At 52.9% G+C, this 62,225-nt stretch overlaps 5 protein-coding genes and 1 long non-coding RNA gene across 26 annotated transcripts in view; 4 read left to right on the top strand and 2 right to left on the bottom strand.

The window, feature by feature from the left end:
- The first annotated feature begins 2,382 nt into the window (after positions 1-2,382).
- On the top strand, positions 2,383-21,058 carry ARF1 (ADP ribosylation factor 1). 3 transcript variants are annotated; one of them, XM_059695809.1, is made up of 5 exons: positions 2,383-2,529; positions 19,935-20,119; positions 20,199-20,309; positions 20,386-20,510; positions 20,638-21,058. In XM_059695809.1, the coding sequence occupies exons 2-5, from the start codon at positions 19,972-19,974 to the stop codon at positions 20,797-20,799; spliced, it is 546 nt and encodes a 181-aa protein (XP_059551792.1). In that variant the 5' UTR covers positions 2,383-2,529; positions 19,935-19,971; the 3' UTR covers positions 20,800-21,058. The 3 variants fall into 3 exon arrangements, with proteins under 3 accessions (XP_059551792.1, XP_059551794.1, XP_059551793.1); XM_059695811.1 differs by lacking the exon at positions 2,383-2,529 and adding an exon at positions 2,539-2,652; XM_059695810.1 differs by lacking the exon at positions 2,383-2,529 and adding an exon at positions 2,667-2,797.
- On the bottom strand, positions 20,927-24,033 carry LOC132234641 (uncharacterized). 2 transcript variants are annotated; one of them, XR_009452908.1, is made up of 2 exons: positions 23,661-24,033; positions 20,927-22,661 (listed from the first exon to the last, which is right to left on the bottom strand). It is a non-coding gene; the product is annotated as an uncharacterized LOC132234641 (long non-coding RNA). The 2 variants fall into 2 exon arrangements; XR_009452909.1 differs by lacking the exon at positions 23,661-24,033 and adding an exon at positions 23,040-23,630.
- Positions 24,034-27,918: 3,885 nt separating this feature from the next.
- On the bottom strand, positions 27,919-31,356 carry MRPL55 (mitochondrial ribosomal protein L55). 3 transcript variants are annotated; one of them, XM_059695804.1, is made up of 4 exons: positions 31,223-31,356; positions 30,226-30,313; positions 28,409-28,610; positions 27,919-28,153 (listed from the first exon to the last, which is right to left on the bottom strand). In XM_059695804.1, exons 2-4 carry the CDS (start codon positions 30,273-30,275, stop codon positions 28,001-28,003), a joined length of 405 nt encoding a protein of 134 aa, XP_059551787.1. In that variant the 5' UTR covers positions 30,276-30,313; positions 31,223-31,356; the 3' UTR covers positions 27,919-28,000. The 3 variants fall into 3 exon arrangements, with proteins under 3 accessions (XP_059551787.1, XP_059551789.1, XP_059551790.1); XM_059695806.1 differs by having other exon boundaries at positions 30,226-30,316; positions 31,223-31,331; XM_059695807.1 differs by having other exon boundaries at positions 30,226-30,316; positions 31,219-31,239.
- GUK1 (guanylate kinase 1) lies at positions 31,013-39,856 on the top strand. 16 transcript variants are annotated; one of them, XM_059695791.1, is made up of 10 exons: positions 31,409-31,598; positions 31,771-31,799; positions 31,942-32,026; positions 37,123-37,236; positions 37,472-37,513; positions 38,174-38,270; positions 39,010-39,148; positions 39,224-39,323; positions 39,468-39,553; positions 39,650-39,856. In XM_059695791.1, exons 1-10 carry the CDS (start codon positions 31,409-31,411, stop codon positions 39,683-39,685), a joined length of 918 nt encoding a protein of 305 aa, XP_059551774.1. In that variant the 3' UTR covers positions 39,686-39,856. The 16 variants fall into 16 exon arrangements, with proteins under 16 accessions (XP_059551782.1, XP_059551783.1, XP_059551781.1 ...); XM_059695786.1 differs by lacking the exon at positions 31,771-31,799 and having other exon boundaries at positions 31,353-31,469; XM_059695795.1 differs by lacking the exon at positions 31,771-31,799 and having other exon boundaries at positions 31,355-31,469; positions 31,875-32,026.
- Positions 39,857-46,183: 6,327 nt separating this feature from the next.
- On the top strand, positions 46,184-50,324 carry GJC2 (gap junction protein gamma 2). Its single transcript, XM_059695782.1, has one exon. The coding sequence runs from the start codon at positions 48,073-48,075 to the stop codon at positions 49,333-49,335; it is 1,263 nt and encodes a 420-aa protein (XP_059551765.1). The 5' UTR covers positions 46,184-48,072; the 3' UTR covers positions 49,336-50,324.
- An 11,751-nt stretch (positions 50,325-62,075) lies between these two features.
- Positions 62,076-62,225, top strand: part of IBA57 (iron-sulfur cluster assembly factor IBA57) — a 16,053-nt gene continuing 15,903 nt past the window's right edge. The window contains exon 1 of the mRNA XM_059695778.1: positions 62,076-62,225. This exon is cut by the window's right edge and continues 261 nt beyond it. Coding sequence (XP_059551761.1) covers positions 62,146-62,225 — 80 coding nt within the window. The 5' untranslated portion in view covers positions 62,076-62,145.

The raw sequence follows: 62,225 nt of genomic DNA, 5'->3' as shown, positions 1-62,225 counted from the left end.
GCAGAAGCAGAGAGCCCTCTGCAGAAGGAGCGAGTCTCCACTCAATGAGTCTCCAGGATGTCTATCCCCAGAATGCCAGGGAAGAGGGGCTATGGTTCCCAACATAACCTCAGGAAAGCACCAGGGCCTCAGTTTCCCTAGGTAACTGCCTGGCACTTTCTGGCTCCCTGACAGATCTGCTAGTCACAGCTGGAATCCCCCTACCTATATGGTCTGAAGATGCCCCTAGGACCGAATCAGGAGGAAGGTAAATTCCTTAACACAGGAAGCTATCTTGTTCTTTTTTAAACTGTGTATCTTTCATATGCTCCTTCCTGTCTATATTTCTCATAATTAAAATAATTTTAGCCCTGGCCAGTGTGGCTGAATGGTTAGAGTGTCAGTCCCATGCACCAAAGAGTCAAAGGTTTGTTTGATTCCCGGTTAGGGGCACATATCTGGGTTACGAATTCAATTCCCAGCCCTGGTCAGGCTGTGTGGGAGGCAACTGATCAATGTTTCTATCTCACTCTCTCTCTCCTGTGTCCTCCCTCCCTTCCACTCTCTAAAAATTGATGGGGGAAATATCCTCCAGTGTGGATTTAAAAAGAAATATTTTTAAAGGACCTTCCTAAGGACACATGAGCCCTTGCAGACAACTGGCCATGGGTCAGCTCTCCAAGGCTGGGAGCCTACACCACCTGAAGGTTCTGTGCCCCACCTTGGAGGTATGGACCCCTGGAGGCGCTTTGCATGAACAGTCTTGGAGTATTTATGAGGTTGGGGGTCAGAGGCAAGGTCCAGAACACATAGGTGGTCAAGCTTGGGGGAGACTGGGCTCCTGGCTCATAGGGCCAAGAGCCCGCAGCCTCACAGGAGAGGAGGTCATCAGTGTTTGGGGCAGGAGGAATCCCTGTTGAGTATGGGCAGCCCCTAGAGCAGCGGTTCTCAACCTGTGGGTCACGACCCCTTTGGAAGTTGAACGACCCTTTCACAGGGGTCGCCTAAGACCATCGGAAAACACATATATAATTACATATTGTTTTTGTGATGAATCACTATGCTTTAATTATGTTCAATTTGTAACAATGAAAATACATCCTGCGTATCAGATATTTACATTACGATTCATAACAGTAGCAACATTACAGATATGAAGTAGCAACAAAAATAATTTTATGGTTGGAGGTCACCACAACATGAGGAACTGTATTAAAGGGTCGTGGCATTAGGAAGGTTGAGAACCACTGCCCTAGAGGCTGGTGAGGTCCCAGCAGCTCTAGTCCAGTGAGGAGGCCCTGCCCAAGGGGAACAGGGGAGCAAGGTGGGCAGAAGGGGGACAGGAGATCCTCACTCTCCGCCAGGCCAGGAACACAGGCCAGGGCCCAGGTGATGGCTGTTTTGCACCCTCCACAACACCAGAGTCCAAGGCTGAAGAGACCCCCAGCAATCTCCTCAGGTTTCTTAATTGGGGGAACCCTTGCGGCAGCAGGAGGGTGGGGGGAAGAGGAGCCCAGGTAGTAGTAAGTGGGGGGAGGGGGAGGCTATGATGGGTGGGATGCCAGAGTAAGGTTCCCAATGGGGGCCACAGCCAGGCCCTGAGTCTGGAGAAAACAGGACCATGATGCTTCTGGCTTCCCTTCTGATCGGCCCAGGGAGGCTTCCCCGAGAAGGGGGCTACCTCTTCTTGTCACCTGAACCGTGGCTCAGCGGCCTCCCCTGGGGCAGAGCAGGCCCTGCTTGACCCCTACTACTGACAGCTGTTTTTTTGTTTGTTTGTTTTTTAAATTTCAGAGAGGAAGGGAAAGGGAGAGAAAGATAGAAACATCAATGATAAAAATCATTGATCCGCTGCCTCCTGCACGCCCCCTACTGGGGCTCGAGCCCGCAGTCGCAACCCAGGCGTGTGCCCTTGATCAAACTCCAACTTCATTCCGCAGGCCGATGCTCTCTCCACTGAGCACTTGACAGCTTTTTATTTGATCTGCGGCCAGCTCCCCACAGCAACAACTCCGCGATCAAGGGACTGCGTGGGTCGCAGTGCGTGTCTCCAGGGGGCGGCACCCGGGAAACTCCCTCCTCAGGGCGGCGGCCCACTGGCGGCAACGGTTTCCACAATACGGGGGCAAGGGCAGCCCGTTCGCGGGGACCCCCTGGCCGGGGAAGGGGTCTGACATCCTGGCTGCTGTCTTTCCGGGACCCCAGGATATGCTCGAGCCTCAGTACTCGTAACCACGAAATATGTTTTTAGCTTCCCCACGCCACCTTCCCGGGAGAACTGCAGCCCAGGCGCAGACGGACTTCGTCCCGGGGGTACGCATGCGCAGAGGTGGGACGCGCACGCACAGACTGCCCCCACACAGCACTCCCACTCCTGGAATCTGCGCATGCGCGCCGCGGCGGGGCGTGGGCGGGGCTCTGGTGGCCTGCCCCATACCCCAGCGTCCACCGCGGCAGCAGGCACTGACGTGGCTGCCGTCAGCGCCGCCATCTTGTGGGAGCGAAACCAACGCCTGGCTCGGAGTAGCAGCAGCACCGCGGCTGCCGAGGGTGAGGCAGGGGCCGTGGGCCAGCGGGAACTGCGGCCGGGGGCTGGCCTAGGCCGCGCGAGTCCCTGCCTACTGCGGCTGGAGCGGCGGGGCAGGGAGGGCCGACGCCGGTCCGGGGGCCGCGGTGAGGGCAGAGGCGAGGCGAGGCTGGGCCGGGGACCATGGTGGGGGCCGAGGCTGAAGCGAGGTGAGGCAGGGCTCGGGGCCGCGGTGAGGGCCCAGTCTGAAGCGAAGCGAGGCCGGGCTGGGGACCGAGGCGAAGCCAGACGGTAAGGGTCGAGGCCCGGCTGGGGCCGGGGTCGAGGCCAAGCTTGGGACCGAGGCGTGGTGGGGCGGGCGCGTAGGGCTAGGCTGGAAGTCTAGTTGAGGCCGGGAGGGGGTTGGGTCCGGGGCCAGTCACTCGCTGGGGGTCAAGGCGAGGTCGAGTTGAGATCTGGCCGGGGGGTCAGTCTCCGGCTTAGACCCCACAACAGCCCCGAGCCTCCCAGAGCCGCCGGGGCTGGCGCCCGGAAGTCGGGCCCGGCCGTGGGCTCCCCTGGAAGCCCCGTTTCCTGCTCCGCCTCCCGCCTCGGGGTTTAGAGGACCAGGAAACTGAGGCCTCAGTCCCGGGACGCAGCCAAGGTCACGCGATGACCAGGGTTTGAGCCCAGTTCCTGTTTGCTTCGGGGACGGGACGGGCTGGGTGGAGTGGGGTGGGGCCGGGGTTCCTGGGCCCTGCTGTGGGGCGAGGCCCTAGGCCTAGGGTCTGAATGAGAACGCCTGTGCAGGGTCCTTTATCAGAGCTTGCTGCAACGCCGAGCTTGTTTCTTGGGCCCCGTTGGCAGAGTTTAGAACACTTTTCCGAGCTGGTGAATCTTTGACCTACCCGTAGAACGATGGCCTCCCTAACAGAATGCCTTAACACTTTCTTGTTGCACAATCCAGGTGGTTATGGTCAGTAAAATTGTAGCTGTGTTAATAAGGCTTGGCAATTAATTACAGAGTACTTAAAATATTAGCTAGTCAGCTCAGATGGCACTTCTTAACTAGGTGGCACTCTCCAAATTTCCTCAAAATATGAAGTTGCTGTTTTAAATGAATTGAGCGGAATTGCACAAGAAGTTATTGGCAAGAGAGGAGGGCATTCAAACGCTTTGGAGTGGTTTGGGAAGTCACTGTTGAGAGTTGTATAGTAGGTGCCACTACTGGTGTTCCACTGGTCAGCTCTGGTTTGTTTTGTTTTTTAAATACTTTTATTGATTTCAGAGAGGAAGAAAGAGATAGGAACATCAATGGTGAGAGAGAATCATTGATAGTCGAGCCCATAATCCAACATGTGCCCTGACTACCCCTGACCTGGAATCCAACCATGATCCGATTCATAAGTCAAACCTCAACCATTGAGCCATGCCAACCTGGGTCAGCTCTAGTTCTTGTTTCAGAACTAGTGGTCAGCACTTTATTCTGCCAGCTATTTTGCACGATGGGTCTTGCGTTTCCAGCAGTGTGTCTGAAAGAGTGAGATGCTGAAGTGCATTATGGCCCTTTGCTGGGGCAATTCCTAGTATCAACTAAGTGTGTTGTCCTCAAGAGTTTTGAGCAACTTCCATGAGTAGCCAAATCTAAGAACTTGAATGCATGGTGCTACTAGCTAGTTGGGTACAAAGTTAAGAGTAATTGAGTGTGTGTATGTTAATCACAAATTTGGTCACATTTTTAGAATGTGCTATTTTCTTCTCATAAAAGTTTTCTCTCCATAATGGACAGAATGTAGCTGTGCCTCCTCACAGGTGTCACTGTCTTCAGGAATGTCTTGTCGAAAGTAAGTCCTTATCACTTGGACATTAGGAACATGCTATTTCCCGTGAGGGCTGTCTTCAGATACAGGTATTCAGAATTGCTACTTCAAAAACACTTAAAATAGTTGGCTTGGATAATAGCTGACTCACATACTTTTTAGTTCACCACTAAGAAAGTTAGTAGAAAGCAAAAACTGGTTCTGTGCTTCTCACAGTTCTGGTTTTTAAATTGTGTGGTCTAGCTATTTGCTTTACCTCTTGCACAATTTGAAGAGGACATTCAGACCTGCTAAGCTGCCTCTACCAAGACCAAATTTTCTTGAAACTATAAGAAGGTACATTTTGATTTATCTGTAGATTTCAGTGGAATTTGATGTGGAGTATTGGTCACAGGGATGATTTGGAGGGTCAAATGGGCACAGGAATAAACCTAACCAAGGAGAAAACTTTGTGCAAGTTCATCAATAGTATGTTAATTTGGTTTGAGAGAGCTGAATCAGTTTTCTTGAGCTTTTCCAATTTTGCTTTGACATGCATTTAAATGTGCTCTTGATCACATAAGGTAAGTCTTCCTAAGGGTTGTGATAGTTTACTGAGCAAGTGTTTCAGATCCCAGCTAGGTTGGGCTTGCCAATACCATTCATGACCGTCTCTGTGTCCCATCAACATTCTTCCCATTGACTTCCAACCTTTGTAGAATTAGGAGAATGAAAGGAAATAAAATGCACATCTGTCAGAGGTGGGTGGGAGAGAAACATGAATGAAAAGTTTCATTTTAGATCTTAAAATTAGAAAAGAACTTATCTCTTGTGCTCTGTCTGCACCTCTGTGGGATGGATGGTGTTAAAGATGTCCTTCCAGCATCATCTGAGGTGGTCTTTTGGAAATGATTTTGACCTACTAGTAGGGTTGGGTGTACCCTTCCTACTGGCAAGTAAAGGACACCTTGGAGAATATATGAGTGTATGTGTGTGGGAGGTTGATTTCAGGTCACATATAACATCTCAGCTCACTTCCTTCATCTTAGGTTCTGTCCTTTTATGTTAGAAATCCTTTAAAATATAGTTGCATTGCACCTGTTATGACTAGCTGTGTCACTATTCTGGAAGATGTTCAGAATTCTCAGAAGGATCAGATGACCTGATTAACTTGGGGGGGGGTACTTAACACAAAAACATCAAAGCTTAGTATTCCTAGGAAAGTACTCTGGGTGAGCACCATTGATATCTCTATACTTTCTTTATATGAGTTCGAAGGAATGGTGAGTCTGCCTGATGTAGGAACCTACCTCCTTGTCCTTAAAAGATCCTTTGTTCCTGTGGGGGTTTGTTTGTTTGTTTGTTTGTTTGTTTGTTTGTTTGTTTGTTTTATGTGTGTGTGTGTGTTTGCATGCAGTGGCACAAGAACTTGGCAACCTGTCATCAGCAAACAGAAAGGGAAGAGGCAGGGAAAAGAACAAATTTTACTACACACACAGCAATTGAGAGTGATTCTGTTTAAGATTCAAATGTTTTTACGCACCTCTGAGGCTACAGGGGTGACTGTTAGTATAGGGCAGTGGTCGGCAAACTGTGGCTCACAAGCCACATGCGGCTCTTTGGCGCCTTGAATGCGGCTCTGCCACAAAATACCACGTGCGGACGCACACGTACAGTGTGATTAAAACTTGGTGGCCCATGCGCAGAAGTCGGTTTTCGGCCTGGGCGAGTCTATTTTGAAGAAGTGGCGTTAGAAGAAGTGGGAGGTGTCGGTCGGGCGACGGGGGACAGGAGACAGCACGGTGCAGGTGGGCCACAGGATACGCAGCGCGGGGGAGGCGCACGATTCATGCACGAGTTGAGGATTTGAGAGTTGGAAGGGGTTGACCTCAGCGAACGTACCTCAATCAGATTGAGGACGTTTTTAGCAAAGGCCAGCTTAGGAGTACCCTAATTAAGTTCATAACAATGTACCTACCTATATAGTTTAAGTTTAAAAAATTTGGCTCTCAAGAAATTTCGATTGTTGTACTGTTGACATTTGGCTCTGTTGACTAATGAGTTTGCCAACCACTGGTATAGGGCATAAATTAATAGGAGGCTCAGGTATAACCCATACACATTTTCAGAAGTTACTGTATATAGTGCATTTTGGAAATGTTGGTTAATGTTTAATCAAAGTTTAATAAGTAATGCTCCTCAAAGGGGTGCTAGCAAGTCATAATGTAAAATACCTATCATCTTTCATTTGTGTTATATGTCAGATTGTTTTTGCTGTACCCTATCAGTTTAACTTAGGTACAAATGGCCAAGAAAGCAATTTTAAGATTTTGTCTAGACCCATTCACGAAGAGTAGGAATGAAGGCAAAGTTAGATGTGCTAGTATTTTGATAATCAGAACAAAAGATGTCTTTTAAGTTTCTTCTCTGTAGATGAGTATGCAGGTCCTAATTAACTGATTGGATCCATTAATTTATATTTAAAACACTACATCTTTTGTCAGTTTTGCTTAATATAATTATAGCTTCTAGCATTTCTCTTCTGTCAAAGTGATAATAGTATTTTGCCAGTTCTTGGGGAGCTCAATGAAAATGTATTGAGTCACCAGTTGCGGGCACCTAAGGGCAGGTATAGGAAGCAGATTGTGCATACATCCCTGCCATTAGGCGCTCACCTTTGCCCTGAGTTGTCACAGTGTCCCCACAGCCCTGATCTCACTGGACCATCAAAGGAATGTTCAGACGGCACCACTCATGTATAGTTTTAAACCAGCATGAAATTCGTTGTTGACTTGACAGGTTTTTCCTAACAAACTAATATTTTGGGAAAGCATATTTGTAGACATGTATGATTAATAGTTTTGCTTTTTAATCCGTAAGGGCCCTGGTTAAGTGCGCTTTTACAGTTCTTCTCTCCTTGATGGTGAATCCTTTGGGTGCCCAGGGAGGTACACAGTGGAGGAAGAAGGTACAGGTATAAGGAGAATGGTGAGTTCTGGATAGTGGAGATCCTGCTGGCAGAGTGGGGCCTGGTCTCTACAATGAACAGAAAGGGAAGGCAGGCCAACAGTACACAGAAAGGGGCAGACGGTAAATTTGGCCTATCAGAAGGATAGGGAATAAGCGTGGGGGATGGGGGAAGAGAGGTATGAGGGAGCAGTGGATCTGTGGGAGAAATAGGAAGCTTCTAGGGAGGGGAACAGTGAGTACAGAGTCCCTGGAGTGGTTTTGGAGACCTGCCAGAAGCAGAGTGAGTGAGGAGCCAGAGGGAAGTCTACTGGTGTGTTCCAGTGGGCCTTAGAGGGGCTAGCTCCACAGAAAGGGTGTTTGGGGAATTTGTGAGAGCAGCAAGAATGCATTCTGTGTGATTTTCATATCTTAGACCTAATTCTGTTTTATCTACAAAGACAATAATTTCCGTTTTTTGGCATGGTTTTAATAGATGTTTTGAATTTTCCAGGAAGTCAGGGAGTGGGGTTTATATTTTGTTCTTTGCAGAACCTTCCCATGAGTTGCTTTCTTTTTCTGCTTCATGGACAGTCCCCTAGTGCCTGAGCTGCAGGTACTGGCTCTGGCAGTGTGCATTGTGGCAGGCTTCTGCGGTGGTTCTTTGACAGCCTCCCTCAGCTGATGGTGTGGTTGTGCCCAGTATTGAAGCATGTGTTTTATTCTAAGTCACTATCCTTCATTTCCCCATTACATTACAGTTGGGCAATATAATGGGTGTTTTACAATCGGAGCAGATGTTGGTTGTGTTGTCTGCTAACTTCCTTTCGTGACAGTGGAGGTGGTGCTGTGAAATGCCCATTCTGACCTGTGTAAGGACCCTGAATTAGCATGTGGTGTTTCAGTCTCCTCTTACTGGTATTGAGAACACCTTGTGGAGTGGAAGCTACAGGCTGTTGAGGTGTCAGAGAGGAGATGAGGTGGCTGTACCAGGGCACAGGCACATGATGGTGCGGATGCATCTTTCAGAGGGAGAGGTGGAACTTGCTGGTAAAGCAGACAGATTTGGGGGTGAGAGAGATGGAGAAAGGGATTGTAGGTATCTAAGAAACTGGGAGAAAGTTGCTCAGGTTAAAGTGAGGAAGGGTGGGCCCTTTATGTTGGAGGGTTAGAATTCGCTGGGAGATTTGTGTATGGATGGGATGGTAGGAATGGGATAGCTAGGATGAGGGCGGGGTCTAGCTGGGAATAGAATATGGGCCATGTTCAGGGGCCACACTCCTCTGGAAGTAAATGGCTGAGAGAGGCAGTGTTGCGGTGTGATTGTACCAGACACAGAGTGCAGAGGACAATGGCAGGGATCTGGGAGATTTTAAGGAGAGGCTAGTGTGAGGAGGTGTGTGAATGAGATTTCTCTTGACACTACGGCTTCTGTTTAAAGCAGTGGTTCCCAATCTTTTTTTGGCCATGCCCACCTACACATCTCTAAAATCCTGATGCCCCACCTGTGACATAAAATTCTTACTATTCAAAAAGTGAACTTGTATTCATATGGAGGAATCCTAAAAGGCCATTAACTTGGTCTAAACCAGCTTCCAAAGAACATGGCATCCATAAAAGAGAAAAATAACGAACAAAAGGACAGTTGAAGTACTGAGGAAGAAATCACTAAAAAAATTGTTAAAAATAATCCTATATATGCTAATATGCAAATCGACAGAACTGCGGAATGACTGGTCGCTATGGCGCACACTGATCACCAGGGGCCAGACAACGCAAGAGCTGCCCACTGGTGGTCAGTGTACTCCTACAGGGGGAGCGCCGCTCAGCCAGAAGCCCTGAGCTGGACTCATGGCTGGCAAGCGCAGCAGCAGTGGTGGGAGCCTCTCCTGCCTTGATGGCAGCGCTAAGCCGTCAGACATCCCCCAAGGGCTCCAGGACTGTGAGAGGACGCAGGCCAGGCTGAGGGACATGCTGCGCGCGCGCGCTCTTCTCCCACCCCCCCCCCCAGTGCACGAATTTCGTGCACCAGGCCTCGAGTAACACATACATATATATATAAAAAGAGGCAATATGCAAATTAGTCCAGGACGCCATAGCAGTCACAACCAGCTCAGGAGGAGGGGCCTGGCAGGGGCCCAGAGCTTGAGAGAACAATAGACAGGGCAGCCACGCCTGGAGCCGGAGAGAACAACATGCAGGGGGGCCAGCCCTCAGCCCCAGCCCCACGCACGGCTGGGTTCGATTCTGATCAAGGGCATGTACCTAGGTTGCAGGCTCCTCCCTGGCCGGGGCCCAGGTCAGGGCTCATGCAGGAGGCAACTAATCAAAGTGTGCCTCTCACAATGATGTTTCTGTCTTTCCCTCTCTTTTCCGCGCTCTCTAAAAATCAATGGGAAAATATCCTCATGTGAGGATTAAAGAAAAAGAAAAAGAAAGAAATGTCATATCCTATGAAAGAGACATCTTGAAAATGCCTAAAGAAAGTTGTCATTTTTTCATGGTGAAGGGACTGGAGTTCGTGTTGATGAAAATACCTTGACGGCAGCTGGCAGTGGCAGCAGCAGTGGGGTGATGGGGTTGGCACCTTCCCCTGAACAGCCCGGTTGTGGGCCTAAGCCGTCAGTGGGACATCTCCTGAAGGCTCCTGGACTGTGAGAGGGGGCAGGCAGGGTTGAGCCCCCCCCCCCCCACATGAATTTCATGCACCGGGCCTCCAGTAATAATATGAAGTGATACGAAAAAATAGCAAGTCAAGTTTCAAAACATATAACAGAGAGCTGAAATGCATGAATATGTCACAATATAAATATATATGAGCCCCTAGAACAGTGATGGCGAACCTATGACATGCGTGTCAGAGGTGACACGCAAACTCATTTTTTTTGGTTGATTTTTCTTTGTTAAATGGCATTTAAATATATAAATAAATATCAAAAATATAAGTCTTTGTTTTACTATGGTTGCCAATATCAAAATTTCTATATGTGACACGGCACCAGAGTTAAGTTAGGGTTTTTCAAGATGCTGACACGCCGAGCTCAAAAGGTTCGCCATCACTGCCCTAGAACCATAAGAAATGCAACAAATTCACTGTTAATAACTCATTCTTTAATTGCCCCCCTTAAAAATCAAGTTGTCCCCTGTGGGGGGTGTGCCCCATGTTGGGAACCGCTAGTCTAATGTGTGACAGAGGTTGGAAGAAGTCCATTGAGAGGATACTGTGGCCTCTCAGGCAAGAGCAGCAGCTTTCTTGGAGGATGAGAAGGACATCCTGAGCCCTGCACCTCTGTGTGCACTTGAGCTGGCACTGGCTGCCACTGTGGCAAGTCTGGTAGGGGACTTGTCCCAAAGATGGAGGGATCTAACTGAGACTCTCAACCCCCTGCTGCACTTTCTTTTACTGATCATCGGGAAGCCTGTGCCTTAGAAAAAGAGGTGGGGCTGCAATTTTTAAAATACTGTTTTCAAAATGAAAGTTCCCTGAAGGCAAAAATCAGTTTTTGGAGATTGGCTTCCCCCTCACCAAAGCCCCTGTGCCAAGAAAACCTCAGGGACTGCCTGCCATTTTGAAGCTTAGAAGGGTTCTGAGGGTTCCTGGTTGCAGTTCCTCTTTTCTTCAAGGGTATGGAGAGTGGTCTTAGAGCCCCACCCTAGTGTTGGTAGAGGACTGTGTCCGCATGATGGGCCTGGGTGGACTCTCTGAGAAGGCACCAGAATAGAGTCTGCAGAGGCTTCTGCACGTTTGCAATGCTCACATGATTAAAAGAGTAGAGTGACAGAAACAAAGGAATGTGATTTATTTTGCAGTAGAAATCAGAATCCTGAGTCCTCTTCTCCATGTTCTCACTATTAGAACTGAAATCCAGGACTATGTGGTGTGCCCCCCTTTCTCTCTGTTGGGTGTGGGGGTGTGCATGTCTGGGGTTGAAGCTGTTAGCTGCATGAGAGGGTCCCAGTATCACTGACAAGCAGCTTTTGATGTTGCTTGACCTAGAGGCAGGTGAGGGGGGAAGAACAGACACCACTGTTGCAGCACTCTCCTTCACCACTTGTCAGTTGGATCACTGAGTATTGTTGGCCTCTGTGTGCCCAGCTCTGTTCTCCTCACACAGCTTTTCCTTTTGTGAGTGTGGTGACTGTTAGCCCCGCAATGTGTAAAGGGTGCGCTGAGAATAAAGATGAAAAGACCCTCCTGTGGAAGATGGTAGCATTTGAGCTTGGCTTCAGAGGCTGAGCAAAAGACCTGGTGGGCACAGCATGGAGAAATGGGTGTAGTGAGTCACTGGGACTGCAGCTGGGGTTAGAACACACCCAAGGAACTTCGTGAAGCATTTCAAACTGATCCCAAACTGCTGGTCCTCTGGTTCCTACTTTATGGATCAGAAGAACTCTAGTTGACATCCAAAGAACCACTAATAACCTGCAAAATTAGTAAGGCATTAATGGTAGGACACCTTTAGGTGTCTGGGTTCTTTAGAGTTGCCCCTGCTTTGTATTTTAGACATATATTAATTTTTCTCCATTTTTAGTTTCATTTGTTTTGGGTTAACACAAAACTGTATTTTTGGCCTTTGATTTTTTTCTAGGAACAGGTCCTTCAGACTCAACTGCAATTGAGGTTAGACAGAGGGTATCTGCATCCTTACTTCCAGAGTAGAAGTACTCATTAGGGTCTAGGGTCCTGGTGGCTCCACAACAGAGGACCTGGACACCGCCCCATTCCACAGGCCAGAATACTCAGTCGGCCTTAATGGCTGCGGGGGGAAGGGGACAAGAATGTAGGATTGTTCTGGAGCCCAGGGACAAGTCAGAGAGAGGAAATAAAGATAAGCAGGGGTCTGGCATAAGAATAGGTGCACAGAGCTGTGAGAGCTGTTCCTGGCTTAGCTCCAAGCTGTGGGTCTCGTCCATCCTGGTTTCACTTTCATTTGGGCTAGCCAAGTGGTCAGCAAACTGTAGCCCCTTGAGTGTGGCTCTTCCACAAAATACCACGTGCGGGTGCGCACATACAGTGCGATTGAAACTTTGTGGCCACACTCAAGGGGCCAGAGAGCCACATGTGGCTCGCGAGCCACAGTTTGCTGACCACTGGGTTAGCCCATCTAGTAATTTGCTTCCAGCTGTAGGTTTCAGGTCATTAAGTGAGTTTGGTAAATTGTTTTGAGTATGATTATCTTCTCTCTATATATAAAAGCCTAATATGCAAAGTGTCCTCTCAGGAGTTTGACCACCCGAGAGTTCGATTGCTCGCTATGACATGCACTGACCACCAGGGGGCAGCGCATAATGAAGGGAGGCCCCAGCCAGCAGCCACTAGGGACCCTACCCGTGCACAAATTTCGTGCACTGGGCCTCTAATATTTAATAAGTAAAACTTTAATATTGAGAATAAAGGGGAACTACAAACAATAAATATGCCTATCAATTAAATACTTTTGTAGGTAGTGGTAAGTAGGATTAATTGCACTTATGCTGTTCCTACATGTGCCTTATGGTTGCTGGGTGCCTGTTCACTTAGATCAGTGATGGCAAACCTTTTGAGCTCGGCATGTCAGCATTTTGAAAAACCCTAACTTAACTCTGGTGCCGTGTCACATATAGAAATTTTTTGATATTTGCAACCATAGTAAAACAAAGACTTGTATTTTTTGATATTTATTTTATATATTTAAATGCCATTTAACAAAAATCAACCAAAAAATGAGTTTGCGTGTCACCTCTGACATGCGTGTCATAGGTTTGCCATCACTGACTTAGATAGTGACAGTGGCTCCTGGGTGTTCAATTCATGTTACTGTAGACCAAGCATGTCAAACTCAAAGGCTAACACAGGCCAAATAAGCAAAATTTAAGTTTATGTGGGCCGCAAAAAAACAAAAGCTTCAATTTTCATAGAAGCGTAGGTTTATTTCTATAGAGACATGCTGAATACAAAGGGCTGAAATAAATGAGTAATCATTAACATAAAATAATAGAACAAAATTAATATTTTTTTCTTGAACATTAACTTATCAGACACTGAGTAACTGCACAAATTAATAAGTGTAATGCAAATAAACCTATTTTTCTTGTTCTTGGAAAGCGAAATATTTCCTGTTGCACACACCAAGTCAGTCCAAGACTAATGACATGGCAGTTGGCTGCTGAAATATTCACTGCTAGTATTTGTAGAAAGAAATGGTGCACAGGGGTGTAAGGAAATGAATGCAACACAATTATAGTAATCAGTCATTAGTGAGTGTTGTCCATTAATAATCTACATATATAAAAGCCTAAGCGACCCTTACCACTGGACAGCCGGACAACCAGCTGGTAGCTATGATGCACACTGACCACCAGGGGGCAGACACTCAACACAGGAGCAGTCCCCTGGTGGTCAGTGCGCTCCCACAGCAGTCCCTCCCCCCCAGCCCACCCCAATTGGGACTGGGCGAGATGGCCCCATCGCCGGCCAAGCCAAGGGACCCCACCCATGCACGAATTTGTGCACCGGGCCTCTAGTTATGTATAACAGGACATTGTAAAAATTAAGTTATGAAATTTTTATTAAAATGTTTCTTACATATCATTGTAGCCGCAAAAATATTTGTTGCATGCGGCCCATGGGCCATAAGTTTGACATGCTTGCTGTAGACCAAGAGTCATACATGAATGAAACTCATTTCTAGCTGTCATTTTAAGGATTTTTACCGTGAATCTTAAGCTGGCAAAGAGTGATCTAAATTGAATTTCACTGGTTGCTCCTCCTAAGAACTGGACCTTACAAGTAATGCTCTCCTTCAGGTGTGGGAGATGCTGGGCAAAGGATGTATTAGAGGCCAACCCTCGGTGTAAGAATGCTGGCCTTCCTTGGGGTGAGGGTCACAGGGGGCAAAATCTTGCATAGAGGCCAACCCTTGTGCTTGATTGGTTCCTGAAAAACATCCTGAAAGTTTTGTTGTGAAAAACAACGAAACTCCAAACTCGCCTGTAAATGCATACCAGAATGATACAATTCTAAAATATTGTTGCATGTTCTTTTGTTTATTGAAAGGGTGGGTCAAAAGGTACAAACTTCCAGTCTTAAGATAATTAAGTAATAGGGTGCTGACTGTAGCTAACATACTGTGTATCATACATTTGAAAGAATTCAGAGAGTAGATATTAAAAGTTCTCATCACAAGAAAAAAAATGTTAATTGTGTGAAGTAGTGGGTGTTAACTAACAACTTTTATGGTGATCATGTCACAATATATGTACATATCAAATCATGTTGTACACCTGGAACAAATACAGTGTATATATCAATTATATTTGAAGGGGAAGAAAAAATAAAGTTCTCACAACTTCTTTAGATCCACTAAGTGTCTCAGGCTGAATGTTGTTCTGAGCCTGTTGTTGATGCATATCTTTGTCACAGTTGTATTAGGCCTGTGAGGTATACCTTCTTATCACTAGTATTGACACAATCAGTTTTCCTCTTAACACTAATTTTTACAAAGTAATGACAAACTGTAGTATACTACCCAATTACAGAAAAACATCAAAGCTACAGAAATTGAATATTGGGCTATCTGGCAGAGTTAATGGCTTGATGCTTTATTTCGCTGGTGTATAAGAGTCCGAAGGTGATACACACAAAAAGTAGTTTGAAGCCTGTGCATGTAGAAGATCTGCCTTTAAATTTAAATTCTGTGTGTCAGGGATGAATTGGACTTTTGAGTGATGGATATTCTGAATACATATGTTGAGAAAATGTTTTGTAATGTCTGTCAGTTTCTCCGGAATTTTCACTTTGTTAATTTTTCTCATACTAAAACAGACTATTTTATCCTAGTAACTTACACCTCAATAAACGACTTTTAAAAAGGCAAAAAGAGAAAAAAATAAAAAGGAAAAAAAGCTGTCATCCAGCTGTTCATTTGAGTAGGGATTATCCATCTTAACCCCATTTACAGAGAAGACCAATGCAGCTCATCCCATCTTCAGCGCAAAGTGTAGTTCAGTTCTCCCTTTCTGGGTCGCTGGGTCACACTTTTTGTTTTGTTTCCCAAGCTATGCTCTGCATTGGTGGTGTCTTCTTCCTAGTGATCCCAACCATTTAGGTCATCTAGATGTTCGCTGTTAAAGAGATTCTGTTACATAAACCAGCTCTAACGGTTTCAGAAAACCTGACAGACTTTCCTTCTGCAGAGACAAGTTGCACAAGTCTGATGATTGCAAATTCTGAAGTAGAGCTACCTCTGCTTCTTTTGAAACCACTGAGGCTTGGTGGTGATGCAGAGGGCCAGGTAGAGGGCACAGGTACACTTATTTCTCTAAAGCATTTAAAGCAGTCATTTATTGGCGTCCGATGGATGTTTTCCCCAGGGAGGCCCCATCATTTGCCTTGTTGGCCTTTAGATCTTTGCATGTGGGAGTTGTGTTCTATTCTTGGCTTCAATGCTGGAATGCTACCCTAAAGGTCCTGTCTGCTCTCAGAGAAGGGCCTCTGTTACTCTTGCATTTTCTAGATAGGTCATTTGCAGACTCACAGGTGCGGAGGAAGGGTTCTGCTGAAAAAGTGTCTTCTCTGCTCACTACTACGATGAACCTGAAAACGGGTTTTGCTTGAGTGTGGGGGGTTCTAGTAGAGTAAAAGATGAAATAGCACCTGGGCTGGGTGTCCCATCCCCACAAGTTGGAATCTGTGCCAAAAGGATGGCACAACTCTGGTGGCCAGTGTTGAACTTATATGTTATAACAGATATTGTGTTAGGTCTGGACCTCTAACAAAGCAGTAAACGGTGCTGAGGGGACAGGCCAGGAAGCCACCAGGATTCCTGGGCCAGGTGCAAGGTGGGTACAGATGCTTGTAGTGGGGAGAGACAAAACGCTGTGTACCCTAGTATCTTAAGTCTTGAGACTTGGTGCTCATCCCCATCCTGGTTCTGCCACCAAGTGTGACTTTCCTCTATGAAGCTACATGACTTTGATCTGTTTAAAAACAGAGTGAAGAGGATGGGGACCATGCTGATAATCAGGACTCAGACACAGACCCGGGGGGGGGGGGGGGGTAAAGATAGGGACTATGCATACAGAGGCCACACCCAGGTGTGGGAGTTTTACCTGGAGATGTTCCCTCTGCCCTGATGGGGTTGGGGAGGATACAGATAACCTTTTAATCCCTTGGTGAGTAGGGGTGTGTTTTGTGTTTTTTGTCAGTTTTTGTGAAGGGGATACTTGAACAACAAAACAAGCATAAATAGCAGTACTCCATCCTGCTTCTCAGGAATGGCCCTTTCATCATTTGACTGTACCTCCATATGAGTGTGTCTGTTTGGATGGTGAGGGTGGGCCCTTCATACCACAAGTTCTGGCCTTAGCAAATAACAGTAACTATTGTGACTAAGTAAACATTGTACACTGTTGAGCTAAGAGGTGACTGTCTTATGTTTTCTTTTGTTCATTTTTATCTTTGGATTTTTTTTTTTTTTCTATGTACCTGTCATTAATTTTTCCCCAACTCCCCTGGAATTGCCAAGCCCCATGTTTAAACCATGTAGGTAGTAATGGTTGGGCTGACCGCTGCTCAGGCCTGGGGCAACCTGGCATTTCTCATCTGACTTTTGCTCTCTCTGCCTTATATCTACTTCATACTTTGCCTAGTATTAGTGGTTTACAGTGCGCTTCTTTCTGATCTCTGGATACCAAGTTTAAAGTTCTTTGACCATTGGTGTTCTGGAATTTAGTCTGCTTTGAGTGAATGGGTTTGTTTCATTCTTAGTCAGATGTTGATATTTTTTTTTAAGGGAGCAGTTTTAGGTTCACAGCAAAATTGAAGAGAAGGTACAGAGATTTCCCCTACACACATGGTATGGGAAATCTCTACTATGAACATCTCCCACTAGAGTAACCACCATTGCAGCACCATACATAGTAGCTTCACGGCCCTGAAAATCACCTGTTCTCCAGCAATTCATCCCTCCCTCCCACCACCAACCACCCCTGGCAACCACTGATCTTTTTACTGCCTCCGAGTTTTTGCCTTTTCCAGAATGTCAGATAATGGATTGTACAGTATGTGGCCTCCTCCAATTGGCTCCCTTCGCTTAGTAATACACCACGTTTCCTTCTTTTGATGGCTTGCCATAGCTGATTTCTTTGTAGTGCTGAATAATATTCCATCATATGGTTGTAGAACAGTTTATTTGTTCACCTACTAAAGGACATCTTGGTTGCTCCCAAGTTTTGGCCATTATCAATAAAGCTGCTGTAAACATTTGTGTGCAGATTTTTGTGTCGACATAAGCTTTCAACTCCTTTGAGTTAATACCAAGGAGCACAATTGCTTGTAAGAGTATGTTTCGTTTTGTAAGAAACCTTCCAACGTGGATGCACCATTTTACATTCCCACCAGCTCCTGTTGCCGTATATCCTCAAAGTATTCTCTTCACAAAAACTGTCATAAAAAGTCTTTGACCCAGCCCTAGCCAGTTTGGTTCAGTGGAAAGAGCGTCAGCCTGGGTCCCAGGTTTGATTCTGGTCCAGGGCACATGCCTGGGTTGCAGGCTCAATCCCCAGTTTGGGGCATGCAGGAGATAACCAATCAATGATTCTCTCTCATTTCTGATGTTTCTATCTCTCTTTCCTCCCTTCCTCTCTGAATAAATAAAAATACGTATTTTTTAAGGTATTTGACTTATCTTTAAATCAGGTTGTTTGTTTTCTTACTGGGTTTTAACTAGTTTTCGTGTTTTGGATGACATTTCTTTATTAGGTGTGTCTTTTGCAAATGTTTTCTCTTTCTCCTAAGTATCTTGCCCAGAGTATAGGCTTTCAATTTTTAAAAAAATATATTTTTTTATTGATTTTTTTACAGAGAGGAAGGGAGAGGGATAGAGAGTTAGAAACATCGATCAGCTGCCTCCTGCACACCTCCTACTGGGGATGTGCCCGCAACTAAGGTACATGCCCTTGACCGGAATCAGTCCACAGGCCGATGCTCTATCCACTGAGCCAAACCGGTTTGGCCAGGCTTTCAATTTTAACAAAGTCCAGCTTATCACTTATTTCTTTCCTAGATCATGTCTTTGGTATTATATCTAAAAAGTCATCAGCATGCCCAAGTACATGTTGATCTTTCAAATTCTCCCAGTTTTTTCCCTTTCTTACCCATGTTTTTAATTTTAAAATGTCAAAAGCCCCCAACTGGTTCCATGGTTGAGTGTTGATCTGTGAACGAGAAGGTTACAGTTCGATTCCTGGTCAGGGCACATGCCTAGGTTTCCAGCTGGATACCCAGTGGTGGGGATGAGGGTGGGGGTGGGGCTGGGGGAGGGGGCGGTTCCAGGAAGCAACCAATCAGTGATTCTCATCTTTGATGTTTCTATCTCTCTCTCTCCCTCTCTGAAATCAATAAAAATATATTTTTTAAAAAGTGTCAAAAATGCACTGAAGCTAGTTTGAAAAGAGCTCTACTGGGCATGCCTGGGACCACTGGAGCATCACATTCACGATGGGGCAGCTGACCCATTGAGTGAAATAGGAATGTGAGTTCATGTTCATGTAGATACTTGGATAAGGAAAGGTGGTTTCTTACAGCAGAATGCTAACAGCTGTGAGGAATGACTAGATTAGAAAAGTTCCATTTGACAGTTGTCATGGCAGTTCAGCCAGGAAACGTCAAGGTACTGAAACCTGAGAGGGTGGATGTTTGATGAGCTGGGTGTGTACATTGTCACTCAGTGCTCAGGTGGAGAGAACTTAGAATAGAGAAGACCCCGAGCCTTTTATCAGAGGTGACATGAGGCTTTGAGGGTCAGGACACGCCCCACACGTGGGTGCAGTGGGGCGTGCCTGTGCTAGGCCCATATGATGTCCTTCACTGGTTTCTGACCTCAGCAGTGTAACAGTGGTGCAGCATGGAGAGGCCAGGCCTGGGCAGCACGAGTGCTTGGGGGCCTTCTGGGACTGAGAGCCTACACTTCCTGGCCTATAGCTTCCTGGCCCTTTCTGCCTGCTCTCTGACCTTGGGTGGTAGTTGACAGGATGATGTGACGGGAACCTGGGGTGAGTGTGGCCTAGACATGGCACGAATGTTCTCATATAAGCGTGTTGCCACACCACTTGGGCTGGGCCCCCTCCTCTCTGGAACAGGGGTGACCTCCACTGGTGGGAAAGAGCCGCCCCTGATGTGCTGCCCTGGGGCCCTTGCTGTGCCTTGAACCCAGTGCCCAGGTGTGGTCCCCATGTCCGGCCTGCTGCGGGGTGAGTGCGGAGCTCTCAGTGTGTTGGGAAAGGTTGGCTTCTGCTTTGTTCCGGGAGAGGGGAGTCTAGCTCCCCATGCACTCGTCATCTTGAGCCTGGTCCATCTTTAAGGTTTGGTGGGTCAGTGGAGGAACACTATGGGGCCTTGGTTCAGTTGTTTCTGGCCCCCTTGAAAAGATTAGAGAGTAGCATTCCTTTGAAAACCATGGATGTCAGGTGGTAAAGGTCAGCCTTGTTCATAAGATTCCCAGACTCTTCCTTCTAAGGGTGATTGGGGGGTGGGAGGGGCTTGAGTGCCCAGCAGACAGACTGTTTTTCTTTTCCTGTAGCTCCTCTCCCCTGAGTTTTCAGGAGGAAGCAGGATGTCTGTCTCTCCATTCATGGTGGGAGGGTAGGTTGTCTCTGAGCTGCTCCTGTGCTAAACCCTGGGTTGCATAGAAAGAGACCCAGGGACCCCTTCCTTGTCTCTGCAGGTTTCTCTGGCCAGTGTCTCTCCCTCCAGTCTACAGCATGGGGAATATCTTTGCGAACCTCTTCAAGGGCCTTTTTGGCAAAAAAGAAATGCGCATTCTCATGGTGGGCCTGGACGCTGCGGGGAAGACCACCATCCTGTACAAACTGAAGCTGGGTGAGATCGTGACCACCATCCCCACCATAGGTGAGGAAGCCAGGCCCTGGGGGTGGGGAGGCGGCTGGAGTGGCTGGGGGTTGGCTCACACTGGGCCATGCTCCTGCAGGTTTCAACGTGGAGACTGTGGAGTATAAGAACATCAGCTTCACTGTGTGGGACGTGGGTGGCCAGGACAAGATCCGGCCTCTGTGGCGCCACTACTTCCAGAATACACAAGGTGAGGGCTGGAGGCCATGGCCTGTGGGAGAGGTTGGGTGTCCTCAGCAACTTCGTTGACACCTGCTCCTTGGCAGGTCTCATCTTTGTGGTTGACAGCAATGACCGAGAGCGTGTGAATGAGGCTCGAGAGGAGCTTATGCGGATGCTGGCAGAGGATGAGCTCAGGGATGCTGTCCTGCTCGTGTTCGCAAACAAGCAGGTATGCACTTATATGTGATTGAGCTACCCCAAGGGGCTGGGGGTTTGAAGGGATCACAGGTCAGGTGGGGAGGGATCCGTCTTCCTGATGATCCATGGCTACCATGCCACCCTGCCCTTCCCACCAGGACCTCCCCAATGCCATGAACGCAGCTGAGATCACGGACAAGCTGGGCCTCCACTCTCTGCGCCACAGGAACTGGTACATTCAGGCTACCTGTGCCACCAGTGGGGACGGGCTCTATGAGGGACTGGACTGGCTGTCCAATCAGCTCCGGAACCAGAAGTGAACCGAACTCCTCTCTTCCCCCTCACTCCCTCCTTCACCCTTGCTTTCCTCTCATGTGGCAGATGTGCCCCTGTGGTGTGAGTGCCAGAAGCTGTCTCCATGGTCGGTCCCAGTGTGCTTCATCATGCTGTACATGTGCAGACGCAGCCTGCAACCGGGTTTTTATTTAATGTAAATAGTTCTTGTTTCCAATGAGGCAGTTTCTGGTACTCCTATGCAATATTACTCAGCTTTTTTTATTGTAAAAAAAAAAAAAAGAATCAACCCACTGTTTAGTACTGAGAAGGGATTTTGGGCACCCAGGGCGGGGCCTCTAGGAGTTGCTATGAGATCACCTCAACGCTCCTCCTCTGGGCTTTAAATCTGTGTTGAGATCCATTTTGGTGGTTGGTTTTTAACCCAAACTCAGTACATTTTTTATAATATAAATACAAGATAAGGAGACACTTGAACACAGAGAAGGGAGAAATGTGCCTAGTGTAGGTTCTGCAGTAATGGCTTGAGTCCAGTCTGCCTGTGGTCTGTCTCCCATCTGGAGCGTGCAGTGGGCAGAACTAGCCACAATACATTCTGCATGGTCACTTACGGTCCCTGATTGGCTTTGTCTTGCTGGGTCATATGCATCCCATAGCATTTGTGCTTGTACCTGTGCTTACACCACCGCCTATGGGGGTGGGCTGGGGGCTGCGGCCACCACTCAGGCCCCTTGGAGGGACCCCAGCCTTCCCTTCGGCCAGTGTGGGTCAGCTTAGGTGCTTTGTTGGGACCACTCTGGCCAGAACGGGAGACCCCCATGGTCCCTACACACACTCACTTGCTCCAGGTTGTCTGGATCTCACCAGTAGGAACGCAGGCAGGTGACCGGTCATCTTAGAGCCTAACTCCTCAGAGCCCCCGTCCACATGTGCTTTCACTCCCTCAGCCTGCAAGGGTCAGATTGACATCAAAAACAACAACCTCTACTTTTTTCTTTTGTATTTTGATAAACACTGAAGAAATTAGAGCTGTTAAAATTTATCTTGGGGAAAACCTCAGAACTGGTTTATCTGGTGTCGTGGAATCTCTTACTGCTTTCAATACACGATTAGTAATCAACTGTTTTGTATACTTGTTTTCAGTTTTCATTTCGACAAACAAGCACTGTAATTATAGCTATTAGAATAAAATCTCTTAACTATTTCATGGCTTTCCAGTGCTTGGGTGCCATTGACCAAGGCTGCCTCCTGGGACACAGGCAGGGATGGCTTAGAGAATGTGACCAACCCCCGATTCACCCCAGACCAGTTTCTTGCCAGCACTCCTGAGGGGCTTTGTCATTGGTCTGTCTCCACTAGCAGTCCAGTCCCCAGTCCTGGTCTAGTCTTGGGCCAAGAAGATCCCCATGTGGGGTATGCCTGAGAGGCCAGGGCCTGGGATCACCTACAGTGATTTAGTTCCATATCATTGCTTTGGGAGCCTTTGACCCTCCTGGGCACCCTCCACCTGGCCAATCCAAGGTCCAGGTGTCCTTCCCCCAGAGGCATCCAGCCCTGTGTGTGGCCCAGCCCTCAGCCCTGTTATCTAGTTTCACTAACATGTTTGATAATCAGGGCCAGGGTTCTGAAGACAGAATCATCTTTGCTTTTTAGTTCTTTAAAAAATCAGAAGCAAAATTGAATATATTTCATAATCCAGCCTGGGTTTTGTCTTTACTCAAATGTGATTTATTGTAAGTTTTCATTTCTTGTGTGGATGAGGTGGTGAATGGCTGCAGGCATATCTCCTAGCAGAGGAGCTGGAGGGAGGGTAGGGGAGGTGTGCCTGGAGATCTGTCTGGGAGAAGCAGAGCAGATTCATGGGACAGGGTAGCAGGTCTCTGGGTACCTGAGGAACAAGGGTGTCTCCAAGTATAAAATCACCTTCACCCCCCATCCACCAATTATAAGCACCTTTGTTCCGACTACCTTTTCCCCCTCAGAAAGGCCCACCTGCAGGTGAGCAATTCATTCCCCCCCCCCCCCCGCCACCACCACCACTACCACTAGGAGTCCCCTACCTAGTGAGATCTAAGGTGGTACTGCTAAAACCCAAGGCATCTGACACATTTTCACACATCACTTTCTATTAGGACACTTCAGCTTAAAATGTTTACAGACAGTCCTCGGGTTACATCACCATCTCCCATATATTTATTTTTTTAAAAAGTTCCATCATTTCAATGTATGTACCATATGTGCTTTATGTTTTATATTATTTACTTACCACAAGTAAAGGTCAGGAATTGTTATCTTTTAATTTTTTTTTACTGTTTCACTTCATTACTGCTGTGTATGTGCTCCATGTGAGTGACATAGGTGCTTATGTAGGTGGGTTCCAACTTATGGCGAAATCACATTACATTATGTGGTGCCATAGTAACGGATCTCCGATGTAACCCGAGGACCTACTGTATTTAAGTACAAAGGATGAGTCAACACAAAGAAAAATAGAAGGTAGCAGTAACTGAGCCTAAAGCAGTAGACCTCTCTCTCCTGGGCAGGTTTGTCCTCCTCTGACTGGGGCCACCTGGAGGTGAGGCCTCATCTAGATACCTTGCCTGCTTACAGGGTCCTGGTAGGGCCCCCAGAAGCCTGCTCTCCAGCTCGCTGGGCCTGGCGGGGCACATGCTCAAAGGCTTCACTGAGGACAGGGCCTGCCTGGGGTGAGCTGGGTCTTAGTCACTGTCATGCCCTCGCCTTCTCTTACAACAGGGCACGAAGTCAGAGTAGTGCCTGTGATGGCAAGCCCTGGGGAGTACGGGGAACTGTCTACCACCTGGCCCAGCCCCAAAGGCAGAGCTGCTGCTCCTACATGGCAGGAGCCAGGGACATCAAGGAAGCTTACCTTGGTCCTGTGCTGTTTTTCTCCTCATTCTTGTGCTTCTTTCTTTTCCCTGCTATTCTGATTGTCAGGGCCGTCAGGGGGGTACACAGTGCCAGCAGTCACCATACGGCTATTTCAGATTGAAATTCCTCAGTACGACGTGTGGCCAGCGACTGGCATAATGGGCAGCTCTAATAGGAGCTAAAATTTGTGGGACCTTTTCATGCTCCCTTCCAACACATTTGCCAGATAGTACCTCCTCCTGCACCCCTTAAGTGGCCTCCACAACAGGTGGCCCCATGCACTTCGCGCTATCTGGGCTCCACTGGGCAGTCTTGCGATGGCCCAGGCTCACAACCTAAAGAGGCTCCCCAGAAGAAAAAGGAGCTGGAGACAGGAAGTCAGCAGGCCTACTGAGAGCCCTGAGTCCTATACTCCCAGCCAGCCCTTCCACCCCAGTTGCACCTTCTCGTACCTCTGGGTCTTACAGTCCAGGGAGGCTCCTGGCACCACTGCTCTCCAGGCTGTAGTGCTGCGGAGGGAGCCACTCTTAGGGGGTGCAGGGCTCCAGAACATGCCGAGGGGAGATGGCCCATCCCCAGCCCTCAGCAGGAACAAGGCACCTAGGCCCCTACGCCCATGAAATGCCAGGACATTTGGGGGGGTGAATACCAAGAACCCCATTTGGTCAGGGGGTACACGGGTGAGACATCGTCCCCCACCCCTCCACACACACCCCTGCTCGCCCAGGTCTTCTTGCGGATACCAGCTTCCACGTGGGCTGAAGGGCCGAGCCCCCTGCCCTTCGTCAGGGCCCCCACTCCGCACCTGTAGCTCCTCAGGCCCAGAAGCCTGTCCACTCCCTTTCCCCTGGGGTCACTTCCTTTGAGTCTGCAGACCTCCACAGTCACGTGGGAAGGCTGGCAGAGCTCATGGTACCCAGTCGTTTACGCCATCCCACTCCCACCTCGAGAAAGACGTCCCTCACCTTGCTCAGGCCAGTAGGCTTTTTCACGTTCTTGTAGCCTCAGTGGAGCCGTGCGTGAGTGCGGCCCGCCTCCCCAGTGCGCCCCGTCCCGGTCACACAGCGCCGCCAAGAGCACCTCTGGTCCCTCCCCGGTTCAGCACCGCGCCGTGCGCCCGGCCCCTAGCGTACCAGCGCCATCAGCTAGTTGCCTGCAGAACAGGCCAGTCCTCGGCCCACGAGTCGGCACGCACCCCCGACCTCCACCCGGGCTCACCCAAGTCGTCCTCCCAACTGAACTGGTCCTGCGCTGCCGCCCCCGCCGCAACACACAACACACTTGCCGCTTGGGCATGGTTCCAGGCCGCCCGGCGCCTCGGTTCCCTGGCCTTGGCGTCCGCGTCGCGCGCCGTGACGTCACGCCAGCGCCAGCCCTGCGTCGCAGTACGCGCCTGTGCCGCTGGGCTCTGGCTTCAAACCCACGCGGCAGAACACTGCCCGCCCTAGCCCGACCCCGGAAAGGTCAGAAGCTGGACCCGAGTGGCCAGACAGCTAATATTAGAAGTCCTGTGTGGTGACGCCAGGATCCAGGGGCGGCGCCCGAAAGTCACTGTCTCGATATGCGCCGTGTACCGGGGCCCACAGACAGGAACCTGGAGGAAGTTGGGGAGATGAGTCTCCAGCCGCACCGAGGTTCCCGCCATCACGTCTACAGCTGTGGGAACCAGGGGCTGGCCACGGCGCTGGGACCCAGCTGTGGTCTCAGTAGGGCATCGCCCTTGGTTGGCGGCAACGCTGCGGAGAATCTCTGCCCCCTCCTGCCCCGGTGCTGGCGGAGGCTCCACCAGCTGGTCATTGGACAAGTGCATCCCACCTGTCACCACAGCCTGTTGCAGACATGACTCGGTAGCAATGGAATAATGAATGCAGGGCCCATTCAGTAGGGTAGCTGCAGACATGTAATAGGGCGTTCCCTGGGTTGTCATTTCTTTGGGTTCCTTTACAGGACGCTGCCCTAGTGCAGTGATGGCGAACCTATGACACGCGTGTCAGAGGTGACACGCAAACTCATTTTTTGGTTGATTTTTCTTTGTTAAATGGTGTTTAAATAATATAAATATCAAAAATATGTCTTTGTTTTACTATGGTTGCAAATATCAAAAAATTTCTATATGTGACACAGCACAACCCTAACTAGGGTTTTTCAAAATGCTGACACGCCGAGCTCAAAAGGTTCGCCATCACTGCCCTAGTGTGTACCCTGCTTATGTGTCTTGCAAGTACTCAGTGGGTTGGGCAAAGAAGAGGCCTCTACCTGCTCCCCTGGCCACCACTGATTCCCTCACTAGCTTTTTGGGACTTGGAGGCTCCCACAGTGGGATTTAACAGGGTTTGAACCTCAGCCTTGTAGTACACTACCACTAAGTCAAGTTTGAGCCTCAGTTCCCCCATGTGGGAGCTCCAGACTTGCCCTGCACATGCTCAGGGGCCTCCAGTGAGGGATAGCAGCTCTGCCATGCAGGAAAGCTTGTGGTGGGAGGCATGGCACCTTACGGGGCAGTTGTGGTGGGTCCAGAGCAGGGGTCCTCAAATGTTTTAAACGGGGCCAGTTCACTGTCCCTCAGATCATTGGAGGGCCAGACTATAGTTTAAAAAAAAAACAACTATGAACAAATTCCTATGCACACTGCACATATCTTATTTTGAAGTAAAAAAACAAAACGGGAACAAATACAACAGTGGTATTTGCATGTGGCCCGCGGGCCGTAGTTTGAGGACCCTTGGTCCAGAGGCTGTACTGCCATGTCTGACAAGGGCTAGATGCCAGTTGGGCGCAGGAGGTGCTGGGGAGCAGCAGGGTCATCTCTAAGTCTGCTCTCCCAAGCTCACATTACCCCATGGGGAAGGCCCATCTGTACTCAGGATATTGGGAGTAATCAGCACTGATGGCATTTTAGAGTGAGGTGCCTGGGGATAAGGAGGAACAGAAGAGGCATGGAAGGAGCTGAGGGGCTATAGAGTGCACCACCACCACCACCACCCTAATGGAGGGAGTGCAGATGAAACTCTGCTTGACCCCTCTCAGGCTCCTCAGAACTCTCCCACCAGGCATTGGGCCTCTAGGTCCATCTTTACACCTCCACTTCTGGCAAGAAACCCCATCTTCCATATCTAGTTGGGTTCCTCATTCCCAGTGGAAGTCTGATCACCCTCTTGCCTTCAATAGCAGGGTAAGTACTCTTAGTAACTTCCCAGCACTGACCCCTACCCTGCTCCTGGCATAAATCCACACTTTCCCATGCAATACTTCTTCCCCCCACTGCACCCACATCTTCAATAGTGTCATGAATAATTTGGCCCTGAATAGTGAGTACAGACACTGTTGCTAGGTTCCTCCCTGGAGGTGAGTAGTAAGCAGTAAGCTAGAGTAGCAGATGAAGGGCTGAGGGATCCAGGGAGGCTGCCCAGGTGGGAATGTTCCTGAGCAGGCCAGAGGGTTGGCATATCATGTAGGGCAGCCACCCTAGGAGCTACAAATGACTGGCTGCATGCTCAGTGGGCTACAGGGCAGGATTGCAAGGTATGAGTCCAAGGTGGGTGCTCAGCCTAGCATCCTTCCATGTGAGCAGGGTCACTTCCCACAGGCTTCTGCCTCCCTGGTCATGGCTGGAATGCCCTCCCCATTGTCTAGCTATACATCAGTTCTACCATGGGCCCTCGGGTTTATGAAAAAGAGCCTGATAGCCAGGGTCCCATGATCAACCTACAGGACAGGACAAGGTGCAGCCCCATGTCTAGGCCTGGTCAGCTGCTTGTGTAAAAGTTGGTAATTGCTCACTCAGGTCTTGCAGGAAAGAGCAAAAGGTGGCAGCCCACCAAGGCTCTTTGCCAAGACTTAAAAAGTTAGCAATGGGGCTGGCTGCTCTGCTTGTCCCCTCTGTCAGATAGCACTTTCCCACTGTCAGGGGGCAGGGCTAGGGGAGCATTGGAGAGGGGCAGAGTATGCCAGCTGCAGGCCAGGTGCTACCATCCTTGGATCCCACCCACTCCCCATGTTGTTGTGCTGCCTGGGAAAGCCCTTGGTACTGAGGCAAAGGCAGTGTTGGCAGAGGAGGCTCCAGAGCTGAGAATTGGCTGGACAGTAGCAGGCACTTCCTGCAGTGGGAGGAGCACCCTCGACTTCTGTCATGTCAACAGCTCATGTGCCCTTTGAAGCTCTTTCTAAAACCACAATTTGACCCAACTGATCCCTCCAGTGGGCTCAGTCGCAGAGAGCCCTGTCCAGCAGGTGTATGAGAAAGAAAGACAAGGTGGTTTTAAAATCCTGACACTCAATTTAAAGATGAATGCCCTCCCCCTCTACAGCATCCTGAGCCAGGGCAGCTTGTGGGTATGATCACTTCTTGGTCCAAAACTGCTTGTACCGCTCCAGGTCAAAGTTGTCAAGGAGCTCTGGCTGCTCCTCCTCCTTCCCTCGGAGCTGGGCCTCACGTTTGCGGAACCGTGCCCGCCTCTCCTCTGGGGACAGGGCATCCAGGTCCACAGGCATCTGGAGAGGAAGGGAAGGCATGCACTCATTCACTGGAAGGGACCAGAAAGTGTATGCCACTTCTCTCCCTTCAAAGTTTCTACTCTTTAAAGAAATTTCTGCTTGTTTACCCAGGAAGTGTTTCTTTAAATTTGTTTTACATATAGCCTGCTGCTGCTGTCTGATCTTGGTGTGTGGAGTGAGTTCCATAACCTGCCCTCCCTCCCCCCACCCCCCTATCCAGCCTAGACCTGCACCCCAGGGAGGGAAGCTTACCGCCAGCATTCGTCTGGGCTCCCGGTAGCGGATGTGAATGGTGGAGCCATCCTGCTTGACCAGGAGCATGGGGTAGAGGCGTGCATAGGCCTGTCTGTGCACACGAGTGAGCGAAGCTCTGCTGCTGTCAGCCCGACGCGAAGATATGTGCAGGCAGCGGACCACAGGGGCAGCCCCTATCACCACATGCTGCCGCAACAGGCTGCAGACACATATGTTGGTCAGTGGCAGGTGCTGGGACCAGAGTGCCCCCTAAGCCCAAAATGGCCAGCTCCTGTGGGTGCCCACAGGGATCGCCTAGGTTTGGGATATGGTCAAAGCACCTTCTACCCCATGTCTTGGAAGAGGCCAAGGGGAGTGAGCACAGAGACTTTCAGACTGCTGAGGACAGGGGACTTAGGATAGCAGTTTCTAGATGTCTGCAGCTCTGGACATGAGCATGGAGCAGGAAACAATCTTTTAGGGGAACACAGACTTGGTGCTGTGAACTGGATGTTTGTATCGCTAAATTCACATGTTGAAGCCCTAACCCCCAATAAGAACGCATCAAAAGCAGGGCCTTTGGGAGGTGGTTATGGTTACAAGAGATCAGGAGGGTAGGGCCCTTACAGTAGGAATGGTGCCCTTATAAGGGACGGGAACTGGCTTTCTCTCTGCCCTGTAAAGACATGGAGAAGGTGGCCATCTGACCCAAGAACATCTCCAGAATTGTGGGAAATAAGCTGCCTGGTCTGCTGCGAGCTGTTGGGGCAGCCTGAGCCCAGCAAGACCTGTGGAGCCCACTAGCTTCTGAACATGGCATACACTCAAAACCTCCCACACGGGGAAAAGCACATACTCTGAGGCAAGGCCCTGCCCTGCCCCATCTCTCACCCACTTGGGGCCTTGCCTTATGACCCCCTAAGTCCCCTACAGCGTGGCTTTCATGCAAATTTGAATTTAGACCCACCTCCTGCACCTCCCAGCTGACACCCAGGGCTGAGGGCCCATCTCCTCTGCTAGACTCTGATGGCCTGGGGGCAAGAACCACAACTTATTGACTGTTAAATCCTACCATTAGCTGAGCACTCAGTAAATTTTGGCCAAATGAATCCAGTCCCTGCCTTCAGACGTGTAAGACAGGAGAAAGGAGGTGGTGGCGGAGCGCCAGCACCAGTCAGGCAGGGCCTATGCCTAGCAGTGCCAGGGAGCCCAAGGCACAGCCTCTCCTGAGAACCTGAGATCAGTGGGCTGGGGAGGCTTCTGGAAGGGGATAGAGCCAATCCTTGGAGAATGTTGGTGTTCTGCCACTATAGCACTGGTTCCCACATGAACCTTTCCCAGGATGAGGGCCTTCCAGGGCATGCTGTAGCCAGAGTTCCTTCCCCATGTTCACACTGACTCAGACTCCAAGTGTCACATCCCTGTCCCCAGATTCCACAAAAACAAGGAACCTGCCCTGGTTTTCTCCTCTGGCAACACTAACCATACCATGCTTCCCATTTGGGGGAAGCAATGGGGCAAGGGGAACAGACAGTGCCTGCGGGAACAGCAGGAAAGCCATGGCATTCTCCAGGGACCCAGAGCAGAGACTGGTTACAGGGTCTGAATAGGAAAGTGACCACCACCACTGTCCGGTGCTAAATAGTCACAAGTGGCTTCTATTCCTCCCTCAACGCCCTGTCAAAGCATCTGTACATGTGTATTGTGTATATTCTCCAGATAACACACTGGCTTGGGAGGCTTCCCTAGGCAGCGCGGCCTGAGGCTCCAGAGTTGATATTCCTTTGGGTGACCCCATGACAGCAATCACAAGAGGCCTGGAAGCTGGTGCTTACCCAAGCATGCTGCCCACAACTGCCATTCCTCCTGAGGGCCACTGTGGCATGTGGAGGCCCAAGACCAGTCACTGGCCCAGTGTGTGACCTGCTAAGGAAGAACAAGTATTTTTTTAATGTGTTTTTATTGATTTCAGAGAGGAAGGGAGAGGGAGAACGAGATAGAAACTTCAATGATGAGAGAGAATTGATTGGCTGCCTCCTGCCTGCCCCCCACTGGGGATCGAGCCCACAACCCAGGCATGTGCCCTGACTGGTAATCTAACAGCGACCTCCTGGTTCATAGGTCGACGCTCAAGCACTGAGCCACGCCGGCCGGGCAAGAAAAGTATTTCTAACAGGCCGGCTTTTCCAAAGGAATTGATCCTTGCCAAATCCCAGCCAAGAAGAAAGCCACAAACCAAATCACATCTATAAACGGGTGTGTTATTCCCAGGTCACTGCCCGTCTCTCCCAGTAACCAGCAAGCTCTCGCCCTAACCTGGGATGAGAATCACCTGTGGAAGGTTTGTGATCAGCAGGTGCCCAGGTCCTACTCCCAAAGAGCCTGACTCGGTAACTCTGGGCAGGGCCTGGGCCCATTCTCGTGAGTTAGAGTCAGGAAGCTGCTCTGCGCATGGAGTGCAACAGAAACTTGTTTTCCAAGGTCATTTAATTCTCACAATTCAGCGAGGTAAGGGACCCTGTGGCGTGGCAGGAGCCGAGGCCCAGGTACTCTTACTAAGCCCTTCCTCCCCTCCCAGGGAAGCCTCTGTCTGTGCTGAGGTTCCCGCGTGACAAACCAGAAGTTTCAAAACCAAATGCCTGGGGTCTCCGCATTCAGACCCCACGGCCGAGCGGAGGTGCAGGTGTCTCGCTGCCCCCTATCTGTCAGACCGGGCACTGCGGGCGGCGACATGGCGGGAGAGGGGAAAGCCGTGAGCTGCCCAGGAGGATGCCGGCGGGACCCGAAACCGCCCTGGGGGCAGCCGTCCCTGCCGCGCGACGCCGCACCTACCGCCGCTCTCCCGGAGCCCCGAGCCAACACAGCCCTTCCGCGGCGCGGCCGCAGTCTCCGCACGCACTCCGTCGCGCAGCGCTTACGTCAGCCCCCAGGGCGCTGCGCTGACGTCGGCCCCACCAGCGGAAGTGGGCGGGCGCGGCGCTGCGACGCACGTCTCCGAGGGTGGCGCCGTGGCCTCTCATGCTGCGGCGCCCGGTGGCGGGGCTGGCGGCGGCCGCCCTGGGCCGCGCCCCCGCAGGCGGTGAGTGGCGTCTGAGCGCACGCAGCTTCCGGTGGTCCTTCCTGGGCGCCGCCGCGACCCGCAGAGTCGGAGCCGTTCGCGTTCCGCTCTCCCCCTGCACCCAGGACGTGGCTTCCCGCGTGCTTCAGGGTGCGTCAGGGGACCGGGGGTGGGGGGGTAGACACCGGAACACCCTCCCCACCCCACCCCCCGTCCTCAGTAGCTTGCACGGCTGGCTTGTCGCGGAGTCCTAGCGAGCGAAGCCGGGGACACGAGGACTGGGTAATGCGGTCTTTCATGGAGGTGAATTGACTTCGTTTAGGGTCGCCCTTCGTCTTGAACTTGTGTCCTGTGTGTCTGGGTGTTAAAGTTGCTTTTGGTGGCCGCATTTCTTAGACACATTAAAAGCTGGTTCCTCTGTGCCAGTTTTCAAAACGTAGGAGGACATTCTCCTGGCACGGAAAGCTCCAGACAGCTTGTAACCCCCCTGCAGCCCGAGGACTTCATGCGGATGCCATTGCGGACCCTGAAGGACGAGGAGGGGCAGAGAGGGAAGCAGTCTGACACTCCCCCCCAAGGTGGGCGCACCGCAGAGCCGGAAACCCCGGGAGGTGAAAGGCCACTGCGTGGCCGCCTGAGGAGCCTGGTATGGCATCGTCCCCACCACCCCTCCCAGCTCGCGGGGCCTGCCCCAAGGCTGCTGGGCAGTGCAGATAGAGACACCACCTAGAGCAGGTTCTTGGGGCACGCATTCCTGACTTGGACGTGGTAATCGGATGTTCGGCTTCTCTCAGTCCGAGACCTCAAGTCTGGATTGCTGAGGCTGCCCATCTGCTGTTCGTAGACATTCTTTTGGGAACAGAGAGGGAAGGTGCTGGTTTGGGGAGCAGCAATGAGGCGAGTCACCTCGCCTGTTATCACTGTGGTCTCTCACTTGGGAAAAGGGAAGCAGTGCGCTGAGCTGACAGCTGGCCTGTATGGGTGGGGCCCACAGGGACAGGAAGAGGAACCAGGACTTGGCCTCTTGTGAGTGCCCTAGGCAGCTTGCCTGCAGGCTTTTCTGGACTTTTTGTCACTCTTAGACCTCCCGGACCCTGACTTGCTGTGAAGAATGCAGGAAACCCTCTCCACTCCTAGGAGGGACCTGGGAGGGGTGGGGTTTCCTGTCTTACCACTAACAAGCTTAATTTCCTGCTATGTGAGTTTCCACTCTATCCCTGCTCATAGAATGTCACACAACTGCCTGCAACACCAAACTCGCTTATGCCCAGGTCAGGGCCACACCTGTGACAGGTGTAGTGTGCTAGGACTTTGTTTAGATTCTGGGTTCACTTAGACCTGGCCCTTGATCTTTGGTATGGGTGATATCAGTTATTTCCTTTCCTTTTTTTTTAAAGTAGGTTTACAATTGTTCTTTTTAAAAAAAATATTTTGTTATTGCTTTCAGAGAGTAAGGGAGAGGGAGAGAGAGAGAAATGTCAAGGATGAGAATCATTGATTGGCTGCCTCCTACACGCCCCCTACTGGGGATCTAGCCAGCAACCTGGGCATGTGCCCTTGGCCAGAATCAAACCCGGGACCCTTCAGTCTGCAGACTGATGCTCTATCCACTAAGCCAAACTGGCCAGGGCTCAGTTATTTTCTTGAGTAGCAGATTCCGGGAGTTATAGCAGTGCAGTCACTACTTTTCTATTCAGCCACACCAAAAAAATTTATTTTACACCTAGACTGTAAACTTCAGGTTTTTTTGTAGCATGTTCACCATAGCCTGAAAAAAATGTGCAGTTGATCTGAGGAAGAGCAGAAATGAAGAGGGTATTGTGATGTGTTTGGGGTGGAAAGAGGTGACTCCAGCCCACCAACAGTGAAAGTTAGTAATGAGGGTGAGCCCCTGGGAGCGCTGGGATGGGGGCAGGTACTTTTGTAGTCAGCTCCAAGTCCTTGCTACCTCCGCGTGCCAGGCCTCTGTCTCCCCCAGTCCCTGCTGACTCTGTACCTGAGGGTCTCAGTTTCTTCTCTGAGAGCAAGGATGATTCCGTAGTACCTCTGCCCTTCCTGCTTTGTAGCTTGCTTGCCTGGGACCCTCCCCTCTTGTGCCTCCTCTGCCCTCTGTCTGTGGTGCAGAATTGGGATTTGGTACAAGACTGAATCCTGGTTCTTCTCCTTTATGGAAAGAGACCCAGACATGCCATGCAGCACCGATACAGGCCCAAGTCCTGCACGGACAGTGTGGCTCTTGCTCATGCTTTTGAGGGGCCAGCTTTCTTTTATGAGAGGAATAGTTCCAGCCCCACTGTGGGGAGAAGTGAGGAGTAATGGCTGGTGCTTTGTGGCTACCCCATTTCAAGCCAAGTTCCCAAAGGCTGAGTGGTTTGTCAAGGCTACTTGGCCAGGATGTGTGTCTTTGGGGGGTGGGCCCTGACCTGCTGTCCTGAGCCAGATTCTCTCCCGTCTTGTGGCTTGTAGCTTACTCGAGGGCTGGCAGGGCTTGCCCTTTCCTCTCCTTGTTCTCAGAGGCCATGCCTTTTCTTGGGTGTCTTGTGGAGGCGTGGGAGGAGACACGGGTGGTGACAGTGTCCTGCTCTGGGGACGGAGCGGGATGAAAGTGGGAGCTGGGAAGAGGAGGTTCCACCTTGTGCTTCTGGAAGAAGGCTGCCTGGCTACATTGGTGCTTCTTGGGCAGGGTTCTGTCGGAAAGCATTCCGGAATGCACATGCTTGCATCTGGGTTTTTATTGCAGTCCTGTGAACTTTGCCGTTTCTTGCCACTAGGGCCACTAGGGTTTGGGATTGTGGGATAGTCAAGAAATGGAGAACACAGAATACCCCAGCCAGAGGGCTCTATACCCAAGAGATGACTCCTCTGACTCACACGTTTCAGTTGGTTGGTTCTGCAGGCACTGGGGCCAAAGCACCGTCCCATGCTGGGTGTCCTGTGGACGGTGACTTTACTGAGTGCTCTGTCCCCCCGCGGCTCTCTAGGCACTTGTGCAGGGACAGGCCATCCCTGCTGGTTTGTGTGGGCCCCTCAGGGTAAGACTCAGCACACATGCCCTGAGCCAGGGTGAGCAGGCTGGACTCCACCACATGAGACTACGGAGTGGGGCAGGTAATGGCTGCACTGGGGCACATGGAGCTTGGGCTTGATGTAGGTGGGGGCTCAGGAGAGGCTGAGGGCTGCAGTGATTCAGAGTCAGGCAGGGAGTGAGCTTTGCAGCTGCCAGCCTATCCTGTGTGGATACATCCCCTGCTCACTGCTGGCCCAGTGCAGGTAGGTAGTGAGCCTGGGAGTGCTGCTCAGTGGGACAGGCTCCCCTACCCAGTGTCCCACCACACAGGGTGGAGGGCGCAGGATAGAAACCAGTGTTTGGATGTGAGGTGATAAGCAGGACTTGTGCCACGTGCCCTGTGGGGGTGTCAGCACTGGGACTTGGTGTGTGATGTTTGGTCCTAACTGAAGGCTAGTCCTGTGCAGGTTGGCAGTCTCCAGGTGTCAGAACTCACAGTCAGGAGGTGTGGCCTTACTGCAGGTGTGGGGAATGCAGCAACTGCTGGGGAAGCATGTTGGAGAAAGCCCTGGGTCTTGCTGACGAGGTTACAGTTGGGGGCTGGAGGGTGCCCCCCAGAGTTGTGGGGGTATGAGGTAGGGCACCCTCCCATGGCAGACACATGACAGAAAGCAGAGCGTCCCTGAGGGGCTTCTGTGCAAACAGGCAGATGGGCCTCTCTCCCTTCTCTGTGCTCCCAACCCCCCTGAGGGGCACCTCCCAAGTCCCTAACAGGAGGGTAGGGGTGCCTTTGGGTCCTCTTCTCCCTAGAGGTAGACTCCCCAAATTGGGTGCTGGGGATGAGTGCCCACTGGGTTGAGGGCTTGCCACTGTGATCACAGCTCCAGCAGGCCTCCTGGTCCATGGCTGTGGCCATCACCATGTGTCCACTTGGGGCTGCTCCTGCCCTGGAAGAACTAATGTTCCTGTAGCACCAAACACAGCCACAGGTCCAAGAGTTCTAGGCCACTGGACAACTGCAGCTGCCCAGCCCTAGAGGCAAAGACCCAGCACTGCCCAGAGGCTGGCATTGTGGGGGTCAGACCCCAGTCCTCAGTCCCTCACGGGACCTGGTGGCACACAGCCTCCCCACTGCTTTGCTGGGTCTCTCCCTCCACTCCCCTCCCCAGTCACCCAGTGCTAGGAAGTCGGGACAGATCCAGGGGAGTAGGCTGGGCTGCCAATGGGACATTCTTCCTGCAAAGGACTGGGCTGTGTGAAGGTTGCCAGAGAGGGAGAGACCTCTTGTGTACCAGGCCTCAAGGGAGAGACAGGGCTGCACTTGGCTAATGGCCACAAGCTCAGAGCCAGCGCACGTGTGTGCAGGTGTGTATGTGGCACGTATTTGGGTCGGAAAGCTGGGATGCCAGTGAGAATCTAGGAGTCCACTGGGATTATCTCTAGATAGAAACGGTACTTTTCGTAGTGGTGTTTGTAGGGTGTTTGTACCTTCCTGAAGCAGAGCATTGAAGTCCCCCGACCTCCCCTACTCGCAAGAGGTCAAGGAGATAAGAGTCAGTCACTTGGAGATGACAGTGTTGATGGGCTCCTCTGGGTCCTTCCTCCTGTGTCTGTTTGCCACCTTCTCCAGGAAACGTGTGTGGTGTGATAGCCCCAGAATAGCAGTGCTTAAGCCAGATTACCCAGTTGGCCTACATTGTGGATTAGGAAAACAGTGCCCAGTGGGGGCCCTGCTGGGGATGGGCAACAGGGCATCCCTGAGCCAAGTGGCCCTTCCCTCCCTGGCCTAATTGCCAGTCTGCTGGCCACTAATTGCACCTTGGAGGCTTCCACACCTTATCAGAGGGCCCCCCAGACAGCCTGCAGGGCCAGGCCTGCATAGGGAGCTGTCCAGTTCCCACATGCCCATCAGGGTTTCCCTCTGAGGCAGGGCACACTTGCACCTGGCATTCTGCCTTTGGGCTTACGTGGCTGGGTGGGTAGGCCACTACTGAAGGGCCGGGAGCAGCCTCCTCTTCCCAAAGGCACCGAGTGGGCAGCGCTGATTGTCCTGGGAGGAGTTGAGTGCTAAGAGGTCAGAGCAGGCTGGGATTACCCACTCCTCCCAGCTTATTCCGAGCACCCTGGCTGACAGAGATGGCCTAGCCCACCCAGGAATTAGGTCCTGTTCTGGGGAGGGCCTTGAGGTGTCAGGCGGGCACAGAGCTGTCAGGATTGATGCCTCCTAAACCCCTGCTTCACCCACACTCATCTGTGGCAGATGTCTGAGCCCTGTGCTGTTGGTTGGGAGGGTCGAGTATCAGAGAGGAGGGGAGGTCAGGAAGCTGTAGTCCCTCTGGATCAGCCCCTCACTTCCTGATGGAAGTTCCCAGAACAGGGTTTTGGTTCTGCTGATGTTAATCTCAGCCACCTCTAGGGCATGGTGCCTAGGAAATGCCGGGGTGGGGGCCCAGATGTGCCTCTCCCAGGAGGGGAAGTCCAGGCTCCACAGGTGGGGTAGGAGTGCACAGCTGAGAAGGTGCAGCCAAGGCTTGAGTATGGCCCTCAGCTCTGATTCCTGGGGAGAGTTGGCTGGGAGAATGGGGGTGGGCGGGGGGTGGTGACTGCAGCCATCCCACTCACTGGGGTCCCTCAGGCCTGCTGATATCTGCTCCCACTCACCCACAGGGATGTCAGGACCAAGGCCTGTTGTCCTGAGTGGACCTTCTGGGGCCGGAAAGAGCACCCTGCTCAAGAGACTTCTGCAGGATCATGGCAGCATCTTCGGATTCAGCGTGTCCCGTGAGGTTCCAGGGGGTTTGTGGGGCCCTGCTGATCCACATACATAGGGACTTGCCCACACTGCTAACACCCCCAAGAACCCTCTCTCACACAGGGGATTTGCCCATACTTTGACCCCCCCTGCCCGCCGAAGTCTCCCACATAGGCTGAACTGGGCCCTTTGGGAAGGCCCTGGGATGGGTCGTGTGGGCTCCGGATGTGATGGTCCAGATGGGTCACAGATGCTTGTTCCTAGACACCACGAGGGACCCGAGGCCTGGAGAGGAGAATGGCAAAGGTAAGCTGGCCCTGCTCCTCAGTGCCCCAGTACAGGTCTGGAGCCCACACACACACACTTGTCAGGGTGATGCATGAGGCCTCATTCTCCCCATCTGATGGGGGCCCTTCAGGGTGGGTGGGTGGGCAGGCCTCGTTGGATAATAGGCATCAAATCTCATGCTAACACCAGCTGTCCACAGCAGGGTTCTGATCCCAGCACCAGGCAGTTGTGGGGCACTGGTCCCTGCTGGTGCACTGCATTACACATGGCTGTAAAGCTGGGGTCAGCCATACACACCCTTTAGGGTTCTCTGACATCACAACCTTAGTAGGGTGTTTGTACCTTCCTGAGGCAGAGCATTGAAGTTCCTCAGCCTCCTCCACTGAAGTTGGTAGTCACCAGGACCCCCCCCACAACTCCCCCCAGAAACCAGCAGTCTCCAGGTCCCCAACCTCTCCTGTGGAAGCTGGCAGTCTCCAGGTCCCTTCAGTGAGGACGGTGTGAGAGGCGGTATCTGTCCGTTCCTCAGATATCTCCCTGCCCCGTGACTGGAACACTCTGGGTGTGGATGGACAGATGGGCAGACAGGCCCAGAACAGAAGCTGGCTCTGCACATGTGGCTGCATGGGCAGATGTGGCCTGGCTGTGGACAGCTTCAACAGCTCCTGCTCCTTGTAGATTACTACTTTGTGACCAGGGAGGTGATGCAGCGGGACATCGCTGCCGGGGACTTCATCGAGCACGCTGAGTTCTCGGGGAACCTGTATGGGACTAGGTGAGTCACATTCAGCAGCCTCCGAACCTCCTGGGGACAGGAGTGGGCGGCCCGGGCAAGGGCTTCTCCCTGTGGGCTGTCAGGGTGAGGGACCCAGCCCTTCCAGGGATCAAGGTCGAAGAGAAGCCTGAGCTGTCAAGGCTGCCCCCTCCTGTCCCCTCTCCACCCCACCTGGCCAGGCCCCTGTGGGCACGGGCAGCCAGCGATGGGCTGGTGTGCAGTGAAGACTCAGAGGACCTGGGTCTCAGAGGTCTGTGGGCTGCACTTCAGCCCCCCTCCTCTTCCCTCCAACAATTAGGGCAGCCTGGGAGAGTCCCCAGCCCAGCAACAGCTGTCCACCTCCCACACATCCAGAGCAGTATCATTGTACAGGCGGGTCCAGGCTTGCTATGCGCAGCCTGTACCTGAGTCCCCCTGTGACCGCCATGCTCCACCCCGTTGGGGGCCACTGGGGCTGCTATTACCCTTGGATGGTGAGCACCTGGGAGCCCTGAGCCCAGTGGTGACAGCCAGGGCCTTCCTGCCCCTCACCACTGCTGCCCCCAGCCTAGCAGATGGCCCAGTATGAAAGGGTTACTGAGGGAGTGCTTCCGGAAAGGGGAGCAGATGCTGACGGCCCCTTCAGGCTCCCAGAGCAGGGAATGGGGGAGGCAGAACCCCAGGGAATGGCAGTGGAGATGGTCTGGGTGCTAGGAACCAAGGAGCCCTGCTGAATGGCCCTGCCCCTCCTGCCTCCCAGCAAAGCGGCTGTACGAGTGGTGCAGGCCATGAACCGGATCTGCGTGCTGGACGTGGACCTCCAGGGTGTGCGGAACTTAAAGAAGACCGACCTAAGGCCCATCTACATCTTTGTGCAGCCACCCACGCTGGAAGTCCTGGTGGGGGTGGGGAGCCAGGCGAGGGAGGGGTGGAGGAGGGGCTAAGGCTGCCCTGCAGGCTCTGACCCTCCTTAGGCACCTCAGGAACAGAGGTTGCGGCAGCGGAACACGGAGACAGAGGAGAGCCTGGCCAAACGGTTGGCCGCTGCACAGGCGGACATGGAAAGCAGTGAGTGTGGGTGCAGCCAGTGTCCCCCACCCTCCCCAATAGCAGGCAACTCATCTGCTAGAGGTGGGAGGCAGGGGCAAGAGCTGTCACCCACAGCCCCCTCCCCTCACTGATCCTCCAAGGGCCCTGTACCCCCTCCCCCCTTCTCAGGCAAGGAACCCGGTCTGTTTGACCTGATCATTGTCAACGACAACCTGGACAAGGCCTACTGGAGCCTGAAGGAGGCACTCTCGGAGGTGGGCTCTGCCAGGGGCAAGGGATAGATCTCTGTGCCGGGAAGGGCTTGGGACAGCGGACTTGGGATCCAGGGTAAGCCCCTCTTTCTCTGGCAGGAAATCAAGAAGGCCCAAGGGACTGGCTGCTCCTGAGGATGCCAACGGCTGTGTCCTCCCTGGACAGGACCCTGCACCCACCCTGGTGGCCAGGGTGCCCCTTACAAGGTTGGCTCTGCCAGCCTCTTTCTGGGTGCCCCTGATCAGTCCCACTCTCCTGTGGGATCTGGGCCCACATCCTAATAAAGAGCTGCTGGTTAGAGTGTCCTTGAGTCCCTGGATTGCCGCCCTGGCCCAGAATCCTTCATGCTGGACCCCCACTCTGGCAGCCCCCCTCCTAAACACCCAGCTCTAAGAGGGCTGCTTGCAGCAGGTTCTACCCCATATTGGCTACTCTGGGCTAGTGGCCAGTGGGGTTGCTCCCCGATTTCACACTACTTCCCCAGGCTCTCCACATGCCCCAGCTCCACACCTCGGAGACCAGCAGGGGTGCCCTGCCCAGGGGCACTAAGGGGTCCCCCAAGGCTGGGCTGTTTTCTGCCCTGAGGCAGGGAGTACACACCTCTCCCACTGTCTCCCCAAGGCAATGAGGCTGGGAGGAGAAGGCCCTGGGGGCTCATCCTGCCCCAGCTACCCTCCTGGTCCCTGAACCAGGTGGGGGTGGTGATGGGGTCTGAGACTACAAGGGCTGGATCCCTGCGTCCCAGAGGCCTCTGTGTCATACACTCCCTCAGTCTACTAAGCCCAGTTGGCCTGATGGTCTGGGAGAGTTCAGCTCTGGAAGGACACCTGGGGGCCTCTGTTGAGGTTACAGGCTCCCTGGGGGCTGAGAAGACACCTCCCTTGCCACTCAGGCCAGGGCAGCTGTGGTGGCCTGTGGTATAGTGGTCCATGCCTAGGCCATATTCTTGCAGTGGGACCAAGACAAACTGTGGACACAGACCTGGAGGAGGCAGAAAAAATAGGGGAGGCTGGGCGTGGTCCATACCCTCAGATGCACAGAGCAGGCCTGGCAGGAGTTGGGCCTGGACATGGGGCAGTGGACAGAGGGGTGCTGGGCAGGTAAGGCTGGCTGCCTCCCAATGCACTGTCACCCAGCCTGGGGGAGGCCCTTCCTTCTCTTGGCCCCATACAATTCTAGGGACAATCAGGGATTCAGACCCGGGGCCTTCGGGGGAACAATGGGGCCCTTGAAGGCCCTCCCCCCTGCATTGTGCTTGGTGGTGAGAGGTGGCCCTGGATCGGGCAGGGATTCTGCCGGGTGTACACCCTTGGAGGCCAGTGTCTGACCAGCCAGCAGGTGGAAGGGCTCAGAGGGACTTGCATTTTCTGGCCTGAAAAAGGTAGGGTGCTATCTAGGGGACCAGCTGTGGGGTGCCCTTTGGGGCTGAGCAGTGTCACCCTCCCCTCTGGACCAGGGTTTCAGGTCTGGTCTAGCCTCTCCTAAAAGGGCATTCCCCAGGAAGTCACAGGTGCTGGGCCTGGCCAGGTGTCCCTTCATTCTGGGGGATCTGTCTCAAGACCACTGCCCAGGTAGATCCTGCCAGCAGGGTCTTCTGGGATCGCAAGACCTGAGGGGGGAGGCTGCTCAGGCCAGCTGGTCAGCAGGGAGAGAAGGGGTGTGCGCCCAGAACCTCCTCCAGCAGCTGGGAACCCGTAAGCTGTGCGGGACTGACCAGCCCACGGCAGGCAGCTGCAGTGTGTCCAGAGGCTGGGGCCTCAGGCTGTGGATGCCTGGGGGAAATCTGGGAGCCCCACCCCTATATGTGGGCAGTCAAGCCAGGATGGGTACACCTCCCTGCCCTCCACACCTGACCTGGCACCAGCCAGCCTCTTCATGGCCTGGGACGGACTTTCCTTAAGTCTTTTTGGGTCCCAGGTCCTCAGGTCTGGGCCTGGGGGACCAACAGAGTAGAACAGGCGCATGTCCTCCAGGAGGTGCCCCCAATATGCCACAGAAATGATGAGTTGTCTTTGCCAGAGCACAGATGGTGAGCAGGAGTTGGCAGAGGGCTTGGCAAGGGGCAGCAGCTGGTCCAGGAGTGATCAGGGCTGCTGCACAGGGCAGAGCAGCGCCTGCTCAGGGCCTGTGGTGTGCTGGGCTGTGGGGGACCAGGTAGACATGGCAGGGGTTGGGGAGTGCAGAGAAAAAGTGACCCATGTTCTGCGTTGAGAAAGGTGGCAGAGTGCTGGCTGCGGTGGCTTTACCCAGGGCAGTTTGAGAGGTGGGGGTGAGGGGGTTAGGAGGAGTGGAGGTTGTGGGCACCCTGCAGGGGTGGGTGAGGGGCTCTGCATTCTAACCTGGGCCAGCAGTGCATGGGGAGTTCTGGAGGGGGCAAAGGCCAGGCTGCTGGAGCTGTTTGGGCTGTGCCACCATGACTTACTCCCCAGGCCACGCCCACCACACCTCCACCCTTTCAGGAGGAACTCCCTCACTTCCCAGTTCCAACTGCACCTAAGAGGGGTTCCTCGGGTTCCTACCTGCACCTCATAGCCCTGGGATGTACCCACTCTCCCCAGAACTAGGTATCTCTTCACCTCTCTGCATTTGCTGAGCATGGTGAGGGCACCTCTCCCTCCTGGTGTGGAGGGAGTGTGCACACCTGTGAGTCAGAGTCCAGAGGCCAGCCCTGAAGGCCCTGGGAGGATGAGGGCTTTGGCTGAGATCCCAGGCTCCCTGGGACCCAATCTGTCAGAGCCTGCAACCCTCCTTGGGCTGCTGGGGGTAGGGATGGGGGTGGGTGTTGGGGGTAGACTGTGGTGTGCATAGGAGCTGCTGTGCAGTTATGGTAGAGGATCCCCAGGCCTGGGGTTTGGGTTCCTGGCTGCCCAGGAAGTCTAGGCAAAATACAACTGGGACCTCCAGGATGGGAATTAAGTGTCCTGGGGAGGGACCTGGAAAGACTGAACCCCATGGGATCACCACAGAGCTGACAAGGGGAAACCTGGGAGAAGAGCTAAGGTTGGGAGGTGGGCATGCAGCACCAGGCCTGTGCCCCCCAGGTCCCCTCAGTGGGTGGACAGGTGGGAGCCGACTCTGGGCTCCAGCTAAGGCCTCAGGCTCGCAGGGCAGGGCCATCTTGAGGTATTCATGGGTGCTCACCTGTGGATGAAGACTATCAGTGGCAGGTGCATGCAGGGTCCCTATGTCCTCATGGAGGGGAAAGCGCTGCCTGAGACTCCTCATTCCACTGCCCGAAGGTTCCAAGGGCAGGGTCCCCCTGCCACATGGCGAGCTGAGCACTGGGGCCCTGCCCACAGCCCCACCTCAGCAGAGGAAAGTCCCACCCGCATGGCCCTAAGGGGTGCTGGGAGGAAGTGTGGCCAGGGATGGGAAGGAAATTGCTGGCCAGGCCATGGCCTGCTGCACTACAGGATGGCGCTAGGCTGTCCTGGCTCTCAGCCCTACCTCCCCACCCCCACCTCCTAGAACCTTTGTTCAGATCTGGGGTGGGGGTACTTGGAGCAGGGAGAGCTCAGCTGCCCACCCCTGCAGAGGCCACTCTCCAGGTCTGGCCTGGGGGTAGTAAGCCAGCTATCTCAGGATAGGCCATCCTAAAGCCCACAGTCAGGCATCTCCCTCCGGGCTCTTGGTAGGGATGACCAGCCAGCTGTCATGGGGAACCCCTGTTTGTGCTCACATTGGCCCAGCAGTCATCACTCCCAACACCCTTGCTGACTATTCAAGATCTGTCACCTCCCAGACCCAGGTTCTTTTTGCTCCCCCTGCCCCCCCCCCCCCACCCCTGCAAAACACACACACACACAAACCTCATCTTGGATCTCTGAGCAGTTCTTATCTACGCTTGCTCTGATACAGAGTTTTGGGTGAGATTCCCTGTGAACAAAGGTCCCTGCAAACCCCCAGGGTCTGGATCCCTGAAGGGCCAGCAGCCCCCCTTCCTGCTGGCCCAGCTGGGCCCTTGCTGGCCACAGCCTCCCAGCAGCACTGATAGCCTCACTGCAGCCCAGAACAGGTCACCAGCCAAAGTCCATACTCCAAACGTGCAGCCTCCAGACCGACAAATATATGCCAAGTAGGGAGAAAAGATGGGAGCGGGGACTCGGAGTGATAGGCGGTAACTATTGCGGTTTATAAAGAAGTTGTAGAGACCAAGAAGACCAGGTGACCCCACGCCCATATGCCATGGGACAATCAAAACTGTAGCCCACCCACACTTCCCTCAGATTTCCCTGTGTTTCGTATGACCTTTTAGAAATGTTTTAATTTGCCCTACCTGGTTTGGCTCAGTGGATAAAGCGTCAGCCTGCGGGCGGAAGGGTCCCAGGTTCAATTCCAGGCAAGGGCATGCACCTTGGTTGCGGGCACATCCCCAGTAGGGGATATGCAGGAGGCAGCTGATTGATGTTTCTCATCGATGTTTCTAACTCTCTATCCCTCTCCCTTCCTCTCTGTAAAAAATAAAATATCTTTTTAAAAAAATAAAATGTTTTAATTTTTTTTGTTAATCCTCAACTGAGGATATTTTTTCCATTGATTTTTTTTTAGAGAGAGGGAAGACAGGGAGGGAAGGAGGGAAGGGGAGAGGGAGGGAGGGAGGGAGGGAGAGAGAAACATCAGTGTGAAAGCACAGGCCTTGCAATGGTGTGAGAAGGTCGTTCACCATTGATTGGTCACTTCCCACACAAGTCCAGACTAGAGTGGGGGCTCGAACCTGCAGCCCAGGTATGTGCCCTTGACCAGGAATCGAACTTGTGACCCTTCAGTGCACAGGCAAACACTCTAACTACTTTCCCACACCAGTGCTTTCCCATGTTTCCCATGACCTTTTTATTATTTTTTTTTGATTAATCCTCACCTGAGAATATTTTTCCTTTTTTTTTTTTTTTTAAAGGGAGAGTGGAAGAGAAAGAGAGAAATATCGATGTGTGAAAAACACATCAATTGGTTGCCTCCAGCATGAGCCCCGACCGGGGCCCGGGCCAGGAGGAGCCTGCAACCAAGGTATGTGCCCTTGACCTGACCAGAATCGAACCCAGGACCCTTTGGTTCACAGGCCAGCACTCTATCCACTGAGCCAAATCGGCTAGGGCTCCCATGACCTTTGATGTTCCCGGTTACTCCCATGAGGCATGTGGTCCTCACTTCTCTGTCCCCAGGGCCCCACTGGGCATGCATACCTTGGGTCCCCTTGGTCCCTCAGAGCCCTGGCCTGATGCCCTTGGCTGTGTTGATGGTTGGGTTGATGTAGGAGCCACTCCTGGAACTTGTCTCCTGTTGTCTCATGGTCACCTGGGCTGAGGTTTGGCGGGGGGGGGGGGGGGGGGGGGGGGCAGCAAAGGCAGGCCCTTCCACACCACTGCAAGGCCCGTGCTCTTAACCCGGCTCTTCACTGCAGGTGGGTTCTGGTCCCCACCTGCGGTGACATTTACAAGTTCTGCTCTCCCTTCCTGTTGTGCACTCTGGGCAGTTGCCCTTGAGGAATGGGGGGTTGGACTCCCCTCCTGGAGGGTACAGTGGCTGCAAAATCTATTTAGAATTTCCTTTTCCCCATTTAGTTATTTATTCAATAATTTGTATCAGTAGGGACTCGTTTATTTTATACCTTGGTAATAATCTATAACTCAACCTATATTGCTACTTTATCCACTCTATTGCCCAAATTGATCTGGTTCCGGACACCCATGGGGAGCTCCTTCCATGAATTACTGTACTGCTTTGCCATACCCCTCCGCAGTGTGTGTGGTAGGGGTGGGGGTGGGGGGCTCGTGCCAGCACTTCCTTACTCTGGCACCACCAGATGCTCCAGGCGAATTTCCTAAAGTGCTGGGACTGGTCCTCTGGATCCATGTGCCAGGTCAGGAGGCAGCACCAGCTGAAGGTGTGGATTTGAGGACTCCTGTGCATGTCACTCAGACCAGGGCAGGGGTCTTCCAGGCTAGAGCTGAGCAATGCCAGCCCCCAACTGTGGAATGTGTGACACAGGTCCTGCACACACATGTATGGGCACATGGACGTGCACCTGGTCTGAAGAGCCAGGGCCTCTAGCCCTGCCCGAAGGCTGTCTGAGACCCCACGGCACAGAGCGGCTCACTCCCCCTCCTGCTCAGGATGGCCCTTCGCTGACCACTCTCATCTGCCCTCTTCTTCTCTGTACATCAGGTCTCTGTGGCCCTGACTGCATCATCCCTTACCCCCCGGGGCAGAGTCTGACCTGTGCCAAGCTAGAGCTGGTCTCAAGCTCCCCCTGCCACATCTCATGAGTTGGTCATGGGTGTGAGGGGAGTATTTCCACCACAGGGATTGCCAAATGAGACATAAAGGGTTTCCCCAGAGAACCAGTTGTGAATACTGACCCCCAAAGCACAAGTCAAGTCTGTCTGCACCCTGAGACTGCCCCCATGTCTTGGGAGAGAGGAAAGAAGTGGGGGCTGTTCTGCCACCCCTTTCTGGTTCCTGGGCGGTGGTGTGGGCCTTAGCCTCCTGTGAGGTGTCAGGTCAGGGTGGAACAGGTCCTGGAAGAGCAGAGGTTGTCATGAATAACAGCCAGTCTGGGGCCTGAGGGATCCTCTGTGAGTCCCTGCCTGAGGCAGAGTGAGGGAGAAGGTGGCCCTGAAGGGACTGGCCTGCACTGAGTCTGCACACACATGAGTGTATGTGCACATGGGAGTGTGCATATCTGCATACACGTGTGTCTGAGTATTTGTGTGTGGTGACTGTGTGCACAAGTGTTTAAGTGTTTGCACACTTGAGTGTGCATATCTGTGAGTTCATTGTACACCTGTATGCACATGTCTGAGTGTTTGAATGTGCGTACACGGGGTATTTTTTTATATGTGTACTCATGTGAGAGTGCATGTTGTCTGTGAGGATAGTTGTACACCTGTATGCGTGTGTGTGTCTGTGTTTGCATTGCATTATGTGTAGCTCAGAGGTGTGCACACAGATGTAAGGAAGTGGGGTCATTTCCCCAGGAACCCTGACTACCCCCTCTTCCTCCCCACCTCCCGCCAGGGAGAGGCCCAGCTGCATAAAGAGGGCCCGGAGCCCGGCTTGTCTCTGCCTCTCCATCCCACACCTGCCCACACTGCCTCCAGGCCTGTTCTAGGAGGGAGGGCCAGAAGAGTTGGGCACTCAGGGGTCTCCTTTCCCAGACTATCCAGGAGCAGGTACTGGCCTTGGCTGTGGGGAAGGTGGGTGTTGGGAGCAGGTACTGGCCTTGGCTGTGGGGAAGGTGGGTGTTGGGAGCAGGTACTGGCCTTGGCTGTGGGGAAGGTGGGTGTTGGGAGCAGGTACTGGCCTTGGCTGTGGGGAAGGTGGGTGTTGGGAGCAGGTACTGGCCTTGGCTGTGGGGAAGGTGGGTGTTGGGAGGCACAGGGAGTTGGGGTTGTGTGGCCCTCCCCAAAGAGGCTCTTCTCTTGGGCACAGGCCCACCCAGGGATCAGCTGGCCTGAAAGGGGCATTGGTCTGGGATGTGGTGAGTGGCCTATGGCTGTTCTGAGTGTCACAGTTGCCTCAATGGACATGGTTCCATCTGCACAGGTGCCTGGCCTAATCCACTCCCCACCCCACCCTCTTACAGCTGGGATTTCCCCACTATGACTGCAGAGGACATGAGGGCACCCATGAGAGGGAGGAGCAGCCGGAGAGTTGGGCAGCAGCCCCTGGTGCATCTGGACCAGAGGGAGGGCATGAAGGAGCCTGGGGGTCCTTTGCAGAGGCAGAGGGACCAGATTCCCCTGTGAGGGTGTGGGTTGGGGAGGGGTGAGCTGCTGGGAGCCTAGGGGCGCATGAGGCTGCAGAGTGTGTGGGGGATGGGAGATTAGACGGAGTGAGGCACTGGGGAGCTGGGCAAGCTGGGGCCCCCCTCCCGTGCTGGGAAGAGGACTTCATGCAGCTAGGTACTGCTGGGGGCTGAGGAGGGTGGGGGCCAAGCGTGCGTGAGGGTTGAGGCTGTGCGGCCCCCACACTCTGAGTGAGGCTGGCCTCTGATTTCTAGGTGACCCCATGAAGTTGGCTCACCCAGTTGACTCCCTGTGGCTCTCAGGGCCTAGGGTGGGGTTTCCAGAGGTGAGGGATGGGAGAGGCTTGCACAGAACCAAGCTTTCCTGGGGAGAGCAGGAGGGGCTGGCTGCACTCCAGGCCACTGGGACCTGGGGTTCGCAGGGGTGAGTGGTCCACGGGAGCAGCACAGCCTGTTGTCCATCTGCATGGGGTCTGTCCTTTGCCAACCCAGGCCCCGCCTCCCTGTGGGGCACCCCAGGGGCAGAGGCAAGGGGGGGGGCTGTTCCTTCAGTGGAAGGCAGCGGAGCTGCCCTCTGGGGCCCTGGCTCCAGCGCCAGGACTCCTGCCCCAGTGCTCCTCCTGGCCATGGGTTTAGCTCTAGTCCCCCACCCAGGGTTGAGCTCCCCTTTGAGTCCTCAGGTCCTGCCAACCCACATCCCCACATCCCCTCCCGCCCTCCTCTTTCCCACCCCGGGTTGAGCTCTGCTGTGGCCCACAGGTCCCGCTCCCCGCCCCTATGACCAACATGAGCTGGAGCTTCCTGACGCGGCTGCTGGAGGAGATCCACCACCACTCCACGTTCGTGGGGAAGGTGTGGCTCACGGTGCTGGTGGTCTTCCGGATCGTGCTCACGGCCGTCGGAGGCGAGTCCATTTACTCGGATGAGCAGACCAAGTTCACCTGTAACACCAGGCAGCCGGGCTGCGACAATGTCTGCTATGACGCCTTCGCGCCCCTGTCCCACGTGCGCTTCTGGGTCTTCCAGATCGTGGTCATCTCCACGCCCTCGGTCATGTACCTGGGCTACGCCGTGCACCGCCTGGCCCGCGCTGCCAAGTACGAGCGCCGCCGTGCCCCGCGCCGCAAGCGCGGGCCCCGCGCGCCCCTACCGCTGCCCCCGTCGTCCCACCCCACCTGGCCCGAGCCCATCGACCTGGGAGAGGAGGAGCCCATGCTGAGCCTGGGCGAGGAAGAGGAGGAGCCGGGGGTGGCAGAAGGCCTGGGAGCGGAGGACGAGGTGGAGGATGCGAGCGCAGCCAAGGGCCTCGGTGCGGACGCCAAGGCGGCGGGGACCCCGAGCCCCAACGGGCCGCATGACGGGCGGCGGCGTATCCAGCGCGAGGGCCTGATGCGCGTGTACGTGGCCCAGCTGGTGGCGCGGGCCGCCTTCGAGGTGGCCTTCCTGGTGGGCCAGTACCTTCTGTACGGCTTTGAGGTGCCGCCTTTCTTCCCGTGCAGCCGCCGGCCCTGCCCGCACGTCGTCGACTGCTTCGTGTCGCGGCCCACGGAGAAGACGGTCTTCCTGCTGGTCATGTACGTGGTCAGCTGCCTCTGCCTGCTGCTGAACCTCTGCGAGATGGCGCACCTGGGCCTGGGCAGCGCCAAGGACGCCGTGCGCGCCCGGCGCCCTGCGCCCACCTCTCCCAGCCCCGCACCGCGCCCGCTGCCCTGCCCGCTGCCCGCCCCCGCCGGCCTGGCCTACCCGCCCGACTACAGTCTGGTGGTGCGCGCGCGCGCCCACGACCAAGACCCGCCCAGCCCCGCGCTGCGGACCTTGCGGGACGCGCGCGCGCTCGGGGACCGTGACCGCCCGCCCTGCCCCGGCCTCCCCGCGGCCACCCGGGGGCCCCCCAGGGCCGGCGCCTCCGCTTCCGGGTCAGGCAGTGCCACGTCGGGGGGCACGGGCGGGGACCAGGGCCGGCCGGGCGCCAAACCTAGAGCGGGCTCCGAGAAAGGCAGTGCCAGCAGCAGGGAGGGGAAGGCCACCGTCTGGATCTGAGGCCCCGCCCCAGTGCTCGGCCCTCCCTTCACGCCGGCATGGGCTGGGGACTCTGGGATGAAGCTGGGTACTGGCCGCGCTGGACACAGAGCATCACCTGCCGTCTCCTCCTCCTCTTCCCCCCTCCTCCTTCTCCTCGACTGGCCGCCCTCTCCCTTGGGAAGGGCACCGTCTGCTCTGTAGCGCTACCCCTTCCCACCTGAACCCTCTCTCTGTCCGGGATAAGAGGGGAGGATGGACCTGGCAACCACAAGAGTCCCCAGTTCTGGTTCGTAAACCCTGAGGAGTGGGCTGGACTGTGGCTGGGGCACTGCCCCCACCACCACCCCCATCGGCCCCTCCAGAGCCACCTTGAGCCTTCCCCAGAGCCAATCCTTCCCTCAGAGCTTCTCTGGGACCCAGCCAGCGCCTCAGGACGTCTCTGAACAGAAGGTCCGGCCTCTTCCCTGCTCCCCGGCAGCAGCCCAGATATGACTCCCAGAGGTGTCTGGCCTGGGCGTTCGGGGTACAATGCTGTCCCCACTCCCTGCAGCAGCCAATGTGGCTCCTTTCCCAGCCACCCGCCTCCCACCCACATGCTGCTCCTGCAGAACGGAAGCAATTTGAGTCTTCTTCCTACAGTAGGGGAAACCGAGGCAGCCCGGGACTGCGCCTCCTTCCTCCTTGGCCCTCTGGGCACCAGCTCATAAGCTGCCGGTCCTCCTCCCCTGAGTGTGGGGCGGGCCTGCATCCTGCCCCGGGTCCCTGCCCGGAAGATGGGAGTGGATTCGGCCACGCCCCCTAGAGCTTCCTGGCTGGCTGGCTGGGGCCTTCCACTGGGAGGTCAGTCTGCCTTGCTACTGAGACCAACAGGGTGGTGGCCAAGAGCTGAGGCTTTGGCCGTGTTGGGGGAAGGGGCTTAGGGCCTCCTGCCCAGGGCCTCCCAGCCCTGCAGCCCCTTCCTAATTCAGACACAGCCTCCCAAATAAAAATCTAACTTTTGTTTATAACTGTGTGATGTGTGTAAGCACGTGTATGTATGTATGTGCATATGACATGTGTGCACATGTGCTGTGTACAAGCACATGCATGCATGTATCCGTGTGGTGTGTGCAAACGTGTGTGCATGTCCATCACTGGCCTCCAGGTACACAGCTAAGCTCCAGGCTAGCCTGGAGAGCAGCTCCTGAGAGACACCCGGGGGCAGTTCAGTGCCAGGCAGCGGGCCAAGTGGGCCCTTCCAAGCAGACGGATGGTAAGAACAAAGAGCAGGCCAGGCCTGAACACTCAGAGTCAAGGTTGGCCTATGGCTCAGGGGACGGGGGGGGGGGGGGGGGGGGTGGGGGGTGGGGGGTGGGGGGGGGGGTTGGGGGGGGGCACTGCTGTCTCAGGGGAACTTGGATGGCGGCCAGAACCTGCAAAGATAGCTTTGGTGAGGAGCAGAGGTGGGCAAGGGAGGTGGGGAAATCAGCTGCTGTCTGCAAGGAGCCACCTTGGTCTACACCAGGGGTGGGCAAACTTTTTGACGCGAGGGCCACAATGGGCTCTTAAACTGGACCGGAGGGCCGGAACAAAAGCATGGATGGAGTGTTTGTGTGAACTAATATAAATTCAAAGTAAACATCATTACATAAAAGGGTACGGTCTTTTTTTTTTTTTTAGTTTTATTCATTTCAAACGGGCTGGACTCACCCACGGGCCGTAGTTTGCCCACCGCTGGTCTAGACTTCAGTGACCCCAGCTGTCTCCCAGCCTCCCTCAGGCCCAGCTCAGATCCTGATAACCTCTCCTGGCTGAAAACCTCTCTTTGCTGCCTCCAGGGCCAAGCCCTGTTAATGTAAAAACATTCAAATCTGTAAAGCAGTGGTTCTCAACCTTCTGGCCCTTTAAATACAGTTCCTCATGTTGTGACCCAACATAAAATTATTTTCGTTGCTACTTCATAACTGTAATGTTGCTACTGTTATGAATCGTAGTGTAAATATCTGATCTGCAGGCTGGTCTTAGGCGACCCCTGTGAAAGGGTCGTTCGACCGCCAAAGGGGTCTTAACCCACAGGTTGAGAACCGCTGCTAGGATTTTTGTGAGTGTATTTGATCCAAACTATCACCAATTGCTGGGAAGCAATCACAACGGATTGGGACAATGCTCCAGCGAATGGTGGTTTTTCCCCTTGTTTTATATATTACATCAAAGGAGGAGACTTAAGTGGGTTACATGAAACCCATTGGTGATAGACTAGGCAGGCGGGAGGAAGCAAAGGGGTGGGGAAACCTCTGGGATTGGATAAAATGTAAAATGATAGACACATACTTCTTTTGCTTAGTTAACAATTAACACGGTAACAATAACAATGAAGGAATTTGTGGTCTCTGTCCTGGCGCTCAGGGCGTGTGGCTGTGCTCTGAGGGGTCCAGAGAAAGGGAAGTTACAAGCTACTCTGACATTTCAATGATATGTTAGCATGGATGCAAAAAGACAGTAAGCTCAGTTAAGGTAAAGATTGGCCTCATCAGGGAAGATACGGGCCTAGGCGGTAACTACCCATTATAAGCTGCTTTTAGTTAAAGTTTAATTTCAGACCATCCTTTGTGGTTACTTTAGGTCTTAGAGTTTGCAAGACTGTCATGCAGGCCTCCCCTGAGCTTGTCAGGTAGCATATGGCCCCTTTCGTCCACAGCTCCAAGTCGGGCTGAACCCTGACCCTAACCTCAGCCTGCGTTGGGTCAGATGCCAACTGTAAGCTGAGTCCCTCTTCTGTGTGGGGTCCGTCAGACTGTCTGAGCACTGCTTCTAGGTGCGCCCCTTCCTAGACAAGCCCTGCCCCCAGTGGCACCCCGTCTCCAGGCTGGGCCTTGCCCCTAGGTGAGCTGCACTTCCGGTGGAGACTGGCCTGCAGGAGAGCCCTGCTCCTACAGGAGCCCTCTCCCCGGGGAGCCCCGCCCCAGGAAGTCTTGGAGGGCGACTCCAATCTGGATCCAGAGCTCGACATACAGTTCACCTCTCCAAAAGAATTTGGTCCACAGAACTGGCAGTCTTGGACTTAGGACTGTGATCCTGGCTTTGCGGTCACCAGGGAGGCTAGGTCCATGGGGTTGGGCAGTGCTGCCCTGCCATACCTGGCCCTTACAGGTAGGAATGGGCACTGAGAGTGGCAAAGCTGGTGGTAATGGACATGCAAGAACGCCTGTGTGTGGGCAGTCTCTCCAAGTCCCTCCATGCTTCCTTGTCAGTGCTCTGCAGCCAGGCCTCCTTTCTGGTAGAGGCCCTCAGGAGCTCAGAGAAATGGCATCTGGGTGGGGAACAGTGGAACTTGGGGTTCATAACAGCCCTAATGGCTGGAGAGGGCCAGCAAGGAATGCAGGCCTCTACTCCCGCAGGGACAGGAGCCTGGCCGGGGTCCTGAAGGTCAGTGTTCCACATCTGATGGTGAAAGGGTCTACAAGGGTGGGGAGTAGGGCACGGGCCCCACCATCTGAAAGGAGCCATGAAGCCAAGTGGATAGGGGAGGCACTGGGCAGATTTGTGTTTGGGGGAGAACATTCTGGATTCGAACATTCTGGACAGGATGTCCAGACATCGGTCTTCTCCTGTCCTTGGACTTGGACTCAGGTCGGAACTTAGGCCACTGGCTCTCCTGAATCTTGAAGATGGCAGATCCCGGGACTTCTGAGCCTCCACAGCTGCATGAGCCAATTCTTTGAAATACATCTTTCTCTATATATCACAAGTTGGTACTATTTCTCTGGAGAACACCAACTAATATACACCCCATCAGCCAGAGCTGGGTAAGGGCATCCCAGCTGAGAGGGAAGGTGCAAATGGAGGCTTTATTCTGGAACGTATCTCTCGGCTCAGGCTTCATAACAAATACCACAGACGGGGGGCTTAAACAGACATTTATTTCTCCCAGTCCTGTGAACAATGGGCCTTGAAAGGACCGACGCCATCCTGTCTCTCGCCCTCCATCTGAATCATAGGCACTCTAGCTAGTTCCTGTAACCTCCATTTTGTAAGAACGGCCATTTAAAATTTTTCACTAAACACAGATGGGCCTTTGTTCTGTTAATTCCAGGAAGTAACTAAACCAGATAGCCTCCCTGATAGAAGTAACTGCTATTTCTAGCTTCTGTAAGCATGCTTGCTTGAATAATGGGAAAAATAAGACATTTTTGGGGAGGGACTAGCAATCTGAATCTGTGCCAGTAACCTAATGTATAGTCTTATCAGCCTATAGCAGTGGTTCTCAACCTTCCTAATGCTGCGACCCTTTAATACAGTTCCTCATATTGTGGTGACCCCCAACCATAAAATTATTTTCGTTGCTACTTCATAACTGTAATTTTGCTACTGTTATGAATCGTAATGTAAATATCTGATATGCAGGATGTATTTTCATTGTTACAAATGAACATAATTAAAGCAAAGTGATTAATCACAAAAACAATATGTAATTATATATGTGTTTTCTGATGGTCTTAGGCGACCCCTGAGAAAGGGTCGTTCGACCCCCAGAGGGGTCGAGACCCACAGGTTGAGAACCGCTGGCCTATAATCTAGTTACTGCCCCCTCTTAATTATCTGGTCCTGCAAGCCGCTCTGCCGGCATGGGAGTCTGGTCTGTCCTTGGTTCCTCCCATGCCAGGTGTCTTCTGGTTATCTGAGCTGTGCTCAAGGCTGCAAGCTTTCTACGGGATATCTGCTAAGCACCCTGCCCCCATCCCAGCACATGGGTTTTTTGCCTTTATAAGCTAACCCCTAAGTTCATTCAGGGCAGCAAGGTTTTGGAGAGACATTAGTGCTCTTGCTGCCGCCTGTGTTTGCAATAAAGACTCCAAATTTGGCCCTCTGACTGTGGCGTCTTCTGTTTAGCTCACTGAATTTCCAATATGACACCTGGAGGCTGCAAGTCCAGGATCCAGGTGTGGGCAGGGCTGGTTCCCTGAAGGCCTCTGTCCTTGGTGTGTAGATGGCCATCTCCTCCTGTGTCCTCACATAGCCGTACCTCTGTGTGCATCTGTGTTCTAATGTCCTCCTCTTTTTTAAAAAAATATATTTTATTGATTTTTTTTTTTTTTTTTTTTTACAGAGAGGAAGAGAGAGGGATAGAAAGTTAGAGAGAAAGATCAATCAGCTGCCTCCTGCACACCCCCCACTGGGGATGTGCCCGCAACCAAGGTACATGCCCTTGACCAGAATCGAACCTGGGACCCTTCAGTCTGCAGGCCGGCGCTCTATCCACTGAGCCTAACCGGTTAGAGCTAATGTCCTCCTCTTCTAAGAACACTAGTTATATAAGGGGAGGACCCTCATTTCACTTTAATTACCTCTTTAAAGGTCCTATCTCCAAAAACAGCTCCAACTGAAGTCCTGGGCATTAGGGCTCCACCTTAAGGTGTTGTGCCCAGATTTCAAAGTTCCCAAGACCCCCAGGGAGCCAATCAGTTCGATGCAAAAGCAAAGAGTCATCTATTTCAAACCCGGGTTTGGCTCCCCTGCCACACTCACCGATGTAACGGTAAGCTCCAGTGGCCGAGAGAGAGAGAGAGGCCTGATGGGACAGGGGGTTTTAAAGGGGGGTGGAGTGAGGGCAGGAGAGGGGACTGTGGGCCCCGCTGATTGGCCAGGCGCGAGTTGGGTCATCTCTATGGCGCGCACGTCCCTTGATTGTCCTGGGCGTGGCCAGCAGGGGCCTGGGCTTCCGGGAAGAAGGCACTCTCCTGAGCACATGGCGGCCGCCCCAAAAATGGAGGACCCAGGGCAAGATGGAGGGTGCAGTCCTAGCCCCGCCCAGGGCGAGCTGAGCCCGGGCTCCAGGGGCCAGTCCGGTTGCTGGGGGTCCAGTAGATCGACCAGTTCCAGCCCAGGCAGGAAGTCCACGTCCTCCGTCTCGTTCCCGGGGGCGTCGGCGATCGCCTCCTCCTCCATCTCCTCGGGCGAGGGCACGCGCCCCGCCCCGCCGCCGCTGCTGCCGCGTGGGTCTGGTCCGGGGGAGGCGGGCGGGTGGCAGCCTGCGCCGGGCTCCCGCCGTGGGCTGGGAAGTCGGTGCCCGAGGCCGCCAGCAGCGTGGTCAGGCCCCGAGACGACTCGCCCTTTCAAAGGTAATGCCCAACTGAAATTGCGATCGCCACAGGACAAGACATAGGCCTTCTGTCTTGGGAACTTGGGGGCTTGCATGCACCACCTGGGTCTTGTCAGTTTTGTGAGTTTTTTAAAATAATATATTTTTATTGATTTCAGAGGGAAAGGGAGAGGGAGAGAGAGATAGAAACACCAATGATGAGAGAGAATTATTGATCAGTTGCCTCCTGCACTCCCTACTGGAGATTGAGCCTGCAACCCGGACGTGTGCCCTTAAGCAGAACCGAACCTGGGGCCCTTCGATACTCTATCCACTGAGCCAAACCGGCTAGTGCTTGTGAGCTTTCTTTAAAATACTCCCTCTGTACCATAATAATATAGTAGCAGTTGATGAATGTAATTTGTCCCATAATAATAGTAGCAAAAGAAAATAAATATAGAACGCAACATTATCAAAAAACTAGATTAAATTAAACAATAAATTAAAAATAGTACTCCTAATTTTTATTTTGAGTGTTCAGACAGTTTCTGGATTTTTCTATAATCTCGTTACTGCATTTTAAACTTGTAGGGAGGACCCCTTGGCTGCGAAGCTTTGCTTTCCCCGTATGCGTGAGCTTAAAGTTATTGGAGCCATCGTTCTTCATTGCTTCCAGCATAAGTTGTTGAAGTGACAGAAATGTATTATCCAGTATTTCGGGAGAAATATTATCAATGGCTAATATGGTGCCTCTTCTGCTAAGAGGAATATGTCTAAGTTTTTCAAGTTTTTCTCCATAATCTTTGCATTTATGTCCACAGTTTTTGTTTTTTTTTATTGTGAATTAGGATTTATTGGTAATAAATTTCAATGTTTTACTGTCTAAGGGGAACTCACAAATAATATTATTTCCATTTAAAAATTATTTTGAACAAGTTCTCTGATTAATAAATATCCTTATACATTTTGTGTCTCCAGGTGAGTTCAACTGAGTTTTTATTGTTCAATAACTGACCCTGTCTAGAACCCGTAGCCTGCCGGGGTCCAACCCCAGCGGGTCCAGGGGTCCCCAAAGGTGTGGACGGAGTCGGCGAAGAAGGAATGACATGGAGACAGCGTTCAGTTGATCAGTAGCCTAGCCAGGATCTCTAGCCCGGATCTCCAGCCACGTTCTGATCTGGATCTCCAGAGAGGTTCTGCTTCGGATTTCCAGCGAGGTTCTGTAGCCATGTTCCCTCGCTAGGTTCTCCAGCCAGGTTCTGTCCAGGCTCTCCAGTCAGGTTCAGTGTCCAGGTTCCAGTCAGGTTCTCCTGCCAATCTCTGTAGTCAGGTTCAGTCCAAGATCCCTTGCCATGTTCTCCCGCTAGGCTCTGTCTCTAGGCTCCGAGGCCAGTCCCTCTCCAGGATCCTCCGGCATGCTCTCGCCAGCAAAGTTCTTCTGTCTCTAGAGAACGTTCTGTGTAGGTTCTGTGCCTAGGCTCTGTCTCTCTTGGTCCTGTCTTCCAAGCCCTGTGTCCTTAGTTCTGTGTTCTGAGTTCTGTCTTCTGAATTCTCTTCTAAGCTCTGACTATGTCCACAGTTTTGTTTTTTCAAAGAATCAACATTAGCATAAGATTCTCCTTGACAATTATTTTCGGAAGCACGTTTCCAAATTCTTGCCGAAACCGGTTTGGCTCAGTGGGAGCACGTTTCCAAATTCTTGATCTGGTCATTCTGTTGCACTTAAATTGTTTTGCAGGTAAAGTAATTGCACCTTTCTGCAACTTTTCCTTTTTCTTTTGATGCATCAAGAACTGGACAATCGCAACTCGATCTTTGCTTGAAAACTCTCTTTTTTTCATTTTAATTTTACAATGGGTCGATATTCAACTGAAATAAAACAATTGGCCCTGGCTGGTTTGGCTCAATGGATAGAGCGTCGGCCTGCGGACTGAAGGGTCCCGGGTTCGATTCTGGCCAAGGGCACATGCCTGGGTTGCGGGCTTGGTCCCCAGTAGGGGGCATCCAGGAGGCGGCCGATCGGTGATTCTCTCTCATCATTGATGTTTCTATCTCTCTATCCCTCTCTTCCTCTCTGAAATCTATAAAAATATTTAAAAAAACCAAAAAAACCCCAAAACAATAGATTTCCATCAGTGGATAAAATTAGAAAAATAGTTATAATTCGTAATAATTAGATTAACCTAAAAATTGAAAGATGTGTCAAAACAAATGACAGATGTCATGAAACACTGATTTTGATTGAAGGCTTCACAACTTTGCGCTACAACATAACTTACAGCTAGATTCGCCAATAATTCCTGTATAAATATTCACTTGCTGCTATTATTATGGGACAGAGGGAGTATGTTTTTATAGATTTTGAGAGAGGAAGGGAGAAGGATAGAGGGATAGAAACATCGATGAGAGAGAAACATCATTGATCGGCTGCCTCCTGCACACTCCCCACTGGGGACTGAGCCCACAACCCGGGCATGTGCCTTAACCAGGAATTGAACCAGTGACCTCTTGGTTCACAGTTCAGTGCTTAACCACTGAGCAACACCAGCCAGGCAGTTTTGTGAGCTTTTGATGGTGGTGTTTTAGGTTCTGTTGTCACTGGCTGTCCCAGGCCTAACCTAAGGAGCCAATCTGGGTGTCATCCATGGTCCCATCTCTAAGACCAATTCCTTGATGCTGTGACACAATCACCATCTCATGCCTGAGCTGATACCTTAACGTGGTTGGCCATCTCTCACTCAGACATGGTATCTGAGATGCTCAAAAGTCCGTTAACTTCAAGAGGTGGAGCCTTGAAAGGACTGATCCATCCTGGTTATCTGAGCTGTGCTCAAGGCTGCAAGCTTTCTACAGGATATCCAACCATTGAACATGCCCTTTGTACTCACTTAGCTACTTAAAACAAACAAACAAACAAACCATAAAAATCCCTTTCCGTGTCCTTGTCAACCTGGGATGGCCATGAGGATGAAGGGCTGAATCTGGGCATAGAACTGTCCCCCTGCCTATCCCTGTCTTCCCACCTGGCTCAGGAGCAGGCCAGTGGGGTAAGCCTCTGTGCCTGGTGGGGTCTCTGGTATCAGCTCAGGCATGAGATGGGGGCTGTATCACCTGGACTCTTCCCCACAGAGTTCACAGCCCCACACTCCCCTCCAGGTTCATCAGAGTTAGCTCTGCCCCATCTCTGGCCTCCCACCTCTGTCCCCTCCCCTAGCAGACCCCCCAAGAGCACACAACTTGCCCCCACCTCAAGACTGGGCCCAGTCCTAGCCGGCTTGCCTCAGTGGCTAGGGCATCAGGCCTGCGGACTGAAGGGTCCAGGGTTTGATTCCGGTCAAGGGCACATGCCCGGGTTGCGGGCTCGATCCTCACTAGGGGGCCTGCAAGGAGGCAGCCGATCAATGATTCTCTCTCATCATTGATGTTTCTATGTCTCCCTTCCTCTCTGAAATCAATAAAAATACATTTAAAAAGAGACATTAACAATGTAGAGTTAAAAAAAAAAAAGATTGGGCCCAGATACCACCTCCCAGCAAAGCTGCTCTAACCATCTATGAATGCATTTCTCCAACTTTCTATTTGAAATATTTAACTTACAGAAATTGTGAATAATAAAATAAACTGTACCACCCTTCACCTAGATTCACCAATTGTCAACGTTTTGCCCTGTCTGTCTGTCTGTCTGTCTGCTATGTCCTTGCTGGTCTTCTGCTCACACAGCTCCCACTTGTGGGGCTGGCCCCTTCTGGGGTCTGTGCTCCCCCAACTCTGACTTCCCAGCTGGGCCAAGTGCGTGGTGAGGGACACAAGCAGCATGCCCAGAACCCCCAGACCCTCCATCCCGCCCAGCTGGCTTCCTGGCTGTGACCAGTCAGACCTGGTATGTGGCTCCCCTGACCACTGGCCCTTCGTGGAGGTCTTCCTCTGCCACCGGGCATTCCAAAGGTGACCCAGCACCTCCCTGCCAGCCCCTGAGGACAACACGGGGTGGGGGCACATTCCTCCGGCCTCACGTCAGCCTGTACCCCAGCCAGCAGAGAAAACTGCTTCCCACTGGCCCTGCTGCAGGAAGGGCCAGCAGGCAACCTGGGGCCACCTGGAATCTTCCTGACATCCCAGTCAAGGCTAAGCCTAGCCTGCTTCACTACCTGGGCTGTTTAAATGCAAATTAACTAAAAATTGTCAAATGAACATTCCAGTTTCTCCCCACTTGGCAATGCCTCAGTGAATGGAACAGACAGCACCTCCCACCATCCTGGGGTCTGCCAGCCAGCGCTGCTCCCAGGCCCCTCCTCCAGGAAGCCTTCCTGGGTCTCTGCTGTAGCCTGCCCATCCTGACACTAGGGACCCTGGCATATGAGCACCGCCCAACTGCTGCCTCTTCTCAGTCCCCATTGCTTCTTCTCATGCCACAGCTCTGGAAGGAGCTGTGGCCAGGCCTCAGAGGTTCCCAGGAGCTGGGGCTGCAGCCAGATGCAAATGTGCGCTCTCCTGCCTCTGAGGCCACAGGACTGGAGTCATCAGGAGGGGTGGGGAGCTAAGAGCTGGGAAATGGCGGGTGTGGGGGTCTGACCCCACTTCCCAGATGCTGCTGAGCCAGGGGTGGTTTCCTGTTATTCTCTCCTCATGGCCTCCTCCCTTCCCAAAGGCAGGATAAGGAAGTTGCCCTGTTCTGGGGGTGTCAGAGCACCCCCTCCCTGCAGTCTCCCTGAGTAGCTGGGGAGCTGGCTCCAGCCATGGAAACGGATGAGGATGAGACGAGGCCATTCCATCTGATCCTGCCCCAGGGAAGGAAGAGGTGCTGGAGACAGAATCAATGGCCAATGAGCAGTGATTCAATCAATTTGTGCCTGTGTGAGGACAGCTCCGTCAACTTCATCAGGGGTTTGGAGAGCTTCTGGGTTGGTGGAAGTGTGGAGATGCAGGGAGAGCAGTGGGCACAGAAAGCATGGAAGCCCCATACCCTGCCCTGCGCATCTTCCATCTGGATGTTCTGAATTATCTTATCTAATAAAGAGGGAATATGCAAATTGACCGCCACACCATAATGGTCAAGATGGCTGCACACACAGTGGAGGCTGAGTTCCTGTAATGAGCCTTAAAGAGCAATCAGTAATCTCTCTCTCTCCCAATTTTTTTTGGGAGGCAGCTAAAATTTTTGGTGGCCTCGCTTTGGTGAGGTTTAGGAAAAAAAAAAAAAAAGAACAATCAGTAGGGACCTGAGGCTGTGTGGCACTGGGCTGGGGCAGGAGACCTGAGGCTGCGCCCCCCGCCTGGCGGGGCTTGATGGGGGGCCTCAGACTGCGCCCCCCGCCCGGCAGGGCTTGATGGGGGACCTCAGGCCACATCCCCTGCCCCAGGCTGGAGGACCTGAGGCCATGTCCCCTGCCCCGGTGCCAGGCTGGGGGACTTGAGGCCATCCCCCCCACCATGTGGGGCTTGCTGGGGGACCTCTAGGCACGTTCCCCGCCCTGGCCGGGGGACCTCAGACTGCTACCCCTGCCCCGGTGCCAGGCCGGGGGATCTGAGGCTGCACCCCCTGCCTAGCAAGACTTGATGACCCCCCCCCCCCCCCCGGCCTTGATGGGGGTGGGGCTGGCCAGGTCTGGATCTAGCCCAATGGGGGTGGGGCCAGCTGGGTCTGGGTCTCATGTGATTTCGAGGTGCACGTGGGTGGGCAGGGACTTGACTCTGGTTCCCTTGGCATGCCCCAGACTCTGTCAGACTGAAGATTTTCATATACACTTTACTAATTTTCTTTCATCTCTGACACTTCTATTATAGAGAAAGGGCAAATAGCAATACTAAAATATTTCCTCTAATTAATACCCTTTTAATGTGCACGAATTTCATGCACCGGGTCACTAATATTCTTTATAATAAGCTGGCAATAGTAAGTCATGTTCCTCTGAATTCTGTGAGCCACTCCAGCAAATTAATGGAACCCAAGGACAGGGTTGTGGGAGCCTCAAACTAGAGGCTCTGGTTCTTCACCTGTGGGACACCCAGCTGAACTGCTTGCGGTGTGGACCTCCTGCGCTTTTGTGCATCTTTGGTGATCAGAGTGTCATAAGTGAAAGGAGTGTGAGCGTAAACAACACACAGGATGGATTTTCATGCACAAAGCCAAGAGCGGGGTCATAGGAGGTATCCCCACACCCATGTCTATGCAGCACCTTCACAACAGCCACGGGGTGGAAGCACCCCAAGAGTCCAGCAACGAGGCAGGTAAACAAAATGTAAGGGGATGTTATTCAGCCTTAAAAAGGAAGGAAATGCTGACACACTGTGGATAAGCCTGGAGGACATCGTTCACAGTGGCATCAGCAATTCCTCTCATATGAGTCCCCAGAGAAGTCAGGTTCACAGAGAGAGCGGAGGGGAGCAGGGGGATGCCAGCGGGCGAGGAGAGGGGGACTGGAGTTTGATGGGTATGGTGTTTCAATGTGGGAAGATGAGAAAGTGCGGGATGGCGGGGATGGCTGCACGACACTGGGCATGCGCTTCATGCTCCTGACCTGTGCACCTGAAAAGCGCTGAGGCGGCAGTAAGCAAGCAGAAACTGCTCAGACAATCCATGGCGGGCCAGGGCAGGCGCGCCGGGCCTGGAACAGGATCCAACCCCGCGGGCAGGGCGGGGCGTGGGGCTGGCGACCAGCCCGAGGCTCCGCCCCATCCACGTCCCGCACTTGTTCCGCCGGCCGCCGGGGGCCGCTGTGGAGCCCACCGTGGCCGGGTCGCTCCTTCCCGCCGCCGTGCTCGTGCCCAAGATGGCGGCCGCGGCGCTGTTCCGGGGCGCGGCTCCAGGGTGTGGGGGACCTGCCTGGCGCTGGCGGCTGCGCGCGATCTC

The sequence above is a fragment of the Myotis daubentonii genome, chromosome 5 (genome assembly GCF_963259705.1).
Source record: "Myotis daubentonii chromosome 5, mMyoDau2.1, whole genome shotgun sequence".
NCBI classification, from domain to species: Eukaryota; Metazoa; Chordata; class Mammalia; order Chiroptera; family Vespertilionidae; genus Myotis; species Myotis daubentonii.
The sequence above is the reverse complement of the archived record's forward strand: the minus strand, read 5'-3'. Positions and strand labels throughout refer to the sequence as shown.

Excerpts from the sequence above, each read along its gene's own strand:
- ARF1 (XM_059695809.1), top strand. The coding sequence starts at position 19,972 with ATGGGGAATATCTTTGCGAACCTCTTCAAGGGCCTTTTTGGCAAAAAA. Across the intron at positions 20,310-20,385 it reads CTACTTCCAGAATACACAAG|GTCTCATCTTTGTGGTTGAC; the intron begins GTGAGGGCTGGA and ends GCTCCTTGGCAG. Across the intron at positions 20,511-20,637 it reads TCGTGTTCGCAAACAAGCAG|GACCTCCCCAATGCCATGAA; the intron begins GTATGCACTTAT and ends CCTTCCCACCAG.
- MRPL55 (XM_059695804.1), bottom strand. The coding sequence starts at position 30,275 with ATGCCACAGTGGCCCTCAGGAGGAATGGCAGTTGTGGGCAGCATGCTT. Across the intron at positions 28,611-30,225 it reads GTTGTGGGCAGCATGCTTGG|CCTGTTGCGGCAGCATGTGG; the intron begins GTAAGCACCAGC and ends ATGTGTCTGCAG. Across the intron at positions 28,154-28,408 it reads AGCCCAGACGAATGCTGGCG|ATGCCTGTGGACCTGGATGC; the intron begins GTAAGCTTCCCT and ends CTTCCTCTCCAG.
- GUK1 (XM_059695791.1), top strand. The coding sequence starts at position 31,409 with ATGCTGCGGCGCCCGGTGGCGGGGCTGGCGGCGGCCGCCCTGGGCCGC. Across the intron at positions 39,324-39,467 it reads GGACATGGAAAGCAGTGAGT|GCAAGGAACCCGGTCTGTTT; the intron begins GTGGGTGCAGCC and ends CCCCCTTCTCAG. Across the intron at positions 39,554-39,649 it reads TGAAGGAGGCACTCTCGGAG|GAAATCAAGAAGGCCCAAGG; the intron begins GTGGGCTCTGCC and ends TTTCTCTGGCAG.
- GJC2 (XM_059695782.1), top strand. The coding sequence starts at position 48,073 with ATGACCAACATGAGCTGGAGCTTCCTGACGCGGCTGCTGGAGGAGATC.